At 39.8% G+C, this 72,089-nt stretch overlaps 1 protein-coding gene across 3 annotated transcripts; it reads left to right on the forward strand.

The window, feature by feature from the left end:
* The first annotated feature begins 13,407 nt into the window (after positions 1-13,407).
* Positions 13,408-59,697, forward strand: LOC116520784 (signal transducer and activator of transcription 5B). Of its 3 annotated transcripts, none has more exons than XM_032235125.1 (17): positions 13,408-13,478; positions 43,277-43,417; positions 43,823-43,979; positions 44,105-44,194; positions 44,784-44,958; positions 46,005-46,135; positions 46,239-46,390; positions 47,889-48,044; positions 48,919-49,098; positions 49,862-49,949; positions 50,283-50,705; positions 51,622-51,716; positions 51,810-51,940; positions 52,053-52,211; positions 52,934-52,985; positions 53,880-53,990; positions 55,457-59,697. In XM_032235125.1, the coding sequence occupies exons 2-17, from the start codon at positions 43,290-43,292 to the stop codon at positions 55,581-55,583; spliced, it is 2,355 nt and encodes a 784-aa protein (XP_032091016.1). In that variant the 5' UTR covers positions 13,408-13,478; positions 43,277-43,289; the 3' UTR covers positions 55,584-59,697. The 3 variants fall into 3 exon arrangements, with proteins under 3 accessions (XP_032091016.1, XP_032091014.1, XP_032091015.1); XM_032235123.1 differs by lacking the exon at positions 13,408-13,478 and adding an exon at positions 13,756-13,875; XM_032235124.1 differs by lacking the exon at positions 13,408-13,478 and adding an exon at positions 15,940-16,023.
* The last annotated feature ends 12,392 nt before the right edge of the window (positions 59,698-72,089 follow it).

Genomic DNA, 72,089 nt, shown 5'->3' on the forward strand with positions numbered 1-72,089 from the left:
TAAATTAGTTGCTCCAGTAATGCCTCGTCAAGATCTGGAAACTCGCAATAAATTGTGGCTTGTCTGAGAGCTACCATGAATTGGCTGACAGTCTCATTTTCCTTTTGAACACACCGGCGAAATGCGAAACATCTAGCAAAACGGGAGGGAGCCAGTGCGTAGTGTCCCTTTAGCTTGGCTATTAAGACTTCCCAAGGCACTGTCTGCACGGAGGCAGGGGCTGCCAATGCCCAGGCCATGGAGAACATCTCTGGGCCACATAAACTCAAAAAGTAACCTCTCTTCCTCTCTGTGCTAATCCCTGTCAAGTCATGGGCAATAAGGAAACACTCGAAGCGCTGAATAAACGCCTCCAATGACTCTCTCTCGGGCATAAAAGCTGCAAATGGAGGTATAGCCATCATGCTGGGATTGTTATCAGTCATTATTTCTGTATTAGCTGTTACTCTCTGAATCCACTTCCTCGTTGCCAGTGGAAAGTATTCTCCTCAAGAAACTGCTGGAGACAATGTAACGCTAACCATTTATTTATGTAGCTGACAACGAACAAAGTAAAAAACTTAACTGACAGCCTTTTATATGCAGCTGTCAAACTGTTAACCAATAGGAAGTTCCCCCAGCTTCCTCAAGCCTGCACACGGACCAGATTCAATGGCTTCCTTTTTTCCCCATTGATTGACAAGTCTTTCTCGAGACTTCAGAACATAGCACACGCCCCACCAACTCCGTACGACCCAGTCACCGAGCACTGGGACTCGTATATACTGAGGTTCAACTGCTTCCTAGAAGCCAACGACCTCATGGGTCTTTCTGAAGGCTGCAAGAAGAACATGTTCCTGGGTTACTGTGAACGGGAAGTGTTCAAAACAGCCAAAGACGTATCAGAGCCAACAATCAGTTGCTTGGTCAGTGCTACAACAGACGCTGAGGACACACTACACTCCCAAGCTGTCTAAGCACATCCGCCGGCACGTATTTAATATTCGCAATCAGAAGGAAGGTGAATCAATCAAAGAGTACGTTGCTAAGAAAGGCCACTGTGTACTGCGAGTTCAGAGACCTAGACAAACTCATACTTGACTGCATCATAAGCGGTGTGCGGGACATTAATTTACAGAGGAGATTACTTGCCAAATCTAATCTCACTCTACAAATTGCCTTGGACGAAGCCAGGGCATACGAATCTGCAATTAAGTCTACAGAAACCCTGCAGTGCCAAAGCACTCCTCAAGATGTGCGGAAGAGCACATGCGTACATCGCAAGGCTACAGAGGCCAAGTACCCAGAAAGCGAAGATGACATCTGCCGCATGCGCAGTAGCTGCACCAAGCCGGCGCGCAAATTTGAACTGTGTTTCCCACTTTGTGCAAGCTGCGGAGACCATGCCAGCTCATTTTGCTGTCTCCACAATGCCATCTGCCAGCGCTGCAAGTGAAAGGGGCACATTGCCAAGGTTTGCAGAAGCGAGCACCCCACGACGACCTGGTAGCCCAGAAGCCAACCTAACCGCCAGCAGAGGCCCAACCAAGGGGCATGGCAGATGCCACAACGGCACTCAAAGGGCAATACCAGAGTCACCTACCACACATCAATCAGCCAAGTCCACACAAGGCAGCCAAAAAAGCTGAAGGTCACAGTCCTCATCGAGGGCTCTCCATGCGAGATGGAGATCAACACGGGATCATCACTGGCCATCATGCCGTGGTCTACACTCAAGCAGGCTATCCCTACCCTGAAGAAACAGCATCTATGTGCCCTGATATCTGCCTTCACGATTACTAGGAGAACCGAGTCCCCATCCTGGGCCAGGGCACCTTCCAGGTGCAATTCAAAAACTTCAGGGGCCAGCTCCCAGTGACGGTAGTTAGCGGCGACCTGCAGAGCCTTCTGGGGCTTGACTGATTCGAAGCCCTGGGCCTAGAAGTGACCGGTATCAACACCTTGAAAGACGAGAGTGCCGAAGAATTCTTTAAGGAGTTCGAGGAGTCTTTGGCACCAGTCTAGGTAAGTATGTGGGGACTCCAATCTCTTTTAATTTGGACCCCAATATAGCCCCAATCAAGCTAAAACCCAGGAGAGTACCTTTTGCTCTCCACCCTAAAATTGATCTGGAAGTTGATCATGCATGCTGGGAGACCCCTATAGTGACACCTGTCAAATCTGACGGGTCTATCCGCATCTGCATGGTGTCCAAGTGCACAATCAATAAAGCGTTACAACAAAGCACATAACCTGTACCCATTATACAGTATTTATTACATTCCTTAGGCCCCAGCAAAGTATTCGCTAAATTAGACATGGTGCAGGCATACCAACAATTGCCTGTAGATTGTGCAAGGGTGGAGGCCCAAACTATCATGACGCACAGGGGTGCATTAAAATGTAACCTCCTGCAATTTGGAGTTAGTGTCGCCCTGGACTGTTCCAAAGTGTCATGGAATGGCTTTTGCAGGGGATTCCAGGAGTCGTCCCCTATTTTGACGACATCTTGGTATTGGCTGCAAATGAGGCGCAACTTTTCAAAAGTTTAAGAACTGTTTTGACCAGAATTAGAGACAAAGGCCTCCGTCTCAAAAAAGAAAAATGCCAAATTAACATGCCAAGGATTGAATTCCTAGGGTACCTCATCAATGGCTCTGGGATTCACCAACCTCTAAAAAAATTAAAGCAATCCAGGACGCCCCTACACATCGCAATCAGACAGAGCTGCAGGTGTTCCTCGAGCTCTTTAACTTCTACAGCATCTTTCTTAGACAGAAAGCCACCATTGCTGAGCCCTTACATCATCTCCTGGCAAAGAAGGCAAAATAGTCATGGGGCAGAGCTGAAACTGCCACATTTGCCGCGATAAAAAGATTACTGTCAGCAGACACATTCCTGGTTCAGTACAGCCAGACCCTGCCACTTGTTTTAACTTGCAATGCTTCCCCGTTTGGCGTCGTAGCTGTCCTCAGCCACCGCATGCCCAATGGAACTGAGGCACCCATTACTTATTACTCAAGGACTTTGTCCACTGCCAAGCAGAACTACAGCCAGCTGGACCGTGAGACTTTGGCTGCAGTGGCCAGTGTAAAAAGGTTCCATGAGTACCTCTACGGCTGTGATTTCAAACTCATCATGGACCACAAATTGCTACTGGGCTTGCTGGTTGGGGACTGGCCTACTCTTGTGTCATTGTCACCACAAATGACCAGATGGACTATTTTCCTTGTGGCCTACACCTATCGCCTCGTCCATCGACCAGGCTCAACCTTAGGGCATGCCGATGCTTTGAATCACTGCCCGCTGCCAGAATTACTTGCAGACCCTACTCCCAAGACACCAGTCCTTCTTATTGACTGCTTAGAGACTGGTCCTGTCTCATCTAGTGACGTTGCCTACCACTCTGCAAGAAGATCCACGATCAATCAAATTTTGAACTGGGTATGGAGGGGGTGCCCCAAGGGCCTGTTGGGTCTGATTTCAAAATGTATTATTGTAAAAGAGATGAATTGTCTGTTATTAATGGCTGTTTGCTGTGGGGGGACCAGGTCGTTGTTCCACCCAAACTGTGCATTGCAGTATTAGAGGCTTTACATGTAGGGCATCCTGGAATTGTCAGGATGAAGTCTTTAGCTAGGAATTACATGTGGTGGCCTAACATGGACAGGGTGATCGAAGAATGGGTGGCTACCTGCACACTGTGCCAGGAGTCCAGACCAGCTCCCCCAGAGGCACCTGCTAAGGAGTGGGAGCAACCTCAAGCACCATGGTCTAGAGTGCACATAGATTTTGCTGGCCCAGTTCATGGCCAGACACTCTTAATAGTTATGGACGCCTACTTGAAATGGCTAGAGGTAGTCCTCATGACCTCCACTACGGCAGAAGCGGTCATCAAGGTACTACGGCAATGTGTGTTTTCTCCACACATGGCCTGCCCGATGTCCTGGCCTCTGACAATGGGCCCCAATTCACAGCCATGTAATTCAAGACCTACTTAGCAGCACAGGGAATCAGACATGCCCTGGTCGCACCATTCCATCCGGCCTCCAATGGTCAGGTGGAGAGAATGGTGAGATATGCAAAAGAGGCCCTATCCAGGATGGGCCCAGGAGATTGGCAAACACAGGTTGATCATTATCTTCTAATTCAACACATTACACCAACCGCTACTATGGGGAGAAGCCCCTCCGAGCTTCTCATGGGTCGCTGGCTAAGGTCCCGCTTAGACCAGCTACACCCAAACTATTCTGCCGCATCACCCCCAGACTCCACAAGCAAAATTCGGAATTTTAGTGTAGGGGATTCAGTTTACACCCACAACTACACCGGGGGAACTCTGTGGATTCCTGCCACAGTGATAGGCATCACCGGGCCTCACTCTTATCTCATAAAGCTCGAGGACAGTTGGAATTGGAGAAGGCACGTTGACCAACTCCGTGGCTGCCTCTCCAACTCCACTCTTAGGCAGCCAGAGGTAACTCCTGCACAAATTAGTCAAAGCCCTACCCAAAAGGAGCACAAAGTCATTCCTTCCACAGCCAACTCAAACCCGAAGACACCAAGATACTTATCAACTGATGTTGCAGGCCCGCAGTGAGTTCTGAGCGAACCGGCTCTAGAAGCTCCAGCTGCGGCCTGTGAAAGATTCCAGGAGCTTCCACTGGGCAAAGCTGCAGAGCCAACAGGTCCGTCTGACCTTTCTGAAGAACACCCTCTGACTGAACTGCACACGTCTGGCAGAGCTACCAAAAATCCCACCTATTGCGTGACTTCGTCACCAGTTGGTTGATTCCATCTAAGAGGGGAGGGGTGTTAGATACTAGCAACTATTATAATGGTTTCCGCCAAGGTCCTCTGTTCCAGTGGGAACAGAGGTTTAATCTCATTGGTCGAAGGGTGTGACAGCTCCCTATAAAAGGGCTGCTGTCAAACTGAACCTTCGCTGGATTGTACATACTTGTTCTGTTACAATAAAGAGCTGTTGTTGCCTTTAGCCTGAGTGTGCCTTTCCATTACCTGATTTAACACTGATGGTTCTTGGGGGCCTGCCTTGGTGGGATATTGTGTATGGGGTGTTTCAGGAGTTCATAGCCTTCATGACAATCATACACCTGTCCTGAATAATGGAGGACTCAGTGCACACTGGAGATTGCACATCAGATCTGGGTTTTGTGTCAAGTTAATTGATCTGGATTTGGAAGACATTACTATCACAGGCAAATCAGTGTCTGATCCCTCTCTGGTTGAAAAGTGCCACCCATCTCTGCAAAGAGATAGGACCTGTTCAATTGGCATATCCCAGACAATGTTGGATACTGTCAATTATGATATCTTTCTAGAGAAGTTGCGACTTTGGAGTTGGGGGCAATGTGTTTTGTCATCTTCTTGCTCAGTAGTTGCTTCAGGTGAGTAAGAGAAGACTATACCCATCATCCTCATTGATGGGATGTCTCAAGGTTTACACTTTCCCCCTTCCTGTTTAATATCTACATTAAACTGCTGAGTGAAGTCATCTATCAGTTTGGGGTTTGGTATCATCCGTGTTTGGATGATAGGTGAAGCTTCCAATGTTCTGACTCAGTGTCTGGAGGAGGTTTGAGACTGGAAGGGAAAGATTTTGGCTCAATAATGATAATCCTGTTGGACACCCCAGCATTGGGATGTTTTCACCATTGGTTTTGGATGGTGCAAGACTACTGCATTTCCCTTCTCAAGTTTGGTATACAATTTGGGGCTCTTCTTGGACTTGCAGCAACTGATCACAAACAGGCGATTGTTGTGGCCAGAAGACTCTATGCAACTATTTGTCTTGTGTACCAGTTATACATTTTCCTCAATCTAGAGGCCATTCAAATGGTCATTTGTGGGTTTGTCACCTCACAGTTGGACTGTTTCAATGAGCTCTAGATAGCTTCCTAAACACTATTAAATGGAATGGAGTCAAGTGCATGTTTATGTTGATCAACTGATGGTTGCTTTCTAGGATTCGGAGGAACTTGTTCATCAGAGCATAACTTCCTTTTGCCATTTCTGTTATATTATTGTCAAACTTAATGAAAACATTAGATCACAAGCTGATATAAATAAGAATAGGAAAAATAGAAATATAAAACCCAGAATTGTAACGACTATTCATTCTATTAACTGTAGTCGTATGAACTAGTGAAAATGTTATTGTCCAAGTACCAAACATTTATGTAAATTTGTCTTGAATAAATTAGAATGGTTGGCAGAGCTAAATACTACACAACTTCAGTTCCAACTAGAACATGCTAGATTCTTGAAAGTGACTGTGGGGAGTCTGTAATCTACGACTGGAAAGTGAAAGTGCAGGAAACTCCCAAGTTGGCCACCTAAAGCACTGAAATATTGACAACCACTGTCTATGTTGCTTCCTGCATCTATCTAGTTAGAACACACAAGATTCATGGGAACTGCTTTCCGGAAGATGACTCCCTTGATACATTCTCTCTTTTTCAGAAGTAGAAATGCCCCTATTTTTTTTTTGCTTCTGAAACAGCTTTCTCTGAAAACTCTGCATTCTCTGGGTATTCTTAAAGGTTATCATTTCTGTAGAACTTATCATTTGCTAATCATTTCCACAGAGGATTTTCAATTTGCAAAATGATTTCAGTACTTATTTTTTTAAGCATTAAGATTTCTTAGGGGAAAAAAAGGCATGCTCCAGAATTGCCCCAGCAATTTATAACCCTGTTTCCATACAAACTTAAGTGAGACAATGTGTTTTAAGTGTTGTGGAAATACCAAAAAGGGGTCACTTGATCTAGTAAATTAACCTCTACTGGATCAACTTAGTCTTCATGAGGCCCAGACTTGTATAAAGTAACTCCATCAAGTCCAGCATATTATGGGAACATCTAAAATTAATTAATTAACCTGTCTTCTTGGTCTGCCAAGGAAAAAAGCTGGAGAGAAGCAAGACTGAAAAAGCAAGACTCCTCATTACAGAAATAAATGCAAAGTTTTGCCAGCACAATATAAAACTTCTAAACCAATGTTTCTTAACCTTGGCAATTTTACATTGCATGGACTTCAACTCCCAGAATTCCCAGCCGCCATTGGCAGTGGGGATGGGCTAATTCTGTCAATAAACTTTACAATTTTCTAGCACAAGGATTCAGGATACTAAAATTGGAGGAAGACGGTGGATGTATTCTCAAAATGGTGGTTTTTGACCATGTTAATGTGATTATAAAACACTCAGTCATCTCACACCACCAGCTAAGCAGCATCTACTGTACATTTGCTGAATGAATAAATATATAAATAATGAGCTGCCAGAATAAACAATAAAGAACTCTGCTTGGAAGAACTGCCACGTGTCATTCTTGGTTTGGGTCCTGGCATTTTGGATCATAAGCCTGTATCTGAAATATATACTCTTTCTTCTCTGATTATTGAAGAGTACAGCATATTTGAGAATTCAGTCTACATCTCAATAATTTAAGAAATGTAATTTGCAATTCTGCTAGTTATATCAGAGGTTTGTGGACATATTATCTTTTCTGAAACATTATTTTTACTGTCTTTGATTGTGCAACACATTGTTTTTGGAAAAAAGAACTAACAATCTTCTTTTATTGATAGTTGGGGGTGGGGGAATGAAAGCCAGTATCATACTTTCATTTTAGATGGGGGATGAATGTCAAAATTAATGTTGCTTGAAAAAATTATTCATATGTTAAAAATAATTAAAAGACAATTTTATATGCATTTATCCTTTTAATATAAAATCAAAGCATTTTATCAAATACTTTTTCAGTTTATCAAGCAACAAGATAGAGAGTTTTTCAATGAGAAATAAATGAGTTATAGGATTTTAAAAAGTGCTTGAACTGTGTAACATTGTTTAATTAACTTTATGTAATCTTAGAAGCTGCATTGCTAAACCACCTGGGCATTTCTGAAGTTAACATCGACCTTTGTGGAAAGCAGGGAGCTGTTCACATTTGAGGGGAAAGTATCTGCTTCTCCTTCCTGCTATGACATCTGGGCAGTTTAATTTATAACTTACTACAGATATTAATGTCCTTATAATATTACACAAACCAACCAATCTGCTTGGAATCCCATAAGAAACTGCCTGAATAAGAAGACTCCCAATAATGGCTCCCATAGACATTCATAAGCAGACACATTCATTGGTTGTACATTTTTAAAAATAAAAACTGGAACCAAAGTCTTGATGCACAGTATCTGCTGAGTAGTTGAGTCCTGGTGTAAAATCTTTCCTTTGCTTTCCCAATATAGACGACGGGCACCACCTATAAATACCAGATAGTGAGAAAATGGAACCTATCCCAATGGCTTTTAGGAGAGCAGATAAGACAGACATATAGCTTTAAGAATGTAGGTGCCAGAGTGAACTGATAACTGTATAGCATAATAGTTTTTTATGTATTTGGATGTTGGTTTTTAAGAATCTTGATTTAATTGACTTCAAATGACTTGACTTAATTGCCACAAGTTTTGCAGTAGTTAGCAATACAAATGTTGTCAATATAACTAAAAAGCAAATCCTGCAAATATTGAGAGACATTCTCAGAGCCACCTATTTTTTTCTGCTGGTACATAAGCACTAAAAGCAGAAAAATGACACCTCAGGAACCTTGGCTGAGATTAAATCCTGCAGTTATTGTTATTATTGCAGAGAGGTAAAGCAGACAACCGATGTCACGGAGACACGCTAGGTGTGATTTTCATAATCCAGAATCAATTGCATTTAGAAAGCATTAAGATTTAGTTTCCATTTCTAATTATTATACTGTTTATCACTAGACTAGTTTCTCATTATATTACTAAATTTGATTTGCATACTGGTGAACAGTTAGTTTTGGTGAGTCTTACAGTGAAGAGTTCTGCAGATGATTTATCTGTTAGTTGCTTGTAGTATGGGTGAGCACTTTCTTTCTTGGAAGAACTCCTTGTTCTTGTAAGTTGAAGGGGGAATGATATAAGTCATCTTACCACACAACTTTTTTATTGCAAGTTATTATTATACTACATTCTCTGATTCTGTAAGAAGGGATCCTACCCAGAAACTTATTTTAAAGAGAGAGAGAAAGAAAGACGGAAGAATCTCAACCTTCCCTACCTGGTGTCTCTTAGATGCATTAAACTTCAACTTTAATCATGACTCTGCTGAATTAAGGATAAGGCCTAATGAGGGAGATGGGGGTAGGTGGATTAGAAATATGACACACCAACAAACAAATAAAAGGAAGGGGTATTAGTTTATCACAGAACATGTAAACAATGTGGGATAACACCAGTGGTGAGTTCCTAACCAGTTTACTACTGGTTCACTGAGAGGGCATTTTGCGTGTGCGTTGCTATGCATGCGGTTGACTGAAAACTATTTTGTGCATGTGCAGAAACATGCCAGTGACGGCATAAGATACTGGGGAACTGGTTGGGGCGTGGCAGGCCTGCGTTGCTGTCGGTTCCAGCAACCCAGGCTGCCATATCACTACTGGTTTGGCTGAACCGGTACGAACCGGTACGAACCCACCACTAGATAACACATAATGAAGTAGTAAAACCTGTATATCTTCTGCCTTATTGCTCTGCATTCACAACTGGGAAAAGGAAAAGAGCACATGTGCTACCTAATAACTCTTAAGATTGTTAGAGTAATGGTTAAAGTGTAATTCATATCACAGATGAAAAATAAAAAGAATTTGGCTTTTTTCTTATTCATTTAGACTAGAGATCTTCATAGAAAGGAATGCAATTTATTATCACTCTCATACATACCATTACAGTGATTTGATTTGCCAGCATCATTTTAATATTATACACAGATGTTACTTGAATTGACAAGATTACACAATCCCAAATTCCCTGCATTTCCCTTTCTTTTCAAGCTAGCATCCAAAATGCAGTTTTTCTCCATGTTTCAGGGATTGAGCCAAAACTATAGGGCAATCTTTATGTAATGTAACAGTAGTACCAGAGCAAAACAGCCTTTTTATTTTTTATCTTGGAGATGAAAATAATTATACCACTGCTTATCATGAATAATATCTAAGAGAGCCATGCTAAACATTCAAAAGAGTTGCTTTACAACAAGCATTCAGGCAAAAACTTTTTTTCTATTAAAACAGCCACATCCTTTTGAAGATTGAATTTTTTTTCCAGTTGTCTATACATTTGTGTATGCACACTCCTGCTGGACCACTAGTGACGCACAAAGCTATGCAAATACATGTATGGAGACAACTTTTGAAACAGCCATGACAGTTGTGTGAAAAAACTTTTACTGTACAGAGTTGTTATTCTAATATGTTTTATGAATCATCATTGTTTTCACTAACACTAATCACCTCCAGTTTTAAATGCAATGTTGAGTGATTGCAACTTCCTGCTGGCTTTCCCATTGACTTGCTACTTGGAAACCAACAGTGAAGGTTGTAAATAATTCACGTGACCATGGGATACGGCAACTCTCATAACTGTGCACTGTTGCCAAATGCCCAACTGGTAATTACAGGACTGCAGGCATGCTATGATGGCCACAACTTCAAGGACTGACTGTAAATCACCCTTTTCAACATTGTTTAGTTCCTAATGGTCACTGGAAAATGGTCACTAAATGAGGACTACCTATATATTATGCTGTTGAGGGCCTTTTTATTGAACAATAAATGTAAGTAAATATATTTTGAGAAAAAGAAGGGTGCAAGAGAAAACATGCTAATAAAAACAATAGGCACTCCAAACAATAATTTTGTAAGGATCAGGACAAAAGCTTCCCTTGGTTCCTCTGTAATAGAAACAGGAACAGTCATGTTGATAGTTAACCTCATATGAGGTTAGCTGGACAGGTAGAGGCTATGAAACTGGTTGTACCAGTCTATAAGCCCAGTTTATGCTTCCTCTCATATCATAATGTAGCTTCTGGTTTTGCACCTTATCAGTCTAAATACTGCTAATTTACTTCCACTCATTTGTGGAGGTATATTGAGAGAAACATCCTATTGAGACATCAGCAACTGACATCAACTTGTAAAGAACTCAGTCTAAACCATATCGTTTGCCATGATGTAGTGAAGAGAAAAACAGCCGTCACTTAGTGGTATTACTTAACCTAAGCTTTAGGAAATGCTCTACTTTCACCTCAGTACACACTGTATTAAAGTAGCTGGAACTATATGAGTTTATTTTTATCAGCCTCTTAACATAAGGATGATTGACCAATTGAAAGTAATCAGAGATCAAAAGCTGAAATAACAAGAGAAAGAAACATTAATAAAAATAGAAGCTACTGGCAGAAGCAATTAAATCTTGATCCAAGTGGTTTTTAATATCATCCATTATATCCTTCTAGCCCAAACATTGTAATTAGAAATGGGAGACATGGTGCTGAGGTGATTCTCCTCCTTTCGCTGTGGTCAGAAGCAGAGTGATTGAACCTGAAGCCCCTGTTTGTGGAGTGCTGTAGAGAGTAAGGAAGATGATCTAGACAGAAATAGGCCACATCCATTCCCAAAGTGACAAGAGGAAAAAGATGAATTAAGTCCAAAACAAGAAGGTATAGCAAGCGACTCAGGCAAACACCTGTCATGGTATATGCGGGTGACCTTGGAAGTCAGGTGAAAGGCTACAACCTAGACAATGGTCAGTCAAGCAGCAGCTGAATCTGCATATGGAACGTGAGCATAGCAAATGGCCCAGAAGAGATTTTTATTGTAAGACTACATTAACAGAATCTTGAAAGTGTACATTTCTTCGCCTTTCAATTTGACTGCCCAAGAAACTAGGGAAGGTCCCTTCTGAGATGTTTGGCATGTCAAAATTCCTTCTGTAGACTGAGTTACTACTTGTCTGACAGTTGTCTAGTTTGCAGCTTTCCACTTGTCTCCCAAGGTCATTCCCACATACTATTACATTACATCACCTCCCTAATTCATATCCATATTTGATATTAATTTAAATTAATTAATTAAAACTTCATTAAGTTTAGTTCCAAGATTCTTCTATTTTAGCTCACTGGAAATCTAGGAACCTGGAGATTTGGAAACACAGATTTCCAAGCAGATTATCTATTTCTGGAAGATCCTTCAGATTCTCTGTTCATGTTCCTAGAATGTGCATTTACAAGCTTCATCCTCTCTACTTGTTGGCTACTTTACCTTATTAGAACTGTTTCATAAATTCATAAACTGCCTGATCAATGATGTTCTATATTGACTGCTATATTTTAATTGCTTTGTAAGTTTATATAGGCATATAACATGAAAAGATAGAAAATGGCTGAGTTAGAACAGTAATATAAAAGAAAACCTTTCACATGTTTCTGTTTACTAGCACTGTACTACAGTTTACTAATATCATTACTATTATTACTGAATAACTTCAAGAACTCTGTTTTCTCCTTCAGCGACTTGCAAATTTGCTACAGGGGAGACCAACATTATTTCTCACAAGATTTTTATTCCAATTTTCTTGCTTCATACAAAATGTAGCTAGGGGACACAAATCTTCCTCATTAGTTTGCTCATATTGTCAAGACATTATTGTAGTTTAATACAAACAACATTGCAAACACAATGGAAAACTGTTAAGAAAGAAGACTGAATAGTGCTCCAAATCTGTTAGAAATTATTTGCCTAGAAGCACTTTTGCAAACAAAAGACATGCTCATGTCATTACATGTTTCACTATAGGATACAGGCTGTCTATGCATGGCAAGGTTTTTGTGCCAAAAATTTTCACGAACCAATTAATTCTGGGAAACTCTTTCAAGGGAAAGATAAAGAAGAAAAGTAGAGATTAAAAAAATAGATCTTTGCTCTGGTGTGTTGTGTATGTGTCCCTCTTAGTAGTGGTGGTGAGAACTCAGACTTATACAATGAGATTCAGTACCTGCTCAATAGGTTACAGCATGTGAACTCAGAAAACTGGGTTGTGTTTAGCAATGTTAATACTAATTGTATGTTGAGCAAACCAGAAACCAAAATGAGGCCATGTTTCTGCCCCCACTCTCATAACTTACATACCCTATGAAAACTGTGTGTGTTGGATGGGAAAGACTACTCCAAACAGCAGCAACACAAGGGAATAAAAAGTGCGAAGACTTGTAAGATTGGGGTGATATAGTGCTGTGTAATGCTGACTTGTTTATTGAACTGGCCCATTTTCTAAATTCGATCGAGGTAAACAGGCTGAGCTCCGAACCAGAAACCAAAACGAAACAAAACGAAACAACTTAAAACTAATGAAGTGTTCTAATGCAGCACCAAGCCCTTCAAAAAGTCCACCGGGCTAAGCGTACCGTATTACGCCAATTCTGAAGAGCGAAGAATTTGTGACAGCATCGCGGGCTGTAATCAAAGACTCCTGAGGCTGAAAGAAAGTACATTCATTGGGTTGGAGGTGGGGCCCTCGCTGCTACAAAAGTGAATGTGAGAGTGTACGGTTCCGGACGGGGAAGTGCGTGTGTGCGCGGTCGATGCACTGTTTGTGGGCCGAAGGTATAGTGTGCGAGTTGGGCTGGCGCGCTTTGGAGAGGGGCTGATGGGGAAGTTGTGCCTCTCGGTCGGGGTGAGGTTGGCACAGGCAGCGCTCCTCAAAGAAGGGAAAGCGGGCGGCGAGCGGCTGCTTGCAGCTGCCTTGAGACTTCCACCACTTCTCTATCTGTATGAGGCTGCGACTAGGGGAGCTTCGACTATTCACACCGGCCCCCGCTTTCGGGCGGCAACGGAGGCGGGTCTGGTCGTGGGAGAGAGAGGGAGGGAGGCGGGTCGCGGAGGCAGGAAGGGCTGTGGCTGGAACCAAGGCTGTGGCGGGGGCAGGGCTGTGGGACGGAGCGAGGCCCGGAAAGAAAGGAGGACCCTGACTGCGGAACCGGGCTGGGCCGTGCCGGCCCAGGTAAGAGACCGGAGTTGTGGGTGCAGGAAGTGAAAAGGGCGACGAAAAACATACCCGCGCCGCGGCTGGGACACCGTGCCGCTTGCATGTAGTGGAAACCAAATATCCTGCGAAGGAGACGGGTGTATATTTCATTCCCCCCTCCCCTCAATAAATTAAAAGATGTGCATGTCCCTTTATGAGCCGAACCCGAAAAGGCCGTTTAGCTGAATAGTAATATTTTAGTTTAGGCACGTGCAAACCGCTTTATGTTTACCTGGGAACAGTTAACCCGCGCGCGCGGGCGCGCGGCTAACCCGTGTTTCCTCGTATGTGTGTGTCACTAAGATACGTATGGCTGTAATCTTAACGTGATTGGCTCCCTTTGTGTATACGCAAATGGTGGTAAATACTTGCCACTGAGTGACACGTGCAGGGGTTGAACCCCCTAGCGTGTGTTATGAACAAGATAAGGTTGCCCTGTTTTCTTGTGGAAGTTATTTGAAACGACAGAATTAACGGGGTGCAGTTTTCACAAAGCAGCCGTGTATCTCCGACTCTACACGTAAAGGTCTAACATGCCACCAGGCATGTTAGGAAAAATGTTGTTTATCAAATCGACGAATCACTTTCCAAAGAAGTGACGCTAGTCTAGGGCGATTTGGGGGCAAGGTGCTTTCAGTGTTCCGCCTACAAGCGCACACTCAGCGCCCCCTTTCCGAAGAGAAGAAAAAAGCTATTCAGCTCCTAACTGCAAGCAGTGACAAATTCCATGGTGTTTTTAAAAATATATCATGGGTATAATGCTGGAATTGATGGCCCACATGGGCTGCGCTGCCATGTATCGTCTTAGCCGGTTCGTAGAGGCAACCCCATCTATCGGAGCTAAATTGCATAAGCTCAAAACTACTATTTGTTTTTGCATTGAAAATAGGTTGCTATACAACCCTTGCTCAAGATAAATTCTTGGGCTGATGAATTTTTTAAATGTTAAGTTGGCTGAAGATTGCAGAGTTTGTTAGTTTACTTTTTGTTGTCTGTTTTCCCTGTTGAGCTGTAAACAGAATATGTACGCTAGAGAAAGGGAATGTTTATGTTTCAGTTCCAGAAGCAATAAATCTGCATGCAGATTTCCCCCTCTCTCTCTTCCCCAAGTTGTTATGGTCAGTTTCAATTTCAAAGCAGTGTCATTTGGGCAAGTGCCTTCTCTCCTGCCTGTCTAAGGCTTGGTGTCTGCCTTTTCTTGTGGCTTTCAATAGTTAAGGTACTAATTCAAGAAGCAGGAATTCTTTCTCAAATTCTCAAATCCAGCCCCTGAAATTCTCTGCTGCTTGTTGAGTTAAAATAGTTGCACAGGTGTTGACATCACTGTATTTCTTTCCACTGTGATTGTGAGAGGATGTGGCCTCTGCTGAACAATGTACAACTTTCTTAATTGTCCCAAAGGTACTTATTCAAGATGAAACTGGACCTTCTGGCTTTTCTTTGAAGATATTTCATTTGTCATCCAAGAAACCTTCAAGCTGAAGAAATGTCTTGGATAAGAAGTGAAACATCTTCAAAGAAAAATCAGAAAGTGCAGTTGGCTATTGAAAAAGCACCTTTGGGACAACTATGACCTGGATGACTGAGAATCTCCATAAACTTTCTTAATTATTTTTATTTATTTATCAAATTTATATGTCACTCATCTCACAATGTGAGACAACACTTAAGCACCTCACACATTTCTTTGTTTTTTTAAAAAATCTGCTTTTAAAACCTGAACTGAAATAATAATGAAATAAATAATAACTTTCCCAGTGTTCCTGCAACATTTATTTTCACAAAACCAAAAGTGAGCATGATTTCATTTGCAATTTTTGTATATTTTTTTCCTCATATAGTTTATTTCAAAAGATTTATATACTGCTTTCCAAATAGTATTTACAGACAGTTTACCCTGGTCCACCCAAAGAGGCAAAGTTATCAGATAATAGTTAGATAATTAACTATTTTGAAAGCCTAAACAAATAAAATGTATTGTCTGATTCAAAAAGTCCACGTGACAGAAGTTCACTTTCATAAATAGGGCCACATTCATCTGACCTGCCAAGGTCTTTTGCATGGAAGGAAGTGTACAGATATGATCCATGGAGTTGGCAAAATGGAAGAATCCCAATTCTTTGGGTATGTAGGTCTAAGAACACATTAGGGCTTATGGAAAGCTCTTACATTTTGAACGGGATAGAAACCTGGGAAAGATAGCCTCATAATCTATTTTATACACTTTGCTAATACAAGCTTAGGTAAAATTTATTGATGCTGTGTTTCTCTTATTTTTATTTTTATTTTCACACTGTAAGTCTATATGTATTTTAATTTCTATAATTTCATATGGTTACTTTGTTTTTTATTTTATCTCCACTTAGGCAAGTTTTAACAGTGATAAGTAGCATTTGGGGGGGGGGACAATTGCTCCCATTTAGTAAATTTGTAGCTATATTCTAAAACAGATTTATCTATGTGTATATCTACATCTATATTTATTTCTGTCTCCATATCTATAGCTATAGAGCTATAGAGCATTTGTCTTTAAATGCCACTAAAGTACTGTGGGAAGTCATCTAGTGTTAATTTCTTTGACTAATTCAGGTCTTATTTATCATTTTGTTTTTAGAAGTTTTCATATTATATTGCAATGCTCTGAGGTAATTTTAGGTGAGAAAAAATGTTATTTGGCCAGTCTCTGGCAAGGAAAGGCAAACTTTGAGGTCTGGGACATATTTGGAATTATAACTGGTTGTGTTATATAAAATGGTCACCATAGAATACTTGCCTATTAACAAAATGGCTACCAGTCTGAGCATCATCAGTCACAAATCCAATTTATTGGAAATCCAACTAGACCTCCAGGATAATTTCTATCATCCCATTGGCACTTTTGTGAGGTCCAAATACTTTCTGGCACATAAATAAAATGCTAGAGGCTGATGATTTCCTTTGTAGTATGCCAGCTTCCTGTTTATGTTTTTTAAATTATTTTTTAAATGCAACTGGACATTCAGAAAGAAATAAAAATGGAAGCTTTCAAATTCTCTGGACCTCTTTGTGAGACCAATTATAGGGAACAAATGAAATCTAAAAAATTACACCAGAGGTTCAAGCTATGAAGTGTGAAATTTAAAGTCATTCCCAACATAAAGACTATGGACTGATACTAAATATAGATTTAGTATCAAATTACACTCAGCATTATGGATAAAAGAAATGGATGTACCTCTCAACACTGAAAATACAAATACTTTCATGCCTAGTATGAAATAGCTTATGTACACAAAAATAGCTTATGTACACACATCTGTCACACATTCAAGATACTGAAACATCTAAAACAATATAATTGACATGTTTTCTTTCTTCCTTTCTGTCTTCTGCCTATTACAATAGTCAGTATTTTTGTATTATATCAGTGCTTTATGGCTGAAGATTTTGTATGCAAGTATTGAATGAAAAATAGATTTTCTGTTCCCGTATATTGGCAATTATTGAGGCACATTTCAGTTTACAGCACACTTTGAGCAGCTGTTCTTAGGTAAAATTATTCATTGGTAAGTTAATTCCCCCTGCTCTTAAGTGAATAATTTACAAATACTGTCCCCTTATATAAGTGTGTGAATTTTCTTTTTATTTCTTTTGCAAAGTGTCCTTTAGATTTCTAACTGCATTATTTTTATAAGCATAGGTAGTGGCCTTTTAGCTACATAAACTAATTCAATATCAGTCAGTGCAGCATATGTCATCGCTTATCCTTTCACTATATCTATGTAATCAATGTAAATTCCTTAAAAAAGCAGGAAAGTAGAACCATAAAATTATTGATTTTTTAAAATATAGGATATTTTTTGTAATAGCATATTGTTTTTCCCCTAAAGAATAAACTAAAGAGTATTAGAAAACTAATCCAAGTTTTATATTTATATTTATATGGGGCAGTTTACCTTATGTCTTAAGTAAAGTAAAAGTACTTTTGATTACTTTTATAATTAGACTTATTTCTAGGAAGAGGAAAATAATTCAACCTTGAGGAAGAGTTCATCAGCATTGCCTTGTCTTGTCCTAAGGGTAGAGAGATGGACTACTCTTGTCCTAAGTGTAGAGAGAGGGACTACTATGAGAAGAACTGATAGTAGGATAACTTTGTTCATATTTATGCACATGTGATGACCTAACTCTTTTGAGAAGTCTATAATATTGGGAAATACAGTAATAAGATGTTTAGCAGCAAGTGGGTAGACTCTGGTTTGAGTAGCAATGGGTGCATTGTTGGGATCAGGTTGGGGACTGGAGAAAATTGTATGACTAAGAATTAACACATAATCATATGACATCAATCAATCAAGTCAATTTCAGAAGGAGTGATCTCATTGTAGAAAATCTAAAAAAGTCTAAAAAAATCATTCTGCAGTGAAAAAAATGAAATCAAAGAACTTTAGTTATAATTAGAATCTGGCCACAAGTTGTGTACCTATAGTTTTTCAGAGCATTCCTATTTTATTTTTGTATATTTTAATGTTCAACAGGGTTGATCAAGAGCTCCAGTCAAGGATAAGAAATCTTGGAGATAGATGCTCTAAAAATCTATAGCCACCCATATTTCAGTCAATGCTTTTACATAATGTCTGCTTGGGTCATTTATTTTGTCTTCCACTTCCATGATAAAACTGTATAATTTATATAGCATAAAGGAAATAAAAGTTTTCTTGATCAAGATCTAAAGTTCAGGGTATGACACAAAGATAGACATTATTACCTAAGGATTGCTTGGAAATATTGCTCAAATTTGCTTTTTGCCATATTATAAAATTGGCAAATTACTACCATGCAAGTGGAAATACACAAACACTTCAGTAGGAAGGTAACAGTATTCAAACCACCTTGATGTATAGTCATGTTGGCTACATGACCACAGAAATATATTTGGATAAAGTTAGTACACACACACACCCCTTTCCACTCCCTCCTCCAGGTTCTACATATTCCTCCAATCTCTCCCAATTTGTCTTTCATATCTTGCACCATTTTTGTTGCCAATCTCTGGGCTTCCTCAATCTTAATTGATATCTTTTTTAAGTGAAGTCCCCAGAACAGGACACAGTATTCAAATGGGATCTCATTATAGCCCTCTATAGCAGGATTATGACCTCCTTTTTCCTCCTGGTGATCCTCTAGTGATCCATCCCATAATTTTGTTGGCCTTCGCAGATGCCCAGCCACACTGTTTGCTCTTTTTGCAGTCATCTGCTATGAGCACGCCTAAATCCTTTACTTTTGTTGTTCTGTCTAACACTGTACCGTTGATACTGTGCTTTGCCAGAGGATTCTTTTTCACCAAGTGTATGATCTTATACTTAGATTTAGATTTAGATTTATTTTATTTGTATGCCGCCCTTTTCTGGGAGGGACTCAGGGTGGTGAACAACTCAAAAGGGGGAAAGGAAACATAGAACACAATACAAGTAATTAAAATAACCAAGAATCAAACAGCCACACAGGTCGAGAGGGGAGGGGAACTCATCAACCCCAGGCCTGCCAGCACAGCCAGGTTTTAACGGCTTTCCGGAAGGCCTGGGGAGAGGTGAGGGTCCGAATCTCTGCGGGGAGTTCATTCCAAAGGGCCGGAGCTGCCACAGAGAAGGCCCTCCCTCGGGTGGTAGCCAGATGGCATTGGCTGGTGGACGGAACCCGGAGGAGGTCGACCCTGTGTGATCTAACGGGTCTTTGGAGGTAATTGGCAGCAGGCGGTCTCTCAACACTGAAACACTGAACCACAGTTTTCTTATTTTTGATCAATTTTCCAGCAATGCCAAATCATTTTCTATGTTATAAATATCTCCAAGAATATCACACGCCTTTATTATTACAGAACTTTGTGTCAACAGCAAAAACCTTACCTAGCAATCCTTCTGTTATATCACTTTCAAATGCATTAAGTAGAATAGGACCTAGGACTAAGTCTTGTGGTACACCTTTTGTGACTGGCCTTTGCTCAGACAGTGCCCCATTAACAATCACTCACTGAGATCTATCCATGAGCCAACTTTCTATCCACTGAACCACCCAATGGTTAAGCCCTAGCCTGTACAATGAACTCATGATGTGGAAATGTATCAAAAGTTTTGCTAAAATCCAAATCTACAGTACCACCTTCATCCAAAAACTGGTGACATAGTTTTAAAAAGACAATCAGGTTGATGTGACATGATCTGCCCTCGGTAAGGGCAAGCTGTTTGGTCTTTTATGGGGAGGGGGGGTTGTGGGGGTTATGTGGGTTTTAGTCTTCTCTACACTTCTCCTTCAATACAGTTTCTAATTTTCAGCTATTCTGAAAAGTAATGTTGTCTTTCCCCATTCGATTATCTGCTAGTTGAGCTCTAATACAATTTAAACAGATTTTTGACAAGGGATGTAAACATGTTGATTGGTTGATCTATGTTCCTGTTTTGCTCTGGAGAATCCCATTTTAGAGTATGAGACAAATCTGATCGCACAAAAATTTGTGGCAGATTGGGTTTCAGTTTTAGCCACATTTCTTGGCCACACCTTCACACATTTGCTGATCCTGAGTTAATAGAGTGGATGAATAGCGGAACTAATTTAGTGAGTGACAACTGGAGAAATTCAGCAATACCAGCAAGAGTGGCTGTTTTTGTATTATTTTATGATTACTACGGAAGTGCCTCTAACTATTCAGTAATACACCAGAATAAGTCATAATGTACTTTATTTTGGTTGAGTGTGATCTGTGAAACTTGCTACAGATTAACTCTGTTATGATTTTTTTAAAATCTTTTTTCTATTTCTTAGTTTCTACATTTGTTCTTTTTTGTTATATTCATTACAATGATAATTTCTTTATAATTAAATTACATTAGCGTATAATATAAATGCCATATATATTTCAAAAAAATATATGATGTCTATATTATATACTAATGTAATTCCTAGAAAATACAAATTGTGCTCTGGAATGTATGAAGATGCAGCTCCTTAAAGCAGCTGTGCCTTTTCTTTGAAAAAGATGGCTGCTTTAAAAAGATTGCAGAAACGAACTGAAGTAGTGGTCCTACATAATTCCAACCATCTGTCTGAAACTGGTCCTGAAACATTGCACAGCCCTGATAACTAATACTGTAGTTGATGAAAGCAAATATGCATTATAGAAGTCAAATATGAAAAGGGGAGAAGAAGATAAAATGTAATAACCCGGAAAAGACCGAGTGGCTGTTGTGTTTTCCTCCCAATAATTTGGCCAGTGTTCCATCACTCAGGCTGGGGGGTCAAATATTACACCCCTCAGACAGGGTTCACAACTTGGGAGTCCTTCTGGATCCACAGCTGACCTTTGACTACCACCTGTCGGCTGTGACCAGGGGGGCATTTGCCCAGGTTCACCTGGTGCGCCAGTTGCGACCCTACCTGAACCGGGTGGCTCTCACAACAGTCACTCGGGCCCTTGTGACCTCTAGGCTGGAATACTGCAACGTGCTCTACATGGGGCTGCCCTTGAAGAGCATCCGGCGACTTCAGCTAGTCCAGAATGCGGCCGCGCGAGTGATTGTGGGTGCACCTCGGTTCGCCCACATAACGCCTATCCTCCGCGAGCTGCGCTGGCTACCTGTTGATCTCCGGGTGCGCTTCAAGGTGCTACTTACCACCTACAAAGCCCTTCATGGTAGTGGATCTGGGTACTTGAAAGACCGCCTCCTGCCAATTACCTCCTCACGACCCATTAGATCGCATAGATTGGGCCTCCTCCGAGTTCCATCTGCCAGTCAGTGTCGACTGGCAACTACGCGGAGGAGAGCCTTTTCAGTAGCAGCTCTGACCCTTTGGAACGATCTCCCCGTGGAGATTCGTACCCTCACCACCCTCCAGACCTTCCGCACAGCCCTCAAGACCTGGCTATCCCGTCAGGCCTGGGGTTAAAGATTATAATCCATCCCCGCCCGAATGATGAATGTTGCTCTATTCTTTTAATTATGTATTGTCCTATATGTCATTGTATGTTTCCCCTTCCTATATAAGTTGTAAGCCGCCCTGAGTCCCCTCAGGGAAAAGGGCGGCCTATAAATAAACTTAAACATAAACAAACATAAACATAAACAATATAATATATGTAAATTATAAACATATAAGAATAGTTTTAGCAATTATTAGGCTGTTCAGTATGAATTTACTGAAAATAAATTCCCTTTCCTATTCTGTCTAGTTTTTGTTCAGTTTATTCCCAATACATATTCCATTCATTAAACAATACATTGTACTTTTAGTTACATATTTAAAAGGACATTTTAAGTATTAGGGAAATTATAACAATTTATTGTCACATGCAGTGGCAAATTATGTACTTTTTTCAGGCTTTTTCTTCATTGTTGTAATCCTGGTGAAGTTTATATACATGCACCCAAGAGAGAAACTAGTGCCAATGCATTTATATTTGTCAGAAAAAGAGCATCCAATGAAAAAATAAACCACCTTATGTTTTATCTTTATAGTTATAATCTCTGTATTCATGTCTGTTAGCTACAGTTTAACTCTACATAGTGTCATAGTATAAAGTTGATGGCAGGAGGAATTTGATTTTTAAAACTAATTGTAAAAATAAAAACAAATGGAAAAAATCAGGAACGCAGCCTGTTCTTAAAAAGTGACAACTCCTATGAGATTTCAAGATGCTTCTATGTTAGAACTTTTTCTGTACAATGTCTCTATCCCTTCACACATTTTATACAGGATTCAAGTCAGTGATGGGATTCAGCCAGTTCGCACCACTTCGCACCAAGGTGGCGCAGTGGTTAAATGCAGCACTGCAGGCTACTGCTAGATCAGCAGGTCAGCGGTTCAAATCTCACCGGCTCAGGGTTGACTCAGCCTTCCATCCTTCCGAGGTGGGTAAAATGAGGACCCAGATTGTTGGGGGCAATATGCTGACTCTCTGTAAACCGCTTAGAGAGGCCTGAAAGGCCTATGAAGCGGTATATAAGTCTACTGCTATTGCTATTGCTATTCTGGAGTTTCTGAGCAATTTGGTGAAGTGGTTGTTGGAAGAAATCATTAGGGTAAAGAACTGGTTGTTAAATTATTTGAATCCCACCACTGGTTCAAGTGATGATGATGCTTCTACTGCTAAAATTAATGTGTCCTTTTTCTTTTACAGAAAATAAAACAGACTCTCATAAGGAGGAAAAGTTAAATCAGACTACACTGTACACTTATTGATAACAAATGAGTGACAAATTTGAGGAGACCTTTTCATTTGATAAGGTTTCAGCCTTTATGGCATGTTAGCTCACAGTATTGGGTAAGATATCAGACTGCATTTCATTTATACCAACAGATATGACACATGGTTGTCTTTCTGTATTGGGTAAATATTTGTGACTATTACTTCATTATGCAATAACTCAAGATATTGTGTAATATGTGAGTTTACGAGCTAGAAAATGTACATTTTTATTTTATTCTTTTCTTTTTTCTTTGAAAGAATGAAATATTAAACCAGCAGCCAAAGCCAAATGTTCAATTTTTTTTAAAAAAAAGAAACCATAAAAATAGACACACAAGCATAATTGGAGAGGCACTGTCCTCTTTTAAAAGGCATTCTAATTTATTATTTTTCAGCAGGAACTGCTTTGAAGAATTACACGTTATTGCTATTCTTGCAGAGTTTTCCTTTTTAAACAATTTCTGCCAATTAGGAATGATTGGAAAAATGGGCAAGGTAGCCTGCTATTTGGATGGTGATAAAAGGTAAAGTACTCAAAAATCATTTGTTGGAAAAGTAAAAGCTTTGCTTTACTAGATTCCCCAGCTCCTTTAAAAAAAATGTTCTTATTTTGCAAGTCTGTAGAGATTCTCAGTCATCCAGGTCACAGGTGCTTTTTCAGGAGGGAATTGGACATTCTTGTTTTTTCTTTTGAAGATGTTTTGCTTCTCATCCATGAAGCTTCTTCAGCTGTGACAGGATAGTGGGGAATGGAAGGATTTATATTCCTTGCAGACAGCAAGCAATTTGCATCCTTTTAGAGGGTTGTTGAAGTACTTTATCTGTGTCTTCCAGGTCACCTGAGTTGTGCTCCTGGTTCGTGTAGTCCCTCTGGAAATTCATTCCTACTCCCACATCATTCAAAGGCTGTTCATCCCAAATTGTACAGCTAAACATCTGTAGAGATTCTCACATCCAACTGTTCTCTTCGTTTTTCTCATGTTTCATGTGCACAGCCAGCTAGATCATTCCATTTGAGAAGTTTTGTTGGCTAGGTACATTATTGGTGAAGGAAGAGGCATTTGAAAATGCAGTGCTAAAGCTTCCTGATAGCAAAGTAGCAGGACAGCTTGTTTTGCTTGTCCAGGAGAAGGGGTAGAAATTAGGGGTGGGTTCCAGCAGGCACTACTGCCAGTTTGCTCGTGTGCGTGCTATGCGCATGCACATATACAATGCAATTAAAATTGTTCTGTGTATGCGCAGAACTGAAAAACAAGATGATGGCACCTATGGTGCCAACCAGAGAACTGGTAAGCCTGGGTCACTGCCAGTTCCAGCTACCTGGGCCGCCAAACCACTACTGGTTTGGCCGAATCGATCCTAACCAGTAGGAACCCACCACTGATAGAAATACAGTATGAGAATATTGTAGAGCACGCTGCAGTAGACGCAAAGATATAGTCCAAGTCTTGCTGGAAACAAGTCTCCTCTTGTGGAGTCTTTGGTGCTTTCTGAGTCTGAGTGCTTGCCTGTAGACATTTGTTTTTCAGACTAAGTAACATCTTCAGTGCTAGAAAGAAGTGAGTTTGCTCTCTGTTTATATAGTAGATTGATTTGTCTGTGTTGATGGGCAGTTGTTTTCTCCTTGGTAGTTCCTTAATTAAGGCATTGTTTACTGCTTGATTGTTTGTCCTGGTATCCTGGCATTAATCTCTGATTATCTGGATTTTGATTGCAGGTGAGGAGATGTTCTGGTCTTTTTGTTTCTGTTTTGTTTCTTTTAAATTGTTTATTTTAAATAGTTTGTTTTAAATGGCAGGAACACCAGCTCTATGTGCCAATTGATTGCTGATTTGTCTAAGGGCCAAGTTTTCAGAAATTCCATAGCATTTTTGAATTTAGCTTGGTGTAGGATTCTCATGGTTTCCCAGTTGAAACTATGATTAAGACTGTTCACATGTTGAAATTGAAGTGTTTTTCATTCTTTCTTTTGACTGCTGATTAGTGCTTGTGGATGTACTCTGCTAGTTTCCTGCCTATTTGTCTTGTGTAGTGGTTGTTACAATCATTTTACATGATTCCTGTTATACATGACTCCTGTTATGAATATATACATGTTATACATGGCTCCTGTTTTTTCTTCTATTTAGACTACTAGGTCTTTTTGTGTATTCAAGATACTTTGGAAAGAGTTTGTTTGCTTGCTACAAAGATACAATGGTTGGAATAGCTTGTTCATTGCTTCTGAGAAGTTTTGTTAGTATGGCAGTATTATTTTGTTCATAATTTGTGCTGGTTGTGCTGTGGTAGGTTGAGAAAAAAGTAATGAACTTTTTGATAAAGTTGTGTGGATATCCATTTTGTTATGTAGTGATGATTATCAGTTTAGATCAGTGATTCTTAATCTGTTTGATCCAATTACCCCTTTTTTTCAATCTCAAATAATGTCATTACTCCCCTCCCTCCCCAAAAGCTAGATTAATGTTTTATGCAAGTGTCTTTGCAGCCCCAAACTGGATCCTTAACTCACAAACATGCAATTATTAATTGTCCATTACCCTAGAATATTCCCCCATTATGCCTTGAGAGTGGTTTCCCCCCTGTTTAAGAATCACTGATACAGGCAGCTTTATGGAACAGAGATCTCCCATTAGCTAGGAGTCATGATCTACCTTTCTCCAATAATGGTGGCAATGTATGTCAGTAGTTCTTTGGTATCAATCTGAAAAATTAGATCTATATTTAATTTTTTCACTATATGATACATCATTATCTTTAGACATTATTTTAAAATTTCTACTAGTATTTGTATTATTCATGGCTGATTTTTGTTGCCCTTTGGCATTATGACATGTTCAGAGCCAGATATCCCAAAATCTTAAATATCTTAATTGATTTCTGCATGCAGAATTCTCATTTTTGTCCTTAGAACACTTTAACATATTTTTGGGGTTTTAATCAGCTTTCTCAGCTTTCTCAGCTTTCTCCTCTCTCTCTCTCTCTCTCTCTCTCTCTCCCTCCCTCCCTCTCTCTCTCTCTCTCTCTCTCTCTCTCTCTCTCTCTCTCTCTCTCTCTCTCTCTCCCTCCCTCCCTCCCTCCCTCTCTCTCTCTCTCTCACACACACACACACACACACAGTCTCTCTCTCAGTCTCACTCTCTCTCACTCTCTCTCTTACTCACTAGCATCTTAATGGTATGTAACTTCCTTCCTTTGTTTTTAGCCCCCTCCTCTTCATTTTTCCTCTTACCTCATTGCCAGTTCTCCTCCCCCCCCCTTCTCAGCTGATCTATATTTCACGTCATTCACATGAATATATTTTAGGGATTCTTCTTTCCTTTTTTCCATTGATCTCCAAGTTTTTTTAAAAATATTTTGTTCTAATCTTAGCATCTCTCAAAGGCTGCTGATGCATTTTCTGATGCTATTTATTACTTTTTTCACTCTCTTCTGCTATTTTAAAATAGAATATCATGTCACAGATTTGATATATTTTCACCCCTTTTCCTTTCTCTTCATAATTTATGAAGTGGAGCTGTTGCACATTTCTAAAAACTAAAAATTGTTTGATAATTTTAGCTGAGTTTTGTCTTTCTTGTAAGTAAGAGCTGTTTCTATCCATGAACTATGTAATTATATTAATGAGTTATATTAATTCATTGAGGCCAAACAGTAGCTCAGTTTTATAAATTTCTGGGTTAATGCATGATTAATATTTTTAGAGAGTGATACTACATACATATGCGCATGTACACATGTACTGCTATCTAAGCACACTATAATATATACAAAATCATAGTGAGAATTATTATACTTCTTCCTGGGCAATCATCCAGTCATTTGATGAGACAGATAAGGCACTGGTTATCATAAAAGGATATGCCACCGCAGTATGATTGTCATGGTTTTCTTCACAAAGCCATGAAGAAGCCAAGATTTGTTAAATTACTGTATGTACAGAATACAATCATTACCAGATAATCATAGATATTTATCATCCTGGTGAGATGTTGTATTCTTATTGCTGCTGTACTGTGATTGGTTTTAATCTGTAGCTTGTCCATTCATGAAATTCATTCTGGACTTACATTTGAAGTTTCAGGTGCTCTTCCAACTTTCCATGCATTTTTAGGATGTGATATTACAACCTTAATGCTGGTTATAGAAAGAAAACTAGTCCCAAGGAATTCTTTGCCAGAACTAATTGATGCTGTACTAAGGTAGGCATGCTCCTATTTAACATTTGAGCTAGTCATCACATTATTGTATTATGTATTGTGACTACCACTATAAAGAAATTGATGGCAAAATATATTCTACTGGAGTGATTATAGTAGGGGCTGTTCCCAAGTCTTTTTGTTTCTAAAAAGTTGAGATTTGAAGGGATGATATAAGATCTTTTGGATGATATTCCCTTTAGCTTTTCAAACAAGGTTTCTGCATCTTATGGCCAAACAGTTAATGAGCAGAAGGAAAGCAAATTTGAAAGGACTATACAACTAGTCCTTGAGTTAGGATTGGTCACTTAGCAATCATCCAAAGATATGACACCCCCATCCCCAAGGTATTTATTACTAAGTTCCAGTGGTAGGTTTCAATTTGTTTTGCTACCGGTTTGCTCGTGCATGCACACGCGGCGAACTGGCAGAAACCCACCTCTGCTTGGTTCCAAAGTTCTGGTGCCTCTCCACACGTCATCACAAAACTGTGATTTGGCTGCTCAGATTGTCCATTTGTAACATCCCACAGTCATATAACTATGATATATGATGCTTTTACCAAAAACCAGCATTTATTTTTTGGGCTTTGGCCATAGTGAACAATGTGTTTGCTTAACGACTGTGGATTCAGTCGTTGCTAATGACTTCTGCAATGAAGGTTGTAAAATCTGTTCAGTCATGTTTATGACAGTCATAACTTATGATCATAATGGCCTGGCTCTGTTATGGTCTTAAGTTGAGGGATATCTATACTGCACTTTCTCTTGCAGGAGATAATTGTTCCAACATGTACCTGAAACTATCTAAATTAGCTGCAATATCTATTTTTTTTTAAAAATCATAATTTATGACAACGAATGTTTTTATTTCTAGTTGGTATCTGGGAATATATAGTATTATACTTAGTTAAATGTCAGGCACAAAGGATCAGGGCTATACGCTAAATTGCAGTTTAGAAGATTTATTGCTCAAGTTTATGCATAATAATCTAGTCCAGAGGTCCTCAAACTAATAGCCCACTGAAACCGTTAATCTGGCCTGTGTGTGCCCCGCCCACATTGCCCTGCCCACCCCCTAGCCGAGCACAGGCCTTACCTTCGCGAGCTCCGTGGGCTGGAACTGGAAGGTAAGGACAACATTTTTGTCCGGCAGATTGCTTCTGGAGGTGAGGGGGGGGGGAAATGGGCCACGCAGAGGGGGAAAGGCAGAGGAAAGGGTGAGCGGGCGGCCCTCAAGGGAGAGCGCTACGCTGGGGTTCTGTGTGCTCTTGGGCTCCTGCCTATCTCTGCTTCTGTGAGGCAGAAAGAAAGCTGTAAAAGTCTTCGCCTACTCTAGACATCAGATTCCCAGCACCCTGCACCAGTTCATGGGGTCCTTCTCCTCACCCCCAGAGGAGAGGGGGAGACACAGATAGAGACAGACAGACAGAGACAGAGACTTGTTGACTGTAAGCTCCTTGGGGCTGAGAAGAATTGCTGCAAAATTGAGTTTCCTGAAGTAGACCGCTAGACTTCTAAACAACAATCTGAGGGACTATGAATTGCTCCCCTGTTTAAAAGTTTGAGGACCCCTGATCTAGTCAATTAAAGTTCAGGACTAATTGATGCCAAGTAAGGGTCAATGGAATTCAAGTGGTTTGGATTTAGACTGTTTTTGGCAATGTAATGACTCTAAGCCAATGATGGGCTGTCCATCTCTCAGTTCTGCCTGCTCTTCTCCTATATCAATAGGCATTTTGTTTGACATGTTTATAGATGTACATGTGTGCAATTTGTAATTCTCTTGGTGTAATGTATATGCACTACTGTGAGAAAGAAATGAAGATGAGTTATTTGATTTAGCCAGCAATTCTACATATGCACACATACATGCAGGTCAGGAGCGAGTTCTGGCAGTCACTACTGCCGGTTTGCTCGTGGGTGCGCCATGCATGTGCATGCCTGATGTGCGCTGAGCACACATGTGCAGCACAATAAAAATTGCTTTCCACATGTGCAAAAGCAAAAAACAAGATTTGGGCTGTGCGGCAGTCCTAGGTTGCTGTCAGTTCCAGCAACCCAAGCCACCAAACCCCTACGGGTTCAGCCAAACCGGTCCGAACTGGGAGGAACCCGCCACTGATAACAGGTGCAAAAGTTCTGGAAAATTAATTAATTCTTTGTAGATTACAGAGTGCTATTACTATTATTTCAAATTATTTCAGGAAACAGCTGCTGTACTGTTAATCTTGAGTATACCATAATGAGAGAATAATTTTGGTCTATTGAAATCTAGGATTGTCAGTAGAACACGTTTATATATAATTATGCGGTCCAATTTGTTTGATAGTTCTCAGATCCAATTTGACTCGGAAACCAAAATACATTTTCATTTATAATTGCATATTCCTGAAATAATGTGTTTTTTTCCCTCAGAATACAGATGCACTGCACAGATAGGACCTTTTTTGTGATTTTGAAGCTTTCCTCCTTTATTTAGTTGTAATAAAAGTAACTAGTTTTTTAAGGACTTCAAAGGTTTGGCTGGCTTATGCAACTCATAATTTGACACTCAATACTGACCTTATTTTTTTAATCTATTCTAATATTCCCTAGTCTAAAACTTATTTTGCTGGTAGATTTTAAATTCTTGAGTTAAGATCACCTTCTGTCAACTTCAGTGACATGGCTGTGTCACTTCCTTGGCAACAGCATGGAAGTACTTTATATAACCTTCTTTCAGGTAACTTTTTTTGTCTGAATAGCTTACAGTCCTAAGATTCCTAGATGGTCTTCCATCAAAGTACTGACTTGACCAATTCTGATTAATTTCTGAGTCAAGTTAGATTAGTTAGGTGCTGCTACCTACTTAGTACTGCATTCTGCTTTAAAATATTAATGGTCCTTTGTACCCATGAGATGATGATGATGATGATGATGATGATGATGATGATATGATGATGATGATGATAAACATGCACACCCACATAATCTTCAAATTGGACTTATCCCAAATATACATTTTTCATATGATTTCTATCATCAATCTTCCAGCCTTTAAAACTGGAAAAGAACAACTTCTCAAGAAAATGAGGAATCAAATCTTTGCCAAAGATAAGAAAAGGGCCAAGTAATAACTTTCCTTGTATCATTTTTTTAACAAAGGTAGCTTGCTGTCTTAAAAGAAACTGAATTCAAAATACTGGCCCAATAATGTAATTGAAAATCTGGAAATTAAACCCCAAAGAAAGTTTGCAGATTTGCCAGTCCCTTTAAAAACTTAATATTTTACCTCTTGCTTAAAATAACAATTAACAGGGATTCCTTCCCTTCTCTCCCTCCCTCCCTCCCTCCCTCCCTCTCAGTCTATGTGCTATATTTGTCTTCTCTATGAGGCTATCACAATTATCAGGCATCTATTTATATCAGTTTGAATCGGAGTTAAACAATTTATATTGTTTAAGCAAAGAGGTTTTGTTTACTTAATAATATTCCACGTTAATTAAGAAACTTTATACAATAAACCAAATCCCCTTAAAAATGTCTCAGTCTAGATCCACTCTAGATCTTCTATAGACTTACCTAGGTAAATGACTGACAAATATCCACAAATGTATCAATAAGATCTAAAATATTAATAGCACATAATAACACATCATGTTCCACTTCAACCCTGTTTGTACTACAAATTTCCTTTGATTATTTAATAAGCAAATAATTCTAATAATAAATCAAATATGATATCAAAGGACATTCTTGCCAAGGCATGAAATTTGTAAACAATAGTAAAGTGTTATACATACCTGATTCATAGATGCAGAAATCTATGGAGGCAGCTCATGTAGGATGCCAAAGGGATGATTAAAGAAAAATATTGAAAGAAATTGGGAACTCAAAAAGAAGGGAAACTAGTTACTAGAAGAAGCATAGGTAAATTTTTAATGTTGTGCACCACTCAGAGTTACTGTGCATGAATTGGTTGCTCATATAATTTGATTGATTGATTGATTGATTGATTGATAGATAGATAGATAGATAGATAGATAGATAGCCAGCAGAAGAAAATAGAACAGATGGAATTGTAGTTAAGCTGTATCTGAAGGACCTCATTTTGCTTACACTGCACTTCAGATGGAAATGACTAATACTTGACATTCGGTAGTGTGACAACGGATTGTGGTGGGGAGGTATCTCAGTAAGTGACAGAAGGGGCTGAATTGAATCATTGCAAAATTCAGAATAAAGTACTAGGATTTCAAGGTCTTCAACTGCCTGCCATGTTTGCTTTACTGAAGTTTCTTCAGTATATAATATACTAAATTTAGAATTGTTATGGAATTCCATTTTTGAATAATATTTAACTATTACATTATACTTAGACTTTAGCATTATATTTGCATTCTCAGTGCTAACCCTTTTACTCTTCTAGAAAGCAGGTAATCACATTGCTTTAACAAACTCCATATTTTAGATATGTTTTATTTTCCTTTAACATATCTAGAATATGAAGATTCCATGCCCAAAGTATAATTATTCAATATTAGATGGTCTTAATAGCATGCTCCCCTACCCACCCACCCGGAATAGAATCTGCACTAAGAGATATTTTGTGTGTAATTGTGGCGGCAGGACTTTTTATTGTATTTGCTGCTCAGTGGGATTTGACAGTGAGTAGAGTACAGTATATTTGTTACAATGATAATATGAGGAACATGCTAGTGTGTAGTATTCTAAATTGGGAGAAGTAAGTGGGTGTTAAAGGTCATGTGTATTTTGCAACCTATGTCAATCTGGACTCCAATTACTAACCTGTCACTTTTCTGTATCTGCTAGTGGGCTATGCACTTCAGCAGACACATATTCACTCGCATTATCTTCACAAGATCATTGCTACATGTTAAGTAACTGCAAATTTCTAGAACAAAAACATCCCACCTTTCTAATTTTCCTACATATAAACCTTTTTCTGCAGGACAGTTCAGAGTCTATTGACTTCCTAATAAGCGTGGACAAAGGTCTGAGTTCAGAGCAGAAAAAGTGCTTTGGAGTAAATAGGGGTGCTAATGTGCAAGTTTGAACACTTGGGAATACCATTTTCCCTTCAAGTCTGTAATACTTCCTAATAGGGTTACTTCCTAGTAACTAAATTTCTAAGAAGGTACTTTAATATTGTGCTCAGTACAGGGATGGAATTGAAAAAAGATAGCAGCCGATTCTCTGCCTGATTGCTGGATGGGCGTGGCCATGGTGGCATTTTTGCTCTCCACAGGCTCTGGCGGCTTTCTCTGGGAGGGTGAAAATGGCCTCCCCCGGGCTCCGGAGGCCCTCCAGAGGCCAGCAACAGGCCCATTTTCGGACTTCCGGTAGGCCCATTTTCACCTTCCCCAGGCTCTGGAGGCTTTCCATGAGCTTCCAGGAGGGCAAAAACGTCCTCCCCTGGGCTGCGGAGGCCAGAAACAGGCTTGTTTCCGTGCACCTTTGGTGTTTAGTCATTCCGGCCACATGACCATGGAGACGTCTTCAAGTCAGCACTGGCTTTTTGGCTTTGAACTGGAGATGAGCTCCCTAGAGTCGAGAACGACTATCATATATGTGCGAGATGAACCTTTACCTTTATCTTTTAAGCTATGCAGCAATTCCCTGAATTCTAATTTCGTGTGTTTTCAAATATTTTGTAGTATGTTGAAAGAGACAGGAGGAAGTATGGATATTCAGATGTTTAATATTTTGGTTTAGGATTATCCAATCGTGTTGTATCTACGAGTAGGACAAAATACAGCATTACCTGCTATCTTCTATACTTTCCCAATTTGTCTTTTGGTACTAGTTTCTGTTGTACAGCAGGCCAATTTTTAATTTCATCCTCAGATTTTGAAATTTAGAAATGTTGCACTTTTGTTTTTCTAACTCCCACATTATCCAGTCTTTTCCTAGCTTTTGTTGTAGGACAGAAATAGGCCAGCCACTTCTAGAAGAGGTCAAAGAAAGACAACTTGGTAAGAGAATAGGGCTTTAATAAATACTTGCTTGCTTGTGTCAGGACAGTTATAAGCATCTGTCAATTGACAGAAGATGTGTCACCTTTTAGTTGTTTTTCCCTCCAAAGAAAATGTTGGTGGTGGCAGCTTCTTGCAAGTACTACTTCCTGTATGATATGGCTGGAGTAGACTACTGATAAAACAGGTTCTCCCTTCTGACTGATCCAGACAGTAGAATAGAAAGTGTCCTATATTAATTGCAAAAGCAAAAATACCCACATCACAACTTAATCTACTAGAAGGCTTATTCCCTGTTTATTTCAGTCTACCATTTGACGTTTGTACCTTTGGCAAAACGGGTTGGCTTTACAATTCTGTTTTCCATGGTACACTAAAAACAATAATATGGCCTTAACTTGGTCTTATTTTATAATCTGACAAAATCACCCCTCTCCTTTTAATTGCATACATACATGCATTCAGTATTTTAAATCCTGTTTATAGCCAAACTGTTTCAACAAACACTTCAATATCTTAGGTGTGGAGAGTATATGTTTTTTATTTTAAACATTTTGTGTGGGAGTCAGTATTTGCATATTTCTTTTCCCTAATTGATAAACGTTTTGCTTGTTTTCCCAATAAATATATATATATTCAATTAGACAGGAGGCCAATCAATTGCTGTCTACTTTTACATCTTACGCAACACAGAGTGGCTTTTTAAAACAATTCCCAAATAGCTGTCCTGTTTTGAAAATTAAATAAGCGGTGACCTTCCTTGACGGCCAAACATGCCTGCTTGTGACGTCTCTAATTGCAAGCTCTGCACTTATGGTATATCCCCTTTTTACATCCTTTCTTCTTAGCATTTCTTCTATGTCTGCAGAAATGTTAAGGATGACTTTTAAAGGGCAGGTTATTTTATTTGAAATAGGAGTGGGGTGGGCTATGTGTTCTGATAATCTTGAACCCCCAGTTCTCATTTTCTTCTTATAAAAGAAGTTGAAGGGGTTTGAGGGAGGGCAGCAACCATAGGGGTTTTGGTTTTTTTGAAAACTTTGGCACTCCATTGCAAAACTTGACCAAATTATTTGGTTTGAAAATAGATGCAGGGGAATCACTTCTCACATTATTTGTCTCCCACAACTATGAGGATAGGCATAGCCTAATACCTTTCTGTGGTTTCACTTCCCTCTCTTCACTCTATATGTTTCTACATTCAGAGCAGGATGCTCCAAAAGCCACATACTGATTGTGCAATGAGTCCGGTCAAAAGTGTTTGGTGGAGGGGGATGGGACAACAAAATGAGCCAAAGCATTTGCTTCTCTGGCATGGTTGGGATCAGATGCACAGAGCAGCTATTAAAAGGTTGCAAGTTCCCCCGGGCCTATTGCTAGAACTACTGGATCATAAAATTAGTGGTAAGGCACACTAATTTTACAAATATGTTTAGTGCAATGGAGAATTTGGAAATAGGATTACCTCTGAATGTGCTTTAATATGTATATGTTAGTAATTCTTAATTTACAAGTATTCATTTAGTTACCATTCAAAGTTACAGTGGCACTGAAAAAAGTGACTTATGACTGGTCCTTGTACATATAACTATTGCAGCATTTCCATGGTCATGTGATCAAAATTCAGGCACTTAGCAATCAGCATATATTTGCCATGGTGATTCTGGGATCACGTGATTGACCTTCAACCTTTCCAGACAATTTCCAACAAGCAAATTCAATAAAGGAAGCCAACAACTATGTAATTTACATGACAACTGCAATGATATGCTTAATAAACATGGCAAAAAAGGTATTAAAATTGGGCACAACTCACTTAAGAACTACCTTGCTTAACAATGGAAATTTTGTTCCTAATTGTGGTAATAAGATGTATGTTAGCATCTTAATTTAAGTTTGGTTGGGGGTGAACCTATAGTTCCAGTATTTGCTTGCTACACTTACAAGTTCCTTTTTAATGATAGTGTGTTTTTTGTACTTTGTTTGAAAAAGGAAGTAGTTACATTGATTCGTGTGGTGAAATGATTGTTAAAAAGAGTTACATAGAGCTGGGTTATAGAGAATTTTGTATAAAGCAGAAGAAGGCCATGACATAAGGTGGAAAAGTGGTAGCTTCTTTTTTTTAACATATATTTTTATCTGCGAATATGCTTATTCCTCCGGGATTGGGCGGCCTATAAATTGATTTAATAGATAGATAGATAAATAAATAAATAAATAAATAAATAAATAAATTTAATAAATTATTGTGTAACTAAAGTATGTATCATGTTAATTTGACCTTTATATAAAACATAGATGTTATCCAAGCCTGTAACACAACTATAACTTTCCTAACTTTATTTTTGTGTTGCATGCTTATAGGAGATGCAACAGTTGTACGCCTCATCAGTTTTTGTTTGGTTTTCATTTCATCTATAACAAATGTATACTGGAATTTCCTACTTGAGGAAAAAAATCTTAGCCTAAAATGTTCTTATGTTCTGGCTACTGCATTTTAGAAAAGGAATGTGTTTGTTATTGTACAATTTTAGATGTACTACTCATGGCTACTAGTCTAGATAGTTCTGAAAGAGGATTAGACAAATTCATAAAAAGTAATGTCTCTAAACATAGATATTCATCTTGCTACCTGCAGGCCTCTATTCTGAAAGGGAGCAAATTATGTTCTAAATATGAGCTGTTGAGAACTAGCAACAGATGAGTATCTTTGACCGTATTTGAAAATCTTCCACAGGCATTTTGAAGATCTCTGGTGTTTTAGGTGGGTGTTTGGCTATTGTCATTATGATGATAATTATTGAATTAAAAAAATGTTTTCCAGTGAAACAAGAAGTAATACATGCTTTTTCCATCTAACAATCTTTTCTCAATAATAGCCTGTAAGAGTAACTAAATCTAGTTTACAGGGGTGAGCATCAAAAATTTCAGCAAACGGGTTTTCTGCCCAGTTGCTTGGTGAGTGTGGCCATGGTGGGCATGGTCTATCGGCCTCCTGCACCATGGGGAGGTGGCATTTTCACTTTCCCCAGGCTCCGGAGGCTTTCCTTGAATCTCCAGGAGGGCAAAAACTGCTTCCCTCAGACTCTGGACGCTCTCTGGGCCCATCTCCAACCTTCCAGAACTTCCGGCAGCCTTCCCCAAGCCTCCGCACGGGTCCTGCACTTACCTCACATCCAAAATGGAGTGCATGGATACTCCGGGGATGGGTGGGGTGGGTGGGGCCAGCCAGGGGTGGGATTTGGAGATTCTCTGAACCAGCCATAACGTTAGCTACAGGTTTGAGTTTGAGTTTTTGAGTTTGAGTTTTATTTCATTTGTATGCCGCCCTTTTCCCTGAAGGGACTCAGGGCAGCTCACAACTCAAGGGAAGGGGGATACAGACAGTTAACAACAACACAAAAACAATACATAGTTAAAACGCAACAATCATACCATTCGAGATAGGGGCAACGATTCTTTAGCCCCAGGCCTGTCGGAACAGCCAGGTTTTAAGGGCTATGCGGAAGGCCTGGAGGGTGGTGAGGGTGCGAATCTCCACGGGGAGTTCGTTCCAGAGGGTCGGAGCAGCCACAGAGAAGGCTCTCCTCCAGGTAGTCGCCAGTCGACACTGGCCGGCGGATGGAATTCGGAGGAGGCCTGCTCTGTGCAATCTAATCGGTCTGGTGGAGGTAATTGGCAGCAGGCGGTCTCTCAAGTACCCAAGTCCAATACCATGAAGGGCTTTATAAGTGACGACTAGCGCCTTGAAGCGTATCCGGAGACCAATAGGCAGCCAGTGCAGCTCGCGGAGGATAGGTGTTACGTGGGTGAACCGAGGTGCACCCACAATCGCTCGCGCGGCTGCATTCTGGACAAGCTGAAGTCGCCGAATACTCTTCAAGGGCTGCCCCATGTAGAGCACGTTGCAGTAATCCAGTCTGGAGGTCACAAGGGCGCGAGTGATTGTTGTGAGAGCCTCCCGGTTCAGGTAGGGACGCAACTGGTGCACCAGGCGAACCTGGGCAAATGCCCCCCTGGTCACAGCTGACAAGTGGTGTTCAAAAGTCAGCTGTGGGTCCAGGAGGACTCCCAAATTGCGAACCCTGTCTGTTTGACCCCCCCCAGCCTGAGAGATGGAACACTTGGCCAATTAGTAGGAGGGAAGCACAGCAGCCACTCGGTCTTATCTGGATTGAGTACAAGCTTGTTAACCCCCATCCAGTCCCTAACAGCCTCGAGGCCCTGGCACATCACGTCAATCGCTTCATTGAGTTGGCACGGGGCAGACAGATACAGCTGCGTATCGTCCGCATACTGGTGGTATTTTATCCCGTGCCGTCGAATGATCTCACCCAGCGGTTTCATGTAGATATTAAATAGGGGGGACAGGACCGAACCCTGCAGTACCCCACACGTCAGGGGCCTAGGGGTCGATCTCTGCCCTCCGACCAACACCGACTGCGACCTGTCCGAGAGGTAAGAGGAGAACCACCGTAGAACAGTGCCTCCCACCCCCACCTCCCGCAGTCGTCGCAGAAGGATACCATGGTCGATGGTATCGAAAGCCGCTGAGAGGTCAAGGAGCACTAGGACGGAGGCATGACCTCCATCCCTGGCTCTCCAGAGATCATCGATCAATGCGACCAAAGCGGTTTCCGTGCTGTAGCCAGGCCTAAATCCCGACTGGAAGGGATCCAGATAATCGGTTTCCTCCAAGGACCGCTGGAGCTGAAAGGCTACCACCTTCTCAACAACCTTCCCCACGAAGGGGAGGTTGGAGACTGGACGATAGTTGTTTAGGATGGCTGGATCCAAAGATGGCTTCTTCAGAAGGGGTCTCACCACCGCCGTCTTAAGAGCGGGGGGAAAGATCCCCTCCCGAAGAGAGGCGGCAACAACCGCCTGGATCCAGCCCCGTGTCACCTCCCTGCTGTTAGCAACCAGCCAGGAGGGGCACGGGTCCAGTACACATGTGGAGGTACTTACAGCTCCCATGGCCTTGTCCACGTCCTCAGGGGTAACAGCTTGAAAGTCAATCCAGTGATGTCCTGCCAGATTATCCCCTGGTGCCTCAGCTGGTTCTGCGCAATTGGAGTCCAGGTCCGCCCGAAGCCGAGCAACTTTATCTGCGAGGAATTGGACGTAGTCCTCAGATCTGCCTTGCAAAGGATCGCTCGTATCCCTCCTATTTAGGAGGGAACGGGTTATCCTGAACAAGGCAGCTGGGCGCAACTCAGCGGAAGCAATCAGAGAGGCAATGTATGTTCTTTTAGTCGTCCTAATTGCCCGGATGTAAGCTCTGATGCTGGATGTTAGATTCTCCCAAACCCGGGCGAACCCATAGCAGCCCACCCCTGTTTACAGCCCATTTTATTGGAACAGAGTAATGGAACCATCTTGGTTCTCCTTGATCTCTCAGCACCTTTCAATATAGTCTCTTTCTTTTCTGTCTGTTGGAATTAGGACTAGTGTTAAGGTCATTTTCTTCCTTGATTTGTGGTCGGATCCAGTCAGTATTGACTAGAGTTGAAGGGAAATCAAGTCTGAAGCTCCTATTGTGTGTGGTCCCTCAGAGCTCCCAGTATTTGGATTTGGAAAAATGGCCTCAAGTTGAACCCTAACAAGATCAAATGGCTGTAGGTTTGAACACCTGGAACTTGGAGATTCACAGATTTACTCAATGAGGAAGATGACAATTTCTACATGTAATATAAATAAATAAGTAGCATCTTTAGGCCTAAATGCAGTTCCTCCTCAACAGATGCACAATTTGAGGTCCTCTTGGGCTCACAACCCCTGCTTGAATAGCAAATGGAATCTGTGTCTAAGAAGGCCTTTGCCAAAATCCATTTCGATAGGTATTTTATGAATGACAAACCTTCCACATTTTGTGAGGATATCCACAGTATATTTTCAGAATTCTAAATTAATGTCTAATGCTATATGAGAATCACCTCAGGGAGATAGGAAGAAGTGCCCACAGTCCGGTAAAAATCTGAGCCGAAGGACAATTAGTGATGAATAAAGCTTCTAGGAAATGACTTTCCCTAGTTTTCAGGAGAATAAAAGTAAGGCCAGAAAAAGGTATTTTTAGACTTGCAGAATTTTGTTACTGTAACTTTACAATAAAGCCAATCTTAATTCTCATGATTGGTACTTTTTGATGGACTACCTTGAAGGGTTGCATGTATGTATCTAATTTAGCAGAATGATGGAGTGAGAAAGCAAGAAATAAGGCAGCTATAGTAACCTGTAATTAGGCTTCCCATGTATTTGAATAAGATAACTTCTAAATGCTTCACTTGTACTTTGGGTATCTGGTGATTGAAATAAAACACAATGAACAAAGCTATTACAAATTACAAAGGAGCACTTTAATTTGTATTTTATTAATCATAATACTAATTGAATTATGGGGATATTTTTTAGTCTAGAGGAATATATTTTCTTATTTATCACGCCACAATATTTAATTAGAAAATCTTGTCAATGCTGGTCTTTTCATTTTGCTGTAATTGGCTATACAGCAGATCTAAAGTTTTTATTTATATTTCTTGTTGACGTCATTAAAAAAACCAGAATTTGCATACAAAAATTTGTTATTAAAACCACAAGTCAACCAGTTTTTCCTTCCTCATTAAGGAAAATCTCTCCTCCAATGGTGATGTTTGCTTTGAAAAATAATGACTGCTGAGTCTGATCAATCAGCAATAGTAGAACTAATTACAGATAGTGCTTATTTAGCAACCACCGCATTTAGCAGCTGTTCACAGTTATGATAGTGATGAAAAAGTAATGTTACAACAATCATTACATTTATAACCTTTATAGGGCTGTAAAGTCAAAGGCAACTGAAGTAAGATCATGAACATAGTCACAGTTTCACTTAATGATTTATTCGTTTAACAACTGAATTGTTGGTTCTAATTCTGGTTACTAACTAGTACCACTTGTAAATTCTTGCTTGCCTCTATAGAATGGAAACCTCTCCCTTCCTCTCTGCACAGATCCAAGAGGTAGGCCTGTGAACCAACAAATGGGACCGGGCTGAGTGAAGTGAGAGAGGGGTTTACAGAGTAAGCCAAAGGAAGGAATTGTTGGACTAATATAAGTAACTCTATATAGTCTTCTTGGCAAACTTTGTGCCAGTATATAATGTATAAAGTAGGACAGGCGTGCAGCCTAATGGGAATATGGGTTGATACTGTTGCTTCCCATCTCCCTCTAGTGTTCTCCTAGATTTAGACAGTATTTCTCTCCTTTCCATCTCATTGCAGGCAAAAGGTTCATGGACCTTCTACAGTAACTGAAGCCCCTGTGGCTTATGCCCCACATTTTAGGAAGCGTTAGCAAAAAAAGTTAATTTTCATATATCTAAACCAAAATAAAATACATTATCAAGTCCACTCTGTGCTTTGACCCTAAGGAAAGATTGTTTTGTCACCATTGTAGCCTTGGAATATTGCCCAGACAAGCGTTTCCTAGTACTGTAATTGCGAATCTAATCTGCCTTAGCTCTTCAAGAATCCTTGAATGTACATATTTGCAAAAGTACTGTTCTTCTGAAGGACGGATTTCAGCTTATAAAGCGGAGGACGAGAGCTACGGACTTAGTTGAGTGCTAGCGACTTGCTTGAGTGCAGCAGTCTTCTACAGCCGTGCTCAATCTTTGGCCAAATACTGACTGAGAAGAAGCAAAGAGGACAGGTCTCACTGCAACAGCAGCTGCGGGGTGAATAATAGCTGGTCAATTTCATTTCATTCAGGTGCCTCCAACGGGAGGAAATTTCATCAATATGTAAGTAATATTTGATTTCTTGCTTCTCATTTGTAGGAGGATACAACTTCAGATTCAACTTTGGACGGCATTGTATTCTTATTAACTAAATGTCTTTACAATCCCAGTGTTTGTTTTTCAGGTGAATTTGCTAATGAGGAAAAGAAACGTTCATTCTGGTATACAAGAAAGTTTCTTCCAACTTTGTTGGAACTGGGTCTAATGTTTAGGAACTGGAACTTTGAAAAACTTTCCCTTAGGTTTGCTTTTGGAAAACATCTTGTAAGATATGCTATTCCCTATTTCCTCTTCTGTCCTCTCCCCCACACCCCCAAAGCTTAACATTATAGGGATAGATAAGTAGTTTATCTGCGGTGTATTTGAATTTTTGAGTACAGCAAATAACTGTTGTTTCTGTCAAATCCGTTATTTAATATTTTTTAAAATATGTTATCTTCAGTTTTTAGCTTCAGGAATACAATCACTGACTTAGAAATAGAGAAGCAGCACTAGAAGGAAATCAGCAGGAGCTGATTTTTCCAACTCTTCTCAGGCATTAGTCTTTTGAGACTATTGAAAACATCTCTGTTAAATTCTCTCCTCTGTTTAATAGGTTTAATTTTGTTGCAGGTGACTAAGAAAAGCGAGATCATAAACATTAGGTGGAAGCACTTTCTTCCTTCTAAGTTTTAGAGATCTATTCAAATTTCTTCCTACTTAAGGGCTAACTTGGGAAGGGAATGTAAAGTTGAGAAGCTCATTTTCTTTAGTCATTCCTTTAGCACAGAGCTGTCAAGCTCCTGGACCACGGGCTGGATGCATCATGTGCTGGCCATGCCCGTGCCTGGGTTAGTGAAAGGGGGGGGGGTTCTAATATGTCACGTGATGCTACCATGACAATGTAAATTTGACACATCTGCTTAAACACCATTCTATTGAAATCCAAGCTATTTTCTGGAATCAATGGACAATGGAATCTCTCTTGATTAAACTAGAATACTTGCTTATTGGGATAACTGTGAAACAAATGATTCAATTTTGTTGGCTCAAGGGTTTTTTATGTTATTTTTCAATATGAAGAACATAGTAAACTAACAGTGGATGATAGTAATATGTTAATTAGGTATTTTAAGAAGCAAGAAATACTTGCTTCTTAAGCAATACTTAAGTAATACTTAGATATTATAAATTTGTAAGAAATTTAGAAAGTAGACCTGACTTAAAATGAATCAGAATGTTAAAGATAAATATTTTCAAAATATGAGGCTATTTCAGGATATTTTCTCCTTTTTTCATAAGTTGTACTTTATTTACTCCTAGGTTTTTCTTGTCTTTACAATAAACATCAAGTGTTCCCCCACCCCAACTCATTCTTTCGGTAACATATCCAGTAGTTTCTGGCACTCTTGCTAGACACCTAAAAGCGTGTGGGTGGATGTTGCTGTTCAATGATTGGGGGAGAAAGCAGGCTGCTGGAGACAGCTGATCTTCTGGAAGGAAATTGTTTCTTCCTGTCAGGGCAGCTGGGAAACAGCCACAAAAGCTATAGGCACAAGTTGCTATTGTAAAAGTGTAAGAAGTGTGGGCAATGGCTTGTATTAGGCTTCTTGACTCACTGTCTGCTGTTTGATTCCATGTTTTGTTAGACAAGTGCCAGTGCCAAATGCATATATCAACATCATAGAATCTATAAAAGACCTTGGCCAGATCACCCAAGATTGTATGGTGTAAGACTGCAGCTGGAATGTTGCCATTTTATTTTATTTCTAAAACCCAGTTATTTATATCTGTTCAAATGTATATAAAACAGTTTATGCCTAACCTATACCAAATTTTGCAGCGCAATATAATACTTGAAATAAATTACGTAAAAATGTTGACCAGCAGGTTAGTTTTCTAAAACCAGAACTGGACCACATATTTGATCTGGGGAGTGGGCAGTTTTCTAAAACCAGAACTGGACCACATATTTGATCTGGGGAGTGGGCAACAAAATGAAGATGGAGCTTGAAAATGGGCAGGACCAAGCCAGAGACTGTTGAGAAATAACCATTTTTTTTAAAAAAAAATCCCTATGAATTCTGGGCAGCAGCTCAGAATGCTACTGACTTTTCCTTTCTAAGGAATGTTTCTTCCTCATCAGACCCAGACCAGCATTATTATTAAGGGATTGGAAAGAACCCCAAAAGCAATGCTTTCATGCTTTTCCTTGTTTTCATTAGGAGGTGCTAAGTTATGGCAGTGTGGATCCAAGCTCAACAACTTCAAGGAGACGCTCTAAGACAAATGCAGGCCTTATACGGACAACATTTCCCCATTGAGGTTCGCCATTACCTCTCCCAGTGGATTGAAGCCCAGCCATGGTAAGTGAGTGTGAAAACCTGATTGTCCAGCAGCATTTTCAGCCTTGCGGAGGGATGATATAGAATAAGATACATTATCTTTTATGATTGAAACAAACCTTTGTCTTGCATTATACAGGAAGCATATTACTTTAGCTGCATTGTTCTGGTCTTGAATAAGGTTTTCTCCCCACAGATGATTTTACTGCAGTGATAACCATCATTAAGCAATGCGGTCACATGACATCACATTTTACATCACATTGCTTATTGATGAAAATTATGGTTCCAGTTGTGGCCATAATTCGAGGACTACCTAGAATTTCTGGCCATTGTGTGAACATCCAGAAATGGCAACATATGCTGCTTTTGGAAAGGTTCCTTTGTTGTCCTCAGTACCCTTCTGCTTTGTGATCCAATTTTCAGGGATTCTATAGATCTTGATAATCCTCAGGAAGGTGTCAGAGCTGCACAATTGTTGGACGGACTGATCCAGGAGCTTCAAAAAAAGGCAGAGCACCAAGTGGGTGAGGACGGCTTCCTTCTAAAGATCAAACTTGGTCATTACGCCACTCAGCTGCAGGTGAGTTACAGAGGCTGGGAGTTTGGATGGTAAAAGATGGTGTTCTCAAGCTTTGCTGTGAGCGAAAGGCCCAGAGTTTTGCACTCTTTCTACCCATTCTTAGGTTGTTCACTCTTTCCTTACAGAATACATATAAACACTGCCCCCTGGAGTTAGTACGCTGTATTCGACACATCCTATATCACGAGCAACGTCTGGTGCGAGAGGCTAGAAATGTGAGTATGATTTACTTCCTCTTGCATAAATGTTTCTCCTTCCTCTATACTTAATATGTATATACACACATACACACCCACACACATATACATACATATTGTACATACATACAATATACATACAATACATACATACACACACACACATACATACATACATACATACATACATACATACACACACACTGTATATATGCACCTTTCCCCCTCCCCCTCAAAAGAGGGTGAAATTCTTGGTGAGTCTTACACACTGAATACAGCATTTTTGGCCTCCAGAAACCCCACCCCTTTCGCAAAAATGGATGTGCAGGGGGTTTGGGAGTTCTGCAAAGTGCTCCTGGGGGCAAGGGAGGGCAAAAATGAGCAAAAAATGGGCCCTTTTTTGCTTGTTTTTGTCCCTCCAGCCCCCAGGAGCACTTTGCAGGACTCCCAAATTATCTGCATGCCCCATTAAAAAAAGAAGAAGAGGCGTTCAAAGAGTTTGGGAGGCCTACCGTATGCAAAAACTTCTTTTTTAAAATGTACTTCTTCAAAATCAATGGCCGTATAATCCATACTTTTTTCTATTCTTAAATTTCCATATTTACAGAGCCCTTTACTGGCCAGCAGCATGGCTGACGCCGAGACTCAGAAGCATCTTCAGATCAACCAGACTTTTGATGAATTACGCATGTTCACCCAGGACACTGAGAATCAGCTGAAAAAGCTTCAGCAGCATCAGGAATATTTCATCATCCAGTACCAAGAGAGTCTTCATCTGCAAGGTATATCTGTGGGAATAGAGGAGGAATAGTATGTCATTTCCAAGATTGTAGTTCTAATGCTAATATCCAGTCTTCATAATACGAATACTAACATATAACGATGGAGTAATAGAACATACATTTGGATATGAAATACTCCATTGTCAATTCTGGCATCTCCTGGTAGGGCTAGAACAGACCTCTGTTGAAAATTCTGCAGAACCAGTTTAAAGTGAAGTCAGCTGGGTGGAAGGTATTCCTTTCAATATTCTTTAACTGAATTTTTAAAGAAAGTAGTACAGGTAGCCCTTGACTTATAGGCAGTCATTTAGTGATTGTTTAAAGTTATGATTGACCTAAAAAAAAAAGGGACTTATAACCTGGATTCTGACAATCAGATCCCCTTCCATGGTCATGTGACTGAACATAGGACACTCAGCTGTAGGCAGCATCATATAACCATGTTTTACAATAGTTTTGCTGAAAACTGGCACCTGTTTTTTGGCAAAACTGCATCCATAGTGAACCACTAGTTTGCTTAATGACTGTGAATTCACCTAACATTTATGATGTTCACTTTGCAACTGTGGTATTCACTTAATGGCTGCCACAAAATACGTTGTAAGAGCGAGTCAGTCATGTGACCAATCAGTTTAACCACCATTATGACATACAATCATAATGGGCAATATGTTGAGTACTACCTCTAAAACAACCAAACAGATAAACTTGAATGAAGGAACTCCAAGGTGGCGCAGTGGTTAAATGCAGCACTGCAGGCTACTTCAGCTGACTGTAGTTCTACAGTTCGGCTGTTCAAATCTCACCGGCTCAGGGTTGACTCGGCCTTCCATCCTTCCGAGGTGGGTAAAATGAGGACCCGGATTGTTGTTGGGGGCAATATGCTGACTCTGTAAACCGCTTAGAGAGGGCTCAAAGCCCTATGAAGCGGTATATAAGTCTAACTGCTATTGCTATTGCTATTGCTAACTCTCTTCTGGCACGTGGAAGTTGAGTGCTGATCTAGGTAATTCAAGGCAAGGAATAATTTTATGCTTCCTTTCTAGCCCAATTTAGTCAGCTCTCTCAGCTAAGCCCACAGGAACGTATGGTCCGTGAACCTACTTTGCAGCAAAAGAAGTCATCCCTGGAAGCTTGGCTGCACCGGGAGGCCCAGACACTGCAACAGTATCGTGTAGTAAGTCCTTTCATCCCAAGTCCTAATTTGACTTTCTACTTCCATTCCTATTAGGCTTTGTTGTTGTTCATACCAAATTCAAAATGCTTTTTGTACTCCTCAGGAACTGGCTGAAAAGCACCAGCAGACACTGGCTTTGCTTCGCAAGCAGCAGACTATAATCTTGGATGATGAGTTGATCCAGTGGAAGAGGAGGCAGCAACTAGCAGGAAATGGCGGTCCCCCTGAGGGGCCTTTAGATGGCCTGCAAGCATGGTAGAGAGCATGAGAGGGAACAGGGGTTACAGAGGAAAGAGGATGTAGGAGAAGAGCAGGCAGAACTGGGGAGGGGGGGAATTAAGCAGGTCATCAGCTTAGAATCATTATGTTACCACACATGGTCTAAGACCAGCCTTCTTGAATTCAGTCTTCTCTGACTTGTGCTCACCTCTGCTTAAACTTCCTCCACTCACCTATCTCTTCCCCAGCTCTGCTCTATTGGTTGCACTGCACTGCACTGCACTGCTTACTCCTGCTCCCCATTACTACTCCCTTCAGCCCCCAATTCACCTTCACCACCTTCTTCCTCCCTCCTTGTGCAGAGTGCAGGACAACCGAAAGGACAGAAGTAGGGGAAGATAGCCAGGTGGGGGAGTTGAAACATTCAGCAGTCATAAGCAGCCCAAATTTTGATTATGTGCTTCAATGGCTGTAACTTTGAGTTGCATTCATAAGTACAACTCATTCAGCGCCATTGTAACTTCCAACTGTTGCTGAACAAACAATAATCAAGTGAGGACTACTCGCAAGTTATATCTGTAAATGGCTTTTTACCAATCCCATTCTATATAAGCTGAATATTTTTCAATCCTTGCTGTGAGAAAGGAGTGTTGCCAGTGATATGTCACAAGAGGGCTTGCATTCAGCTTAACATAATGGCTGCTATAACTAGTTCCTACTTCCTGATATCTTTTCTGTAGAATTTTCAGAATTGCATCCTGGCGCATAGATTGACCCACCCACCCCTGGAAAGGAGATTACTATTAATCTGAATTTGGAACCCTTTTTAAAATAACCTCATCCCTGCCTTCTCTTTATGTCTTCAGGCTCAGTGCTAATTCAAATTAAATTCATGGTTGATCCAACAATTGCATTGTGCGGCATATTCATAACATTAAAAATCCACAAACAAATGAAATAATCAAATTAAAAGCCATGCTTAACAACCATATATGGCTACTACACAACATAATTTGACAGGGCCATTTATTTTTATAAGATTATCTCTTGAAATGCAAAACAACATTATATTATAAGATTGATCCAATATCCTAACTTAATTGAACACAAATAAGCAATAATGATAGATAGTAAAAAAAGGCAAAAAGTAGCCCATAGTCTGTGTATAATACAACACTTCTCTTGAAATTATAATCTGAAGTAGCTGTCAGACAGTTAGTTTAAGGCAGTTTGAGCTTTGTCTGTTTTTTTAAATGACATTCATAAATATTCAGCATAATGGTTGAAGATAGCATGTCTTGGCATTATTAAAAAATATGTCGTGTGCTGGGATCATTTTCCATAAGACTTTTTGTGCTCCCCATCACGTACTTTTTCTCCTAGGCCTCACTAATCCTTATATACATGCTCTCTCTTTTTTTCCCCCTAATTCTAAAGTTGTTAGTCTTTCAAGAATTAATATGGTAGTCTTTCAGATGCCGCAGGATTTTTCATTGTTTCTGACCAACTAGAATACAATGAGTTTCTTCCCTAGGTGCGAAAAATTGGCTGAATTCATTTGCCAGAACCGCCAACAAGTACGCCGTGCCGAACACTTATACCAGCAGCTCCCTATTCCTGGACCAATTGAAGAGTTGCTCTCAGATGTTAATGGCACGGTCACAGACATAATTTCTGCGCTAGTCACTAGGTAGGATTGTGTTGTTAGATGTACTTGCTTCCTACAAGGGGTGTGTAGTATCTGTAGGTAGTTACTGGGGTATTTTTGATATGCAAGAGTTTTACTCTTCAAGGGATAGGTTGAGTGTTTGAATAAATGCTTTTTTATTGCTTTGGTATCTGTTGCACTTGAATATGCTATATAGATAGTCTATTTCTGGTTCTGTTAGAGTTCTAATTATTTCAGAGCCTTTGTACTTATCTAATGTGTTATTACACATCTTCTTTTGCCTGTTGTGGGTTGTTGCTATGATATTTGAATTCAACTAGTCCTTGATTTGGGACCATTTGTTTAATGAGAGTTCAAAGTTATGGCCTCAGAAAAAGTTACCTATGATCCATCCTCAAAATTACAACAGCTGCACCACCCGAGTCATGTGATCACAATTTGGGCTGGTGGTGCAACTGTTGGTTTATGACAGTTGCAGTATCTAGCGATCATAAAATTGCAATTTGCAACCTTCCCAGCCAGCTTCCGAAAAGCAAAGTCATTTTGGGAAGTTGGGTTTGCTTCATTAACTCAATGACCACAGTAAAAATGGTTGCAAAATTAGGTCTGATCATGTGACGTGTTGAAAGACCATATTACTTGGTAGCCAAAATTCCAGTCCCTGTTGTGTTCATAAGTCAAGCCTATACTTTATTGATGTCTGTCTGTCTGTCTGTCTGTCTGTCTGTCTGTCTGTGTGTGTGTGTGTGTGTTTTATTCATTGGGGTTTGTAGTTTCTCTTTGCTGATGAGATGTATATACTGAGTCACAAAAACTAGCACATTTATTTTTGCATTATTTTTCACCTTCTGTAATTAATGACTTGGTCTTTCCTCCCCCTTTCCTCTCGTTATAGCACATTCATAATAGAAAAGCAGCCTCCACAGGTGCTAAAGACTCAGACTAAATTTGCAGCGACAGTACGACTGCTGGTTGGTGGAAAGTTAAATGTTCACATGAACCCACCACAAGTAAAGGCCACCATCATCAGTGAGCAGCAAGCCAAAGCCCTACTGAAGAATGAGAGTACCCGCAAGTACGTATGCTTATTACAGGCTAAGGAAGCAAAGGAAGGGAAGACAGAATCCATTTCTCCTGAACCAGCTTTCTTATGGCTTGCTATCCTCCATAAGTGCGGGTTTCCAAACCCAACAATTCTGAAGGATGCTGCACTAAGAAAAGCTGTCAGAAGATGTGAAGAGTAGAAATTAATACATAGAAATATGCCATTAATATTCTTAAATAAAGACATAATCATTGTAACTTTGAAAATTAAATTGGCAAGATATTTTTACTGTTTATCCTGAATGCTAAAGCAATTAAGGGCAAGTAAGTCTGAATTTCAACCCAACTCTCAGGACTGAAAGCTTTTAGCCTTCTTATTTGACTTCTTTGCTGCTCTTACAACCTGTGACTAAGCCAACTTTCTTTACTTATATCCTTGTTACAGTTTGTCAGTATTTGGTTGGAGAAAACTTTCTCCAGAGGTAGAAATTTTATCAACATTATAGGAAATGTTTAAGCTTACCTAAAGACAAGGACAGCAGAGGAAAAAGTGGCTGCTTGGTTTTAGGTAATTCAGTGTACATTGTACATTTGTTTGCTTGTAATAGATCTCAGAATTTTGAAAAGCAGATTTTATTAAGCCATGAGAACCAATATAAAATCTCCACTGGATGGAGCCATATCATTGGTATCATCATAGTGCAAAATTAACACTCTCAGCGGGAGATAGTAAATCACCAATGGTATACTGGCTTGCATTCAACTAGCTGCCATTTCTTTTTTTTTTTTGGCAGTGAGTCCAGCGGTGATATCTTGAACAATTCCTGTGTTATGGAATATCATCAGGCAACTGGAACACTGAGTGCTCATTTCCGCAACATGGTGAGAGATGTCTTCACTGATTCACACTATCTACCTCCAGCTTCACATCCCACTGTTGTTTTTCCTATTGAAAATGTAACTAAGGAAGAGAGCCTCATCATCTACTGAAGTCCCACATTTCCTAAAGACTAATTCTAGATTTAGCTTTTAATAACTGGTGTGGAAAGTAAAGTTACTAAATAAATTTCCCTTGGAAGATCTGCCTGAATATATAGCTGAGCTCATATTTTTAGTCTTTAGTCTTGTTATGTAGACAACTATTAATAACAGTCAATTTGTGATCTGTTTCCTATTTCTTGTGTCTCCCTCCCTTATTATCTCATCCATTTATAGTCCTTGAAGCGGATCAAGCGTTCAGATCGTCGTGGTGCTGAGTCAGTGACTGAGGAGAAGTTCACCATTCTCTTTGAGTCTCATTTCAGTGTAGGTGGCAATGAGCTGGTATTCCAGGTGAAGACATTATCTTTGCCAGTGGTGGTGATTGTGCATGGCAGCCAGGATAATAATGCTACTGCCACAGTGCTGTGGGACAACGCTTTTGCAGAGCCAGGACGTGTACCCTTTGCTGTGCCAGACAAAGTGATGTGGTCCCAGCTGTGTGAGGCTCTCAACATGAAGTTCAAGTCTGAAGTCCAGAGCAGTCGTGGGCTCACCAAAGACAACCTCCTCTTTCTTGCCCAAAAGCTCTTCAATAGCAGCATGAATCATCTGGAAGATTATAACAATATGACTGTCTCCTGGGCTCAGTTCAACAGGGTAAATAAGAAACCAATTAATAACCAGATTTGCCAGAAAACCACTTTGCAGGAAGTAGTTTGGCCTGCAGGCCTTTTCCATCACCGTAACTTTCTCCCCAGTCTCCCCCCTCCCCTTCATTTCCCATCTGCATCACTGTCCTGTGTTCTCTTTTTTCTCTCTGATGCTCAATCTACATTTGAGATGAAAAAGAGACAATTCAGTTTGTAAATGTAATCCTGAACTGTCTTGGAGCTACACATGCACAGTAAATGGCGAGTCATATGAATTCAGATTTATTCCATGCCATTTTCAAAAGAACATCTCTGTGTTTAAAATCACTAAACCAAAATAACTATGACTAAATGTTTCTGATAACCAGTGATCAATCCTGCATGTAAGCTTGGAGGAAGTTTAGCACATTACAGAACAACTTCAATTTATTAATTTATTAGACATACATCAAAATCTTCTTGAAATAGTTTAAATACTATCTTGTAATATCACCATATGAACTGTCTTCTTGCATCTGCAGAAATATATTTGGGGACTGTATATAAAACAAGTAGTGTACTGCATGCATGAATTTTGTATAACTTAATCAACTCTATAGCCAACTAACTGGATTCCTTTTAAAAATTGACAGTCACTCCACAGTGCAGTGATAAATAATAAAAATAAATAAAATCTTCCATGATTAGTCATTCAAATCCCCGGAGGTTCCAAAGTTTTTCCAAGTTTTGTTCCATCAGTTTGGAGTCACTTAAGCTTAAAAGAAAGTGTATTATGTTTCTGATGAATATGATTGTCTGTGTATTTTGCTATAAAGCTATTCCTTCCCTAATATACTAATGTAGAATCAGAGAAAATATAAAGACCCCCAACAACCAAAGAGAGATTCCAGAATCACATTTTTTCTTTCTTTTCATTTAACCAGGAAAATCTTCCAGGGCGCAATTATACATTCTGGCAATGGTTTGATGGAGTGATGGAAGTCCTGAAGAAACACCTGAAGCCTCACTGGAATGATGGGTAAGAGTCCTATCCCCCACTTCCCTTCAATTTATTTTTCCCTGGCTAGATACTTTGTTGGCTGATTTCTCTCTATCGCTTCCACTTCTCTAGGGCTATTCTAGGTTTTATCAATAAGCAGCAAGCACATGATTTGCTAATCAGCAAACCAGATGGAACTTTCCTCTTGAGGTTCAGTGACTCTGAAATTGGAGGGATCACAGTTGCCTGGAAGTTTGAAAATGGTAGGTTCTTTTTCAACAGCCTTAATGCCTATTTTGATCACTCTGAAAACATTGGATCAGAATATATTGAGCTTATATTCTTTTATCTGATTATGATCTGGGTTTTTTGCAGCTGAGAGAATGTTCTGGAACTTAATGCCCTTCACCACCCGTGACTTCTCCATCCGCTCCCTGGCAGACCGCCTTGGTGACCTTCCATATCTCACTTTTGTGTATCCTGATAGACCCAAGGAAGATGTTTTCTCCAAATATTATATGCCAATCACTTCAGGTAATTGCAGAAAAGTGCCTAATTTTTTTCTGATCATTGTCTTTTCCAATAGATACATATGATCTTTCCATTCCCAGCAGAGGAACCTAAGCAATTTCAAATCCTTTTTTCTTAGACCATATAAATTGTATGACAAGGACATACATAATTTTAGAAATATCTCTGGTATTACAGGATACTACCAGAAAATGTTTTTTAAATGCATTATTAAAAAGAGAGGTAAATGCCAATGCAATGAGAGAAGGCAGTGGTACAGCTAGATAGGAACTGCATATTTCTCTAAAAGATGGAGATAGTGATAAAGACGGTTAATTGAAGTAACCGATGATGACTAGTTTTTCTTTTTCTTTTTGGTGAGGAAGGAAGAGTTCTCTTTAATGACCAGGTCAGTGTTTTTACAGTTGAATACTTGAGAAGGATAAACTGTGTTTCAATTTACTTAATTATTTTGAGCAGTTTTCAACTATAGCTATATGCAAATCTTCAACATGGATTTTTCTCAATAAAAGATTTGCAGATCAACAAGGAAAGGGAATGGTGTAGCTTTCAGAATGAATATTGTACCAGCAACACAAACAAGCCAAATTAATTCATTCCTCCTTAGGGAAGAGTTTCGACATGCATGTAATTAAAACAAAAAAGAATACCAGATTACTACAAGTTTGCCTTGTACAGTAACTACATGCTTCTCTCTCACATACTCCAATTCCTTGTTTTTGCAGCAAAAGCTATAGATGGATATGTAAAGCCGCAGATCAAGCAAGTTGTACCCGAGTAAGTAACTGTGGGTTGACAAAATGCATTTTGATTCTTTTAAAGGGCGAGAGAAATAAGGAAGAAGAGATTTACTTTCAACTGGAATTCTCTCCCCCCCAGCTCTTTTTTCAGTTATCTTTTCAGATAAAGGTAAAGGTAAAGTTCCCCCTTGCACATATGTGCTAGTCGTTCCCAACTCTAGGAGGTGGTGCTTATCTCTGTTTCAAAGCCGAAGAGCCATCACTGTCATATGACATCTCCATGGTCATGTGGCCAGCATGACTAAACGCCGAAGGCACATGGAACACTGTTACCTTCCCACCAAGGGTGGTTCCTATTTTTCTACTTGCATTTTTTACATGCTTTCAAACTGCTAGGTTGACAGAAACTGGGACAAGTAATGGGAGCTCACTCCATTACGTGGCGCTAGGGATTAAAACCGCTGAACTGCCAACCTTTCTAATTGAAAAGCTTAGCCATTGAGCCACCCTCTTTTCAGCTAGGAGTGCAATAATTGTGTTAGAACCCCCATTTTGAACTTTAGACATTGCACCTCCCAAGCAGGATTTATGATTTTAAAAACTTGACGCAAGCAATATGTATCCGGTTTCCTTTTTCTAGCTTCAGTGCAAAGATAGGAATGAGAAAAAGTTGATAATGTTAAGGCCATTGTAGCTTGATGATTGCATTTTCTATAAAAAAGAAGTTTGGTTCTCTGAGCAGTTATGCCTCTGCTTTTTGATTCTTTTCATACCAGGGCAAATGTGGATATTTATATCAGGGAAGTAATTTGAAATGTGTGTTTCTGCTTTCCATAAAATCAACCCCAAATAGTTAATGTTCTTCTTACCACTGAAGGATCCATTGGTATCAGGCAAAAATCTTTCTCTGTTTCTGCTTCATCTGTTGTAGGTTTGCTGCCTCTTCAGGAGACTCTATGGGTGTTGGGGCTTCCTACATGGAACAAGCATCATCACCGGCTGTTTGCGCTCCTGCTCCTCACTACAACATGTACACACAAAAGTAAGTAAGGCAAGACCTTTGCCATTGAAAGTTCTCTGCTCTTGTAGTATCTTGCATTTTAAAGTTGAAAATGTAACTAATCTCGCAACATCAATATTCCGTTTGCACGTTACTAATCTGCTTTAAGACAGAGGTTGCTGTCATATCACTGCCCAGTTAATTTGGCTTAGAACAGACTGAGGAGTGGGGAACAGCGTATATAAGAATAAGAATAATATTAAGAATATTAATATTCTTAATAAAAAGAATTGTATTTGAGAAGAGACAATAGTCTCTCTTTGGGTTCTTGCTGCTTTCATCGGAATAATGAAAGCAGTCTCAGAGCATTGTGCTGGGTGTCATTCCTTTCTTGATCCACTCAGAAAAGGGATAATACCTGCATTGAAGTGCCGCTTGCTTTATTTTGACAAGTCCCTTTGGGGAAACCAATGGTGAGAGTTTTCCTAAATCTCCTGATTTAAATTACCACTAAACAGCTATTTGGAGAACTGTGTGATATATGAGAAGGACATAGCATGGGAAATGTTCCTAGACATCACAGTGGCAAACATTGCAAAGGTAATTCTGCCTAAAAATTCTCTCAACTCTCCAATCGGTTACTGCCACACATGGAGAGAGGTTTTGTAGACATATAGTGTTCTGTTTTTGAATGCTGTCCCTGTGCAGAAAGGAAAAATAATAAACAGGGAGAAAATGAAGTGGCACAAAAAGTATGGCATACCAACATCTCACAATCCCCAGAATTTCCACAGAATGTATGGAGCTCAGATGTGAGTCCTATGGAGAGGATATTTTAGGGTGTGATTTTTTAGGGCTAAATAATGTACCTTAAGCTTTATAGATTATTAAGACATCCATTTACTCTTGCAATGCCTTCCCCATTTGTTTTCTGTCTGTGGGAGTGTGCATACTTTGGGAGTGTGTCCTTCAACATTCCACACAAATCATTTTGCTATCCTTTAATGAATGAAGGTTCTGCACCTTTGCACTGTATCTTGCCATTTCCTATTGAAATAATTTTTAAATTTACATGAGATTTCTTTTTAATGCAAAAGATCATCTTTTTAAAATGACCCTATGCCCACTTATCACAGCCTAAAATAGTAAATGCATTCAATCCAGACTTTTCCCATCTGCTTTTGCTGCAAGTATAGTCTGTAATCTAAACTCTATGAGCATTATTTCACCTTACCTTATCCCATTTGTCAGTATTTCCCTAGTAAGAACAAAGATGAAACCATAAAAAATCATATCTGTGAAGATTAAAAAAAAAAAGAATTAGGAAAAGTCATTTCCCTTCCCCTCTCTAAGCTGGAGGGGCAAATGAATGAGTTTGAGAGGACTGCATACTTTTCTAAAACCAGATTGTTAGAGCTTCTTCCAAACAGCCTCTGGGGAAGTTTTCAGAAATAGCTTTTTTTAGAATTCGGAGTTTTTTTCATGTTGCTCCTTTCTCTCTTTCTCAGTCCTGACTCTGTGCTGGATCCAGAAGGAGAATTTGACTTGGATGATTCAATGGATGTGGCACGACATGTGGAGGAATTGCTGAGGCGCCCCATTGACAGCCAGTGGATCTCCCATAACCAGTCTTGATCCTGCTCCTTCCCTGGAGAGACCATGAGGCAACTGTGAAATATTAGAAACCCTTCCCTGAGGGAGTTTGTAGCTGCTGTAAGAATGGGTTTCCTCACCCTGTGGGGGGCCTCTGGCTGAGAGGGTAAGGTACACCTGAGGGACAGTAGGTGCTGTTTCTTCCCTTGCCCATATGGGGAAGGCAGTAGAGTGCTTTGCTTGATTTTCCATCTGCTTTTCTGAAAAGCTTGCCTCAGGCTTTCCGCTTCTGCATAAGACTTTCTCTTTCTGCCAAGCTACCATTTCATTTGTACTAGGAATCCTTCTCTTTCCTCCCCCCCCCCAATGTATTACATTGCCTTTCCTGTCTAGAAGCCTTTTGGTATCTGGGACAAGAAGAGACTGAGCTACGGAGGAGTGTAAGCCTTATTCAAACCCTTGTCATTTAGTGTCCGATTTATTACTATTCTTTATTGCTTCCAATATAAACAGTATGCTTATGCCTGCATTTGACTTACACTTCCAGGTACGTGCCTACATGCAGCCTTCTGTGTAAAAGAGGCATTCACTTTGGGAGCTCTTTTTTTTGTTTTTAGCCTTTGATGCATTGCAGCCTAACCCTGCCTAAGTGCTCTGGAGCCTTTTTCATATGCCTAACCACTCACTTCCAGCTTTTTTCAATTTTCCTTGTTGCGAGATGCTTGCTTACCTCCAAGCTCCTGCATTTAGTGCTATTGGCTTTTGATATGTCGGATGCTTTTTTCCTACGAATCACAAATACATCAGATTGTGGAGGATGCTTTCATTTAAATACAGAATTACAATTAGTATAATGGTTTCCCTCTTCTTGAATTTGAGGGTAGTGACTGGGGAGCAGTTCGAAGGATTTGACTGCTAAGTACAGAGGGAAAAAGACATTTTGACTCCTAAATGTCCCAACAAACTTTTCTATTCTCTTCCTCTCACCATGTCTCCCCATTAGGCTGAACAACTGGGAAAAAACAGATTCATATATGCACTATTTTTATACCTAGTATTCAGTAAAGCTCAGATTATTTTAACAGTTACAGATTTTACACAAATATCTGTTGACCGGGTGCTATATTTTGAAAAATGGTCCAGTTTCCAGTCCAGCCATAATTATATTTTTGTTGGGATTGATAAATCACCCAACAAAAGTCATGAGATGCAGGGGGGAGAAAATGCCTAAGGATTGGGACTTAGCGTTTGCAGGGTTTCTCCTCCTCTGTTCATTGAAAACAAACACATTTTTCAGAGAGCTTATTTAAAAATATAAAGATTAGGTACTTTTATCTAAGCAAAAAAGTTTGCAACAGTGGGGCTTAATTAATTTTTATTCCTCAGGAACTCACCCAACTTCTGACTGAGCTAGGAAAAAGCATGTTATATGCACTTTGCCCTGGCAGTACCTCTTATAACAACTGTTTGAAGGTTAGAAAATATACATCTTTAGGGTAAACAAAGTCTAGTCACTTGGAAGTCATCCTTAAAGATCAACTGTTGTTGAAACAATTTCTTGCTTTCTGCTAATACTCTGTTTTCAAACAAGTCATTTCTAGGAATAACTATGATACTCTTTAGAATAGTGTATTCATTATAGTGGAATCATTAGTAAATGCATCAGTAACTATTGTCTTTGGAAAATAGATCCCCTCCCAAATAGCATTTCTGTTGCAGATCTTTTGGTGGTGGGTTAGTTGCTTCACTACTGTAACTCACTATTCTTACTAATACCTGCAATATAAGTAAATTTCTTTCCTGACTTCCTGAATTATTTTGAAAAACTGATACTTATATATATATATATATATATATACACATAAGCTTTTTCTTCTGCACAAGCATATACTGCCTAGTATTTTTAAAAATTCCTTCTAACTATAATACATTTACTTCCATCTTCTTTTACTGCACAATGATACAGTCATTGTGGGAGAGTCAGCAGTAGTATCTTTACAGTATTTTTAGTATAAGTCATAAGAAAGTCCTGAGGACATGTGCCCAGGACCATACAGTTATTCTGCAGTAGTAATTTAGCCTTTAGCACAAATTAAATCTTTGAACTTTATTTACATTAATTTCAATTTTTTCATTCATAGTTTTGAAATACTTGATAGATGCCTTTTCTCTCTCTCTCTTTTTTGATTAGTCTTTTCATTGCCTTTATTTGAATGACTGTGGGCAACAATGCTTCTCAAATACCACTTTCTAAGCTGGGATAGAATGTTCCTGGGAAGTATCATTTATATCCAGTTCAAAAACTTCTCAGATCTTAGGCCAAACTGGTGCCCTCCAGATGTAATGGACACTAATACTTATCATTCCAGCTAGCAATTTATAGGGGTGGCTGATCTAGCTGCAACTTCCTTATTTTATCATCCTTATATGTTAGCTGACTTTCTTTCAAACTAGTTTCCTGTCTCAGATTCTTTTGAGTTGCACACAAACATCCCTACTGTCCTTAAAGCAAGTATTAATTAATAATTTTTTGTAGTTATTGTATCAGCACAATCTTACAAAGTCTATTCTTAATTATCAATGGGATTAACTTCCAAATAAAAATGCAGAGCATAGGTGGTAAATCTGCAGTCTCCCAGATTTTTCAGATTGTAGTTTCCAGCATTCTGAATTATCATGATCAGTGGAAAGGGCCTGCAAGGAACTTGCAGTTTTCACAACTATATATGAATCACATAAATCATGTTATACCATATCTTATTGTAATGATAAGTCATAGTGGTTTGGTTCACACACTGTCTTAAGCCATAAAGTATGGTTCAGGAATCATTCTGTGAAGTTTGTACTCGTCTAAAGTCAAATCAACCAGGTTATGATATAGCACAATGTTTTAATATATTTGTGGTTCTGTTGTGTCTATAGTAGAAAACTGTCTCCAACAGAGGAGTATCCATTTCATAAATTACATTTGGGATTTCTGCACAAAAAGGATACATTCTTCCCTTGAATTAATGTCCTTTCCTGGTCATAGAGGCGTTTTCCACATCTGCATTGTTTGCAGACTGCATAGCAATTCAATATCTGTACCCACCAATGTGCTCATCAATATCTCCCCTTTTATATCTGTTAAACTTATTATACCATTTGACATTTATTTTTAAAAAGAAAGAGAATAAGACACCGGAGTTCTCTAGCATCATCTTTGTTTCTGGAATTAATTCTGGACTCACATGGCTGCAAAAACAATTCTTAGAGATGATGAGTAGATAGCCCCAGTGCCCTGGAAATATGTATATCTCTCCAGGGGAAAAAAACCAAGCAGCTAAGTTAAGGTGCTAAACTATCAGACAACACAATCACCAGTTAATCTTGGATAAATGAATATTTGTAAGAGGCTATTTGTACATGAGCAAGTCTGTTTTGCATCTTCTTTACTGAGCTTGCTCACAATAGGTTTCAAAATCTCACATATCCACAGAGGCTCCCTTCTGCCGGTGAGTTACATGACCTGAGGTTTTATTGAGCCCTTTCCTCCATAACAAACAACAGTTCCCACCTTAACTGAGTTGTGTTCCAATGCCATTGGTTGCTCTTTGAGAGCAGCACATAGAACTGACCCATACAGATGCTTTCTGCTATACAGATTGACATGCCCACTCGAAATAAAAAAAGATCTGCAACAAAAGCATGTTGTTAATGTTAATGGTGCTTCTGTTTAATTTTGTAAAAATTGCACATACATTCTTGGTGGACTGTTCCTACTTCACTTTCATTAGTCCAATGGGTCTGTCTGAACAACTGTTAAAAATATGGCTACTGTTTCATAGTGTGGAGGGAGGGAGATATCCATAAAACTGAGACATACAAACATTGCACTATTTTAAAGAATTGTTTTGCCAAATGTTTAAATGGTATACAAAGTAAAGTTTTCTGCTAAATATATTGTTTGTGTTTGAAAAAAAACTTACGAAGCTAATGTTTTCATTTTTGTTTTAAACTATAAAAGGGAGAGCAACCTCAAGATATATTGCTTAATTAAGTTTTTTTTTGACACAAAAGCCATCTATGTGGAAAAAAAATCTTTATTTTGATGAAATATCCATGTTTTGGAAAAAGATGTTGTAATTTTTGTGCTACAATAAAGTATTGTAGGGAGGTTGTGACTAGTGTGGTTTTTAACTCAGAGTGCCCAGTATACTCAGCGAGAAAAATATTGGTTGAGATATTCACAACAAGAAACATGAACTACAGAGTTGTACGTTAATAAATATTTGCAAAAGGAGCCCTTGGGCCAAGTAAGAGACACAATGAGGCACCTGTGTATAGGTAGTACATCACATCAGTGTGGCTGTTTCATTTGTCAAACATGTGACACATTTCACACACCTGTCTTAATGCAATTTGATTTTTTTCTCCTTCAATAACTTTAATACATACCTTTTGACAATTTCAACCTTTGTGTACTGTAAAATACAATGTATTTCAAAGTTGTACCACTATTAGCCTTATTTGTCGGCTGCTATTTAAAAAACAACCAGCTGATATGACATTTTTTCCCAAATAGCAACTATATTTTCCTGTTTTGATTTTGCTGCTTTTCTCAGGCAGCAGCTGCATTTTTTTTAATATGAAGCCTTACATATATAAGAAGTGTTGATACATATTGTGCCACGTAGAAAGCAGTTAAAACTATTGCTTTTTAATATTTTTTTATTTTTTGGTGACTTAGTTCTTTACATATGACAAGTCAGCTACATTACAGAAAAAAAATGATGCCTAATGCATATTAGGTTTGTATTTTAAGGCAATAATTCAAACAATTCCGTAATGCTATAGGATATCATAGCTTACTTTTCAATGGCCATGCATAGATCTTAGTAAACTTGGATGGCCCCTTCTATGCCTTCTGTGTTTCAGTTCCTTATTCTGTTGTCACCATTTTTTAGTAAACAAATGAAGAGGAAAACATTCAACTTAGAAAAAATGAATGAGATTTTATAAATAAGAATAGATGATGAGTGGGTGGGTGGGTGGATGGATTGACTGGTTGATAAATGGGGCAGAATTGTAGCACAGTAACACACATTGCTACATCCTTTGATTAGTAGAGAATATTGCCTTTCCCAAAGCAGATAAATCATACATTTCTGACAATCATTCTTGGACATTTGGAATAATATTACTAAATTTATCCATCCAGAACATTATCTGATTCTTTGGACATTCTGCCTCACTATTCGCTGTCCCTGAATAGTTACTTTATTCTGTGGAACAATAGGAACAAGTGTAAAAAACAGGCCAGCATTCTTCACTTGTATTCTTCTAAGTATTTTGCCTTAGTGCATTGGACCCAGCACTAATACACATTGAGAATAAATTAAAAACAGCCACTTGCATTCATTTTAACTATTTGCTTTAATTTTGCTTTGTATGAAGGGCATTCTGACAGTGGCTATATAATGCCTGGTGTATTGTGAGCCAAAAGTGCTCACATTGAATGTGTATCTGTACTTTTACTTGTTTCCCATTCCTGCAACAGAAAGTTTAAAAAAAATCCAGTCATTTCATATATTCACAATGTGGTCAGCAGAGAGCGCTCAAATGTCAATATTTTTTCACCCTGGATAGGCTATCTGCGTTAGCCTATAGCCATGTGGTTTGTTCTCTCTAACATATAATGGGTGAGATGTTCAACTCTCCAATTTCAAACGTGTCAAAAAGAGTCCTTCTCCACAGCAGAATGCACAGTTCTGACCATCCAGTGCTGACACTGCATTCCATTAGTTCCGCCAAAACCTGTTTAGTCAGGCACAGCTGATTTCTCTATAGGCTGTGTTTACTGACCTCAATGGTTGAATTTCCACGTTTAAGAGACATTTTTTTAAAGTGTCCAAAAATGAAGGGTGGGCTGGGGTAGAGTAGGGTGAGAAGAGGATCAGCAGCCAGTTTGTTTCGATTAAAAAACAAATGTCATTTGTATTATACATTAGTTCCTAGTGACACCTATAAGAGCCCGCAGAGACTTCTCTGGCTAACTCGGCCTGCAGTCTTTCTTAAGTGCAAAATCAACCTGTGGTCTCTCAGAGTGCTAGGCACTCCTAAATGAACATTAGCAAAACATACTGGCTATGTTATTGTTTCTAAATGGTGTTTGTGCGTGCGTGTGCATGCACATACACACAAATGTATTTATAAAATCAAATGCACGTTTCCCAAACCAGTTTATGAGTTTTTCTATGAAAACCCTGCCTAAGGAGAGTGAACTCTCATGAGGGGGGCAGCATCTATCTACAATGGAGTCAACTATAGGGCAAGCAAGAATCTGTTCCCTGCAATTATGCTGGACAGTCTTAATCACAGTAATTATTATTGGAAAACTTTCAAAAATTATCTCAAAGAAAAAGTCATAGAAATAAGGATTTTATTTTTCCTTCAGTTGTTTTAAATCAGCTACACTAGGGTTTTCAGTCTTGGCTTTGGGAATTCTGGAAATTGAAGTCCACACATCTTAGAAGTTGCCAGATTGAAAAACACTGGGCTACACAACCAGGCAAATAAGGATGTGCAAAGTCCTCAACTATACTTCCTCTCTACTTTGGCATGATAAGTCTCTGTGCCATTTAAGTCTAAACATCTTAGTTTGCAATTTTACAAAGAGTCCTTTGTCTGAAGCTGCACTAAAATGGCTCTTAAGCCCCAGCCATCTACAGGAAGGAAGGAAGGCAGAAAAGCGGTTTCACCTGGCAAGGAGCAGGCAAGAAGTGTTATATCTTGGGAAACTGGAAGTGATACTGCTTTAACTTGATCTTCTTCAACCTGTTACCCTCTGGATGTAATAGTTTTGCAACTCTCGGACAATCTCTGGCAGCATGGAGAATTTATTTATTTTATTTAGTTAAGTTAGTTTGTCACTCATGTACAAGATAGTAGGAATAAAAATAAACTTGAATAAGAACACAGGAAATGGGTACAAATAAATGGGGACAGTAGGGCAGGGATGTTAAGCATGCTGGTGTGCTTATGCACGCCCCTATTGACCTCTTAGGAATGGGGTGAGGTCAACAGTAGGCAATTTAAGGTTAAAGGGTTTTTTTCTGAAAGATTTTTTATTTTTATTTCTCATACATGCATTCACAAATATACAATCACATAACTATTATTAATAATATGTGCTATCTTTTTACATTTATAACCATTCATTTTTCCTCCTAAAATTAAAATATAATCGAGATTGCTTTCCTGCCATCCCATACACCCATCTTGTTTTACAGCAACCCTACTTCTTCCTGTTTTCTCCTTCCCACCTTTCTTCTCTCTTTCTTCTCTCCTTCTCTCCTTTCTTCTTTCTTCCTCTCCTCTCCTTTCCTTTCCTTTCCCTTCTTCCCCTTCCTCTCCCCCATTCCTCCCTTCTTTTTCCCTTTCCTAGCTTCTTTCCTACTTCCATTACTTCCCTTCCATTTCTTCATCTCCTTTTCCCCTTCTTCTTTCCCTCTCTTCTCTTCTCCTCTTCCTACAGTTTAAGGCTACAGTTTTGGGGGTTTGGGGAAGAAACCACAGAGTCAGATAGTTCATTCCAGGCACTTTGGAATGAAGTCGTATTTTCTGCAATTGAATTTGGAGTGGCTTACCTTGAGTCTGTATCTATTGTGTGCTCGTGTATTATTGCAGTTGCAGCTGAGGTAGTCATTGACAGGTAGTATGTTGTAGCAGATAATTTTGTGTACTACGCTTAGGTCAGACCGTAGGCAGAGTAGTTCTAGGTTGTCCAAGCCCAAAATTTCGAGCCTGGTGGCATAAGGTATTCTGTTGTGAGCAGAGGAGTGGAGTACTCTTTTCATGAAATACCTCTGGACTCTCTCAATTGTGTTAATGTCCAATATACAGTGCGGGTTTCAGACAGATGAGCTGTATTCAAGAATTGGAATGGTCTAGCAATGGAAGGTTACCTTAATTGTCAGCATACTGCTCAATTCTGGGTCCCTGAAATGCTTGCTTAAGCTACAGAGTGGTTAAATGATTTATTAAAAAAATGATTAAAAATAAACCTTTAGGCTACTGGCTTGCAAAGTCAACTTCTTTTTTTAAAACATCTGGAGAACTACAGATCACAATATCCCTCCCCAACAGCACCTTGAGAGGTGCTGTTAGGAACTATGATTTAGCTGCATTTGAGATTACTCGCCAGTGTTCTGAGTGAAACTAATGCACTTCATTGTTGAAGTCCTAATATGTACTGTATTGATATTTCCCTATTAATTGAGATTGCTTCTTCACGTTCCTTATCAGGAGAATCTGAAACAGTTTAAAAAATAGTTGGCATTTGTTCCCAGTGGTTTTTACCTGCTCTTGAGCCAAAAAGTCCTTTGCAGCAGTTTTCAGCAGATGAAAACTGAACCACTGTGTTTTATTGAGTAAACTAGAATTAAGCAAACAATGGCTTAACAGTAGCTGAACATTCCAAATGTAGTAGTATTAAGAGAGAGGGGGGGGACGGGAGGGAGGAAGGGAGGGAGGGAGGGAGGGAGAGAGAGAGAGAGAGGGAGAGAGGGAGAGAGAGAGAGAGAATGGGACTGAAAGGTGAAAAAAACCTCCAAGTTTGAGCACCACCTCTTTAGCCAACCACTTATAATTTAAGAAAATACCAAATCTGACAAGAATAATGGACTGAACCTATTTCCTACCTTATCTCTTTCAGCTGTTGCCACTTGATGAAATGGTAATTGCTGGTTGTAGCTGGGGGGTGCGGGGGAACCAAGGAATTGGTCTTTTTTTTAGATAGTCTTTCTTGTATGAATCTGCAAGCATGGAGCTACATGTCCAGCTTTGATACCATAGCTAGTATTCAGGTTGTTGATATACTTTTTCAAAGAGTATGTACTAAATATGAATTATCTCTGTGACCAAACTAAAGAGTTTCCTGCAAACTGAAAGATAATATGTTCATATATACTGCATAATGTGGTTTGCTGCTTTTTTAAATTTAGCATGTTGTATAATTCCAATCACGACTACTATTTGTAAATGATTATTTATTACATGGAATATTGGACAAATTCAGTCAAGAGTAGTTTATTATATAAACTGCTTTCAGATATGGGTTTCAAACATATAAATGACTTCTAGAGGGCAGCAAAGAATTATAATTTTCTATATCTCTTTCCTGTTATCTCATGGTCATTTGGACTTTTTGTATCCCAGCTTTAGTTATTCCTAAAATAAACCTTCTTTAGTGATATATAACTCTAGTCAATAATCTTGCTTGTTTAACCTATTAAGTTGTTTAAAGGAATAGCATGTTGATCAAACCTTGAATGCAACATCTTGACTATACTTTGTACCCAATGTTTGTTCTTGGATAATATATATCCTAAAACCTAAGTTCCTTATTTTGTGCAGGCTTGGAAATGAACATTCCTAAGATCAGCAGTGATAGAACAAAAATGAAGAGGATTTTTGCTCCTTTTTTTTGCCCACCAATGAGTTTCAGTCACTTGTTTTGGCTGTTGCTTCTGCAAATGTATGCATAAACTGGACCCTTTTAGTTGGGTGTGACTCCTCGCAACTGACTGGAAAAGTCCCTGCAGTTTTCTTGGATGTGGTTTGCCATTTCCTTAGGGCTAATACAGAGAGAAGGGCCCAAGGTCATCCAGTTAATTTTATGCCTAAAATAGAATTAGGACTCTAGCCTGATACCTTAACTGGTGTCAAACTGGTGGCCCTTGGGCTGGATGCTCTGTGAAGGGGAAAAATGCTCTGTGAAGGGGGGAAATCATATGCCACGTGACAGCACCATGGCATGGGAAGTTTGACACCCATGCCTTAACTACTACATCAAACTGACTCTTCCAAATATATGTAGCAATGCTATAATCACAGTTATCTTTGAATGCATTTTCCATGATGCAATTATTCAATATTTATGTAATTTTCTTAATATTTGGGTAATTGAGTTGCTGATTAATAAAAGTTTGCAGAAACTGCCTATGCGAATTTATCTATAGTCAGGTAGAAACTTTTTTTGACATGAGATTTTATTACTGGTGGCAGGCAAGAAAAAAAAAAGAGCACAGGAGGATATCCTGTAAGCACTGGGAAAGTAGTTAAATTGGCTACCATTGAACACAGTTGCTTCCCAACGTACCAGAATTGCCCAAGTATTTTAATCCTGGTATCTCTGAGTTCAGACTTTGTGTGTCATGCCAAAGCACCGTTCATGTCTTTTCTCATTTTGTCCATTATTGGTTACTAATATTTTATGGGCTGGTAAAATTAATTTATTTGAGGATGATTCTACCCAGTAAAGGTGAAGTGCTGTGAGATAACTTGTGGATTAGTAGTTTTCCTTTTTTGGTTTGTTTTAATTCTCTTTCATATACATCATGATTTATCAATGCCATCAAATCAATGCCATTGATGGCATTGATAGACTTTATCCAGGATAATGATTTAATATTATATGCACAGATAATGTGTTTCAGAGCTTATCTAACATCCCAGATGTAAGCTTTGAAGTTATACTGAATTTTGTTGCGGTTATAAAACAGAAAATGAGATAGGAAATAGGAATGGGGTAGAGAATATTTGATTGATTGATTGATTGATTGATTGATTTAGTTTATTTGTATGCTGCCCTTCTCCGGGAGGGACTCAGGGCGGCAAACAACTCAGGGGGGGAAAGGGGACATAAAACACAATACACATAATTAAAATACACAAGAATCACACAGCCATACAAGTCGAGAGGGGAGGGGAACTCATCAACCCCAGGTTTTAACAGCTTTCCGGAAGGCCTGGAGAGAGGTGAGGGTCCGAATCTCCGCGGGGAGTTCATTCCAAAGGGCCGGAGCTGCTACAGAGAAGGCCCTCCCCCGGGTGGTAGCCAGGTGGCATTGGCTGGTGGACGGAACCCGGAGGAGGCCGACCCTGTGCGATCTAACGGGTCTGTGGGAGGTAATTGGCAGCAGGCGGTCTCTCAAGTACCCAGGTCCAATACCATGAAGGGCTTTATAAGTTACGACTAGCACTTTGAAGCGTATCCGGAGACCGATCGGTAGCCAGTGCAGCTCGCGGAGGATAGGTGTAACGTGGGTGTACCGAGGTGCACCCACAATCGCTCGCGCGGTTTATTTGGAATAATTGGGCAAAAGAAAATCAAGAATCACTTCCTCAAAGCTCAGTTCTAGATTCTATTTCAAATGTCAGCATTGCATCCTTTACTGACATGCTTTGAATGAAGCTACTTGCCATCTGGAAGTCTTGATTTACAGGAAGCCACTAGATTTACAGATATTTCCTATCATGGGCCCTCCAGCATCCCAATATAATAATATAGCTGGGTCTAACTGGACTATCATAGTTATAATCTCTTTCAATCAGAGCTAGCGCTGCTATTCAACAGTGAAACAGATGCTTCAGGCAGCAGGCTTTGGAAGCACACTAGAACAGCATTATATGTGCCACATGGTCTGCCTTGCTGCCACTAAACTGATGCTGTGGGAAATTTAGTCCTTTTGCCAGGGTAAAAATAATATTCAGCAGTTAGCCAGATAGCCTCCAAAGTATGGAGTACGGAGAAGAGACTTTATCCTTAGGCAGCCACAATTTTGGGGCTGTCACAAGATCTTAAATGGAAGCGAGAGTCTTGATGAAGAGCTCTTGATGAATGAATTGCTCATCTCCAGTATGGCTACAGGAGATCATCAGCAGAGATAGGGATCAGCAGAAAACACTTCCTCCAAGGATTCCAAACACGAAGCAGCTTTGCTAAGGGAACTGCCCTTCTGAAGTCACAGGCCATCTGTTTGTAAGATGCTGCTGTGATCCTAGCTACTTACTTGTGAGGAATTAACTCTCGGGAATGGAAATGGCAAACTTGACATTGTGTATTCAAGATGATAGATGTTGAGGGGAGGGTTGGTTATGCAGACAACTTGGTTAACACATTGTGCTGCTAAGTTATAGTTTGCTGAATAATTATTCTGGCTCACACAATGTACTCAGGTGTCAATCAAATATTACAAATCATAATTAGATGGGAAATCAGATATACTGGATATATGAATATCTATATCTGAAAATGTCTTTATGCTAACCTATCTTCCACGGATACGCTGAAGAGTGACTCTGGTTAATTATAAGGAAGGTACAGAATCCAAAAGCTGGAGTTTCACATGGTTAAGTTAGTTGGTAATAAATTATATTGGAAGTTTCATTAAGACTTTTGACTCAATACTAAGCAAGAATATGAGTTTTTGGTTTGTGGCTTAATGTGTTCTAGATGCTATGAGCATCTGCCATGAACAAATGATATGTTATAACATAAAATCATCAATTATAAAATAACACAGCAGATAATATCTTCTAATGCTTTTTATGTTGTAAGCCACCCAAAGTCATTGGATAGAAGGGAGGCAAATAAATTTCATAATTGCAAATGATATAAATTACACAATCTGCATTAGCAGGATTTTGCAGGATCCAATCTAGGTCCTGAGATTTAGTCTTCCGAGCTTTTGGACTCATGCCTGAACCATCCTCAGAGCTCCAGCACAAGTCCAACAGCTCAGAAGACTAAATCTCTGGTCCCGGATTGGATCCTGCAACATTATCCTGGAAATGTATATTTGCCTTCATTTGCAAGATATTATATGATGCATGAAGGATCATTATGGCTTGTATTAGGTCTACGTATAAGCCTAGCACATATTATACTTATGGCATATAATTTTTACTTTTAGCCTAGCTAAAATGTACTTAATTTATCCTAGTTGCCAGCTTCATATTTACATTTGATCTATTTTTATTTCAAACTAATTATTGTTTTGTTATTGAATGCCTACTTCCTATTGCCTCTATGATTTTTGTTAGCTGCTTTGGACATCTTCATCTGGAGGAAGAAGAGTTATATGCAATATAATAATTATATATAACAAGTAATACTTGAAGTCATTATTAACTTAGTTGTTGGTTTTGATCCTATGCATATCCTGAGCAGTCTTAAACAGACATTTCTTTTGGGGACCAAGATATAATGGTTGATTCTTGATTAAATCCTTCCATAATTGAGGGGGAGGAGAAAGTGGTTTGTGGGGAAGGGTCACAGATTGTGTCAAGATGTGGACAAGGCACATCTAAATTGTTTTTTTCCTGTGCCAAAGCTATTTGCACCTTGAAAATTTCCCCAGCTACTATTTGCTTCAACAGGTTCATTTTATATAATGTCCTAACAGAATTGTTGATTTCAAACATGTCATGACTTAATGTGATGCCCTTGCTTCACAGAGAGAGGCTTAATTAGGCAATGCTATGTCTAAATTATAAGATCCATTTTAGTCTACTTAGTGTGTTGTGTCTCCAAAGTGCCATGCTCCAATGTGTTGGACTGCATCTCCCATGGTTCCCAGTCATTATGGCTGCTCCTCATACTACTTTTGAAACTATGGGTGTTATTTTCCTACTTACCTGGTGGGAATCAATTTAGGAAATTGTCTGTGGACTGATATCTGTATATTTTTCCACAGAAGCATCTCCTTTGTGGGTAAAAATGTTAAAAATAGGAAACTGCCCCAGGGAAATTCTTTAAAAACTTTTGTCTACTGCGATTGTACAATCCTAATTTAACTGGCAACCCTATTGATTTAAAGAACAAACAGTGGAATGGGAGAAAAGATATCTGCATTTCTATGCATTTGCCCCGTGAAGCGTGTGTATTACAGGAGAACATCATTCTACAGGACGCCAAACATCGATGCTTGAGCGGAGCTCAAACCCAGTGTTGTTAGAAGGCCCGATCCTTAAACGGATACACTAATATTCTCTTGGCAGCTTTAGGTTAGGTCGCCTGCGGTGTCTCGGGTTTATTTCCAGGGACATGAAAGTCATTTGATCCCGATGGCAGCTGCTCGCTGAGCGTATAAACTGTTTTAACTGAAAAGAATTGCATTCGAATTACACACAAGAAAGGTGTGCTCGTACATATTTTAGAAACATTAATTTACTATTCATTTGGGACAGCCTGGCGTTTCCTAAACCATGGCTTGGTTTTCCAACCATCAAGTGAGAACTGGATCTGCATGTATGAATTAAGACTAACGCGGGGGGGGGGGGGGTCTCCTTTGTAGGTGCACGTTCGTGTTTAACGCCCGGCACAATTGTGGCGAGACGTGGCGTGGCGCTTGCACAGGCGCGCGCGCGGCTCCACCACGCGGGGCCGCAGAGCATTTGGAGATAGAGGTTGAGAGGGGCGGCCGTGCTTTGCCTGGCCCCGCCCCGGCCATCCCTCTACCCCGGCGGCAGCAGCAGCAGCAGCGGCAGCGTATCTCCTCGACCGTTCCCTGCGTCCGACCCTCCTTCCTTCGCCGGCAAGGCAGAGCAAACCGAAGCGAGACAAGGCACGCTGACGCCGGAGCAAGAGCGGGAGCGCTCGGTGGCTGGAGACGCACAAGGCGGAGGGCGCCACTGAGGCAGCCGCTGAGTACTCCTGCCGGGCCGGGCCGGTGCGGCTGCTGGGAGCCCCGTGGAGGGGATGGCGGACGGGACTCACTGTGTCCTTCCTTTGGGCTCGCCCCGGCCCGGGGCCCCCAGCATCCCGCCGCAAGAAGAAGGTGCTGCGGCCGCTGTAGAAGCCTCGGACGACCTGAGCTCGCCACGTTCCGTTTCGGGCAGCTCGGCGGGTACCAGCCGCGACAACTCGGCCGAGAGGGACCCCCCAGTTCTGGCCAAGCCTGCCCCTGCCGCTGGCATTATGAAGGTGGGTCCCGATTCCTTGCGCTTCCTCCCGCCCGGCGACCTTTCTAGTGAGGTTCTGGCGGTCGGTTCCTTCGGCATGTGTATAACGTCTCTTCCCTTTATAAACAGGAATTCCACTGGGATTTCCCACCAACCCAATCCACAAGGGCAACTTACCTGAATTTAAGCTAACCTCCTCCAGCCCGTAACCTGAATATCTCGATTCTGTCCTCATCTGACCTTCTAAATTAACCGAGGGACCCACCAGAGATTCCTAACCGATCTGTTTTTCCTTCCACGCAGCAGCGCCCCTTCTTCTGAATGCCCTCTACTTAACTTCCTCCCGTTTCTAAAACAACAGGTTCTGAGTCTCTTGCTATAAGTAAGTGGTGGTGGGATGTTACTTTGGTTTTTTACTTTCTTTGCTAAAGACAAAGGAAAATTCACTCTGCAGGTTCACAAAGGTGCTCTGGTCATCATTCTTGTCTGATAGTCTGAAGATTGGTGTGTATATGAATGATATGTAAAGAGATCTGGGATTCAACCCTACTTCTGATGAATGCAATCTCTCTCTGCAACATCTCCTAGTTATTCTTTATTTCGTATGCTCAACCCAGTCTGAACATTCACATTGGCTGAGTTCATATGATATACATAACCAGGTTAGTTGCAATCTAGGCATTGCATTTGTACTGTATGCTATGCTTGTTTAATTCAATCTCCATCCCCCCTGGTTTGATATGTGCAAATCCAGTCTATTTGGTTAATTCAAAGTCGCGTGTATGAACCAAAACCCCAAAATGGGTAAATTCACTAACCAGGTTGTGTTGGGTGAACCCAGCCTCTTTGTTCCCTGAAGCTGGGATTGCTCCTCTTTTTCAATCTCTCCTGCAGAAGTCTGCTTTGAACCCCTCATATTTTTTCTTTCTCTCTCCTTAGCTCATCCATAATGATAATTTGAAAAGTCATTTCACATACTTTATCCTGCTGTTTTGAAGTTCTAGTAGAGATGCATTTGAAAGGCTGGTTCGTATATGTATAAATGTTGTTTGATTTTTCTGTGTTAGTTCAGTGTTTATGGGGTGAGAAGGAAGCTGAATTGAACCTCTGAGTCCACCACAAAAAAAAACTAATGCATTTGAACTGGTATTCATATTGTGACTGTCACTAATATTGGTTGCAGATCCACATGCTGCAGTACTCTGTTAGTAACCATCAAGTGATGACATGAGCATGCCTAAGACCAAAAGTGATTCAACTGTAAGATTTTTCATCCACTTCGCTTTTTTGATAAGCTTTCTGTATCAGTATTAGTATTGCCTTGCAGGATTATTTTATGTGGAAATCACATGCTGGAGCCACTTATAGGGTAGTCTCCAATTTATGACCACAATTGGAACTGGACTTTCCATCATATGTTCTTGCAGCCATAAGTCAAGTTGGACCCAATTTTATGACAATTTTTACAGCTAATGTTATCTTCATGGCTGTTAAGCAAATCTAATAATTGTTAAGTGGATTCAACAGCTCCAGTGGACATTTTTTTGCTAGAAATAAGCAAAAAAAAAGGTCACAAATCACACTCACATGATTGCAGGACCTTGTGGCTGGTTGTTAAATGCAAGCTGATTGCCTGCACGTGTGAATTGCAATCACGAGTGCAGAGATGGTGTGATCGTTGTAACTGATTACAGATTTCAACTCCCTTTTTCCACAGCTGTTTATGGTGTTAAATCACCATTAAATGAATAGTTGCAAGTTAAGGACTACCTGCATATAGCTTTCCATACAGGAATTGGTGCACACAATCCCTGTCGTTTT

Source organism: Thamnophis elegans, chromosome Z (genome assembly GCF_009769535.1).
Source record: "Thamnophis elegans isolate rThaEle1 chromosome Z, rThaEle1.pri, whole genome shotgun sequence".
In the NCBI taxonomy this organism is placed as follows: domain Eukaryota; kingdom Metazoa; phylum Chordata; class Lepidosauria; order Squamata; family Colubridae; genus Thamnophis; species Thamnophis elegans.

Coding starts and splice junctions, on each gene's coding strand:
- LOC116520784 (XM_032235125.1), top strand. CDS start 43,290: ATGGCAGTGTGGATCCAAGCTCAACAACTTCAAGGAGACGCTCTAAGA. Junction 43,980..44,104: donor ATTACGCCACTCAGCTGCAG/GTGAGTTACAGA, acceptor CTTTCCTTACAG/AATACATATAAACACTGCCC. Junction 46,391..47,888: donor TTAGATGGCCTGCAAGCATG/GTAGAGAGCATG, acceptor TTTCTTCCCTAG/GTGCGAAAAATTGGCTGAAT.